Source organism: Silene latifolia, chromosome 9, assembly GCF_048544455.1.
Source record: "Silene latifolia isolate original U9 population chromosome 9, ASM4854445v1, whole genome shotgun sequence".
NCBI lineage: Eukaryota > Viridiplantae > Streptophyta > Magnoliopsida > Caryophyllales > Caryophyllaceae > Silene > Silene latifolia.
In genome coordinates, this window is record NC_133534.1 from 23,676,486 (window position 1) to 23,748,574 (window position 72,089).

Below are 72,089 nucleotides of genomic sequence, written 5' to 3' on the forward strand. Positions count from 1 at the left end.
TGATGGCCTCATCTTTCTCGGCTGAGGAGTTCCTCATCTTCTGCTTGACAGGGCGAGCGGTGGAGAGTACGTTCAGCTTGTGAACGATCACCTCCCGGCTCACGCCTGGCATCTCGTCTGCTGAGTATGCGAAGACATCTTTGTTCTTCCTCAGCAGGTCTAGGAGATCGGCTCTGAATTTTGGCTCCAGGCCGACACCGACAGTTACGGTGCGCCCTGGGTCAATTTCCACTTCCTCGGTCTCGGCTCCTTCGACCATGCCGACGTTGGTGTGCATCGGATCACCCTCCTGCTGTAAGGATGGGCTCTTCCCCTTCTCTGATTTGTTCGCCACTTTGAGGGATTGCATGTTGCACCCTCTGGCAGATACTTGGACATTGACAATTTCATCTCTCTCGTCCTTTGAGACGAGCTTTTGCGCTTCCCCCCGGTCCGAGACATACATCAATGTCAGGGCCCGGATGGACATTACTGCATCGGCCTCGCTCAAAGTGACCCGGCCTATCAGGACATTGTAGGCGGACGAACCATCAATAACCACGAACTCAGACCAAACATTTTTGGCCGCATCTGCTTGGCCGAACATCACCGGCAGTCTGATGGACCCCAGGGGTACCAGGCCGGCCCCAGAGAAGCTGTACAGCGGGTTGGTGCAGGGGCTCAGGTCTTCAATCTTCAGACCAAGATTGAAAAAGAACTCCCTGAACATGATGTTTGTGTAGGCGCCTGTGTCAATCAGGCACCTCTTCACCAAGTGGTTGGCTATGTCTAGGTGGACCACGAGCGGATCGTTGTGCGGGGCGATGACTCCTTCGTAGTCCTTCTTTCCGATGGTTATATCGGGGACGGTGGAAGCGGGGATCACTGTTTTGGGCACAAAGTTGATGGCTTGGTATAGCTCATTTAGGTGCCGTTTGTGCCCGGCCATTAGCTGACCCACCGTTCTCGTTTCCCCCGGTGACAACCTGGATCACTCCCATCCGCTGGAATACTGATTTTCTGTTCGCCCCGTCGGAGCTTGTTTCTGGGCCGCCAGCTACATATTTGCTGAGGGCCCCCTTTCGGATCAGCTCCTCGATGGCGTTTCTCAGATGCCGACAGTTGTCGGTCTGATGGTCGGTTTGGCCGTGGTAGTCACAAAATTGGTTAGTGTCGTCGTCCCCTCTCGCCTTGGGGGGCCTGGCCCACTTCTGCCCTTCATTCTTACTTAGGGCAAAGACCTCGGCCGGTGATTTGACCAGGGGGGTGAGACCGCTGTACCGCTTCTGGGTGTATGGTCCTGAACTCCCCCGGCGCCCGCCGAGTTCTGTTTCCTATTAAATCTTTCAGGCCGTGACCTATTCATGTCACGGCGTCCTTTATCTACGTTGTCCCGGCGGCTCCTCCTCTCTGGGTGCCCAGCTTCGCTGTGGCCTACCCAGGTCTTGTGGTAGTCCTCCACCTTTACGGCTCGGTCGGCCATCTTTCTGGCGGAGTTTAGGTTGAGGTCCTCGCACTTGATGAGCTCGTTTTTGAACTCGCCTTTCATCAGTGTGAAGGCCGCCAGCTCGGTGTTCAGCTCACGGATTTGCTGAAACTTAGCGTCGAATCTCTTGACGTAGCTCCGGAGGGACTCGTCCTCCCCCTGTCGGATAGTCAGAAGATCTGAGGTCTCCACAACCCTTCTTTTGTTGTAGGCGTACTGGGCTATGAAGTTGTCTCTCAGGTCGGCGTAGCAGTATACTGAACCATTAGGTAACCCCTTGTACCAACTTTGAGCCATCCCATACAGCGTTGTTGGGAAGACTCGGCACCACACCTCATCGGGTTGCTCCCATACCGACATGTACGACTCGAAAGCCTCGGCATGGTCGGTTGGGTCGCTATCCCCTTTGTATGATAGGGGCGGCAGCTTCAGTTTAGTCGGCACCGGGACTTCGAGGACATAGGCACTGAGGGGCTGTCTGACCACGTGCCGAATGACACACGGCGATCGGCTCCTCGCAACCCTAGTCTGGCTTATCTCCCCGTGGCGGGAAGGGCTTCTTGTTGTCCGACTTTGGAGAGTCGGACTTCTTTCTTCATTTCTTCGGGGGTAGCCTCGTTGACGCCGCGGCGACGCTGTCCTCCCGCGAGTGGGGGAAGGACTTTGGTCTGCCACTGGCACCACGGGCTCCGCCGGCGTCCTTGCATGCCCAGCTCCTTGTATTACTCCGGTCAAGTTGTTCGGAGTCACTTTGTGGGCCCTGGTAGCCTGTGGAGGCACTGCCGCCCCTGTCGCCGTGACAGGGGTAACCGGCGTACCACCCATCAGGTCCAGGAATAGCTTCAATTTGGCCGCATCGACCACATGTCCCATGACAGTAACTTGGCCGGTCGGCATCGGTGTTTCTGGCTCTCTTGGCATCCCGTACTTCACCGGCTCAATGACTCGGCCGGTGGGGGACTGCCCGATCTCAGAGTTGGGGAACGTGTCATCCTGGTAGTATGCGGTTTCGTCACTCACAATTACTTCTTGTTGTTTTGACATCCTCTTAGCTCTTTGAATGGTTTTTTTTTTTTGTAAGGTAGGTGACCAGCTTTTAGTATGTTTTCCCACAGACGGCGCCAATTGTTCCGGGTGTAATTCCGGAGCAGAGTTATGACCACGTAAGCTTGTTGAATGCTGTCTTTGCTTGACTCTTCCTTTCTTTCTCTCCTGTAAAGATGAATAAACTGAGGGCTCGGCTTGGTACCGAGCGTACTCACTCCGACGCTCAAGTCAGTAAACTTAAAGAGATTAAGTTGTGTGTTACTTGGCAAAGTATATTGTAGAGAGATAAGGGAGTTTATACCAGATTAATAGTGAGTTTTAGGATGAATTGTGGATCGTTTTCTCAATGAGGATTGAGGGGTATTTATAGACTTTCACCTTTTGTCACGTAGTGGCCAAGTGGCCAAGTGGCAGGGTAGGTGGAAAGACTGTTCTACCCTCGGCCGAGGGACCCATGGCAGGCCGGCTGGCCTGGTTGACTCCATGCCGAGGGGACTGGATGTGAGTACGCGGATATGCCTCCCGGCTGGCTAGTTGCCCAGCCGAGACCCAAGTGACAGGCCGACAGGCTGCGTCGGTTAGGCTGTCACTGTCGTTGACTTGTTGTGGATATCTTTGACCTTGCTCAATATGTTGACTCGGTCAGCGGGTGCAGAATATGCCCCATCACTTTTAATAATATTTTATAGATTGGCTAAATGATTATATATACGTCAAGAAAATAAAGAATAGTGACACACCAAATTTTACGTGGAGAACCCCTCTGAATAAGAGTAAAACCCTTGGGACTAGAGGCCGCTTAAAATTTCCACTATACAAATTAATGGAAATACAAGGACTTCTCTAATACTCATTAGGAGCTTACAAATATTATCCTCCCACCTGGATAAACACTCGAACCCCCAAAAATAAGCAAATAATACTCGAAATATGTAAGACTCAATCGGAGATTTTATAACTTTCAGACTGGATATCGTACTAACAGAATTATTTGAGCAATACCGCAATAACTCTCAAACTCCATGTATTTTTATGTGAAATGTTGGGATGTGGATGAATGAAATGCTCTCGGATGCTTGCTATTTATAGTACGCCACTGCACTGTATATTTTGCAAGTGATGAACAACCAAGAGGCATACAGAAAACATGCGCAACAAAGTTCATGGACAATTTCTTCATCTTCCATCATAGCTCTCTGTCTCCATTTTCATCTTAATCATTGGCATGTGGGATTCGCCCACTACAGACGGACCTAGCACACTTTTGTTGATTACCATGTTCACCAAGTGTTAGGACTTGGGAGTTGGGAATATTGTTTCAAAAAACCGATAAATAAACGTAATTGTTTTTTCGACCATGACTTGCTCTCTTTTTCCTAAAACTTAGTGAGATTAGTCCAACGACTTCAATCATGGATTTTAATTCGCTAAATCGATGAAGTAATTTATTTGTTCCATCTTTTTAGAGATTTTCTAAAGTTTATTTTTGATGGAGTTGGTAGAGTTTATTATAAATTGTGAAAAAAAAAAATTAATAATAGACGGTGATATTGTAATTTAACAAAAATAAATATTCCGTACGAAAAATGACTCTAATAAAGTATTTATCATACAAAGTTGTGTACACTGTACAAGTCTACATGATCCGCTGTCATAACCGTGTAAGTCTAATTCACAATATATATTAGGGTTTTTCATATAGGACAAAGGAGAACCCACTTCAAAAGCTAGCTCAAAGGATGGTAGAGCCCTTATCCTATATAAACCCACATAAACTCCTCATTTGATCGATGTGGGACTCATGTCCCATACCATGCAATGCGATCAGTCATGTAACATTCGTCCCTTCTTCATGACAACGTCCCCGTCGGGTCCGTTGGCTAGCTTTTCCAGGCCACCCACTCCGAGGTTGGCTGTGATACCGTACCAGCAGGGGCGGATTCAGCCCTAGGGCTGTCTGGGCTTGAGCCCAACCCAAAAAAAAAAAAATCTCAAAGTTAGAAAGTCAATAGTCAATGCCCAAAAACTAAGAAAATAAAAAAGAGCAACTCAAGCGTCAGTTTCACAAATTAGTTTCAGGACTCCAACGCACCAAGTTCACAATCAATTTTCCACCACCGTCCCCCGCCCCAGCCACCTTTCTTGTCGTCGTCACTCTGGAAGGCCACCACATTCGTCTCCGGCGTCGTTCACCGCCCTTAAACTACTAATTTCATAGGTAATTCTCTTATTATAAATCACCATCTTCCTTTTGAAAGTAGTAATGTTAATTACGGAGTATGTTATTAGGGTTCTCTTGAAAATCAAATTCTAGATAAAGTAGTTGGTTTTTATGATGTTGAAGAATGCTAACATCGGTTTTTCTTTCTCAATTATTTGTATGGAGTATCATATTATTGGTTATGCTATTACTCTATTAGGGCACTCTTAGAAGATTGAAAATATGAATGATCAATTGAATTGATTTTTTATGAAAGTGATTTAAACATGCATAGTACATGATAAATTGAATTGCTTTTATGAAAGTTTAATTGTTTCTTAGTTGTTACGGAGTACATGATAGTGCAGGTAGTCGCTACTTTTAGATGATGAATTTATAATTCATACACAGCTAAGCACTTGTAACCTGTTTATGGCCTAAGTGTTAAGTGTACTGTTTCCTCTTGTCATTTTTTATGGTAATATAATAATGGTGAGAATTAAGCTAAAGAGCACATGATATTAGAATGAGGGTGAAAATATAACTATGATAATTAGCTAATCTTGAGAATAATCAGTTACATTTTTTGATGAATTTTGTTTGTGGCCTAGTTTTTAATTTGTGATGTTTATAGTTTGGAGCCTTGGAGCCTTGGAGGTAATTGTTGAGTATTTTTGTTGGGTGAATTAGTGTTTATAATTCATGTGGTTTTATAATTTTAGGTTCTTGAATAATGACGACAATCGAAATCCAAAGCGTTACAAGAACTTGTTCTCATGGTTTTAAAAACAACTCTTCTCCGTCAATTCCAGTTAGCTATGTAGATTTTCAATTTTGTACAACTTTTTTTTGTAAGCGAAATTTTTGTTCATTTAATAATTAGCCCACCATACTTTAAATTCCTGGATCCGCCCCTGCGTACCAGTGATACAAAATGCAGGAAATTAAATAACCCATAATTGTGGAGAAAAGGGTTCTTCAAGGTTCTGTAATTGATTTAGACGAATTATAGATGGATATGAGAGAGAGAGAGAGAGAGAGAGAGAGAGAGAGAGAGAGAGAGAGAGAGAGAGAGATGAAAGATTGAATATTGAATTGAGTTTTATGTCGAAATGATGAATGAATTACAATTGTGATATGATTAGCTATTTATAGTAACAGACTTCAACTAACTGACTTGCTACTAACAACCTTGTAACTAACTCTAACAACTTATTTAACAACTTTAACCACTTTCAAATTTGCTCTACATCATATCTCCCCCCTTTAAAAAGAGGCTTGTCCTCAAGACTCATTAACTTGCTCATAGAACTTATTCCTCACATCTACGTACATTAGGGCCAACTACAATTCTTCTTTTTTCTCTGAGTAAACCACTAAGGCCCTGTTCTTTCTGGCTTATTTTCAATTTCTATTTGATTCAAGCTATTGATTCATTTCATTTCGATTCGATTGATTGACTCCATTCGATTCGATTGATTGATTCAGCTCCATTCGATTCAATTGATTGATTCAGCTCCATTGATTCGATTCGGCTCATTTCAGCTCCATTAAATTCAGCTCATTTCAGTTTTACTAATTTAAATGATAGTTATTATTAATTTTGTTAACAATAATACTATTTTTTTAATATTAATATTATTTATTATTTATTATTATTATAATTATAATTAATAATATTGTTAATAATTTATTTATTTATTTATTTATTATTATTACTATTATTATTATTATTATTATGATGATGATGATGATGATGATGATGATGATGATGATGAATATTATTATTAAAATGAATAATAATGTTATTAATGTTAATGTTAATGTTAATGTTATTGTTGTTGTTGTTGTTGTTGTTGTTGTTGTTGTTGTTGTTGATATTATTATTATTATTATTATTATTATTATTATTATTATTATTATTATTATTATTATTATTATTGTCGTTGTTATTATAATTATTATTGGTATTATTATTATTAAAATTCATAACATTTATTGGTATTATTATTAAAATTCATAACATTTATTATTAATATTATTAATGAGGCACACCTAACCGACTTGACTCACTTGCCAATACGGGGTCTTACAAGTCAACACGCTTGCCAACATGGTTACAAATTAGCTTGGTACCCTACGAATCACAAATCGTTAAAAGCGAATACTATCAAGTTGATTACTGAAAATACATGTAACACATTTTCTATAAGCGATTCGCGAATCGGTAAGGCGTATTCATAGCGAATATGGTAACCGTGCTTGCCAAACCATCATTTGAGGTACACATAAAACCTTTAAATATCTCACTATTCACCAATCAATGGTAACAACTTCTCACCAACATTTTCCTCTCTCTAGAAGTAAGACTAATCGAGCTACTACAAGAGGGCAGAGAGACCTTAGTTTCAAGCAATGTCCCGACTAACCACCATTACCATAAGGCATCAGAGAAGGACCTTTTGCATACCCTCTGAGGCCTTTGTTACGCGTGAAAGATCCATCCGAAGAGAGCAAGCATAGGCTCGAGATACCATATGAGAGTAGAGCGTTGACTCAACCTGAATTCGAGCAACGCTTACTTGAGTGTTTTTATTCTAAACAATTATTTTACTAATATCATTATTAATATGACCTTATTATTTATTATTGTTATTAAAAATATTATTAGTAGAAAAATACTATTTTTTCATTATTATAATTTATGATTATTCATATATAATATTATAATTTTTTTCTTATAAATATTAATTTTAGTATTACTATTATACTATGAATATTAATATATTATAGTTGATAATAACAATAATATTGAATACTATTATTATTATTAATATGATTATTTCGATTTAATTATCAATTCAATTGACTTTATTGATTATTCGATTCGGCTCAGCTCTATTGATTGATTGATTCATTTCAGCTCCATTCGATTGATTGATTGATTGATTCAGCTCGATTGATTCAGCTCTATTGATTTGATTGATTCAGCTCTATTGATTCGATTGATTCGGCTCTAAAAAGCCAGAAAGAACAGGGCCTAAGTAGCTGATAGTTTGATGTATGTGTTACTCCTAACTGGTGTTAGTGTTGCAGTTGGGTCACCAAATTGCTCAGGAAAGGATCAGTTGCATGGCTTTGCTTAATCATATATGCTGGATCAGATTTCAGCTCAGATAATGTTATACAAAGTAGTTCACTTCCTTGTAACCTAGATAAAGCATCTGCAGCTACATTTTCCTTGTGAGACCTATATTCAATCTCATAGTTGAATCCCATAAGTTTAGATAGCAGAACTGTTGAAATGGAGTAGATATTTTCTGTTGTAGAAACCATTTTAATGATTTTTGATCATTTTTGATCAGAAATTTTTGGCCAAAGAGATATTGTTGCCACTTTTGGACTGCAAACACAATAGATAACAACTCTTTTTCATAAACAGAGAGCTTCTGCCATTTAGGACTCAATGTTTTACTTATGAAAGCTAGTGGGTGTCCTTGTTGCATAAGCACAACTCCAATTCCAAAGCTAGAAGCATCGGTCTCAGTTGTAAAGATTTTGTTGAAATCAGGCACATCTAGAACAGGTGTTGTAGTAAGAGCTCTTTTAAGGTGTTAGAATGCTTGTGCAGCTGATGTATTCCAAGTAAAATCCCTTTTCTTAAGTAGTGATGTCAAGGGTTGGCTACTGACAACATAATTTCTTAAAAAAAAATTGCACTAGCCTATTAAGCCCAAGAAACTCCTTAATTCTTTCACATTCTTAAGTTCAAGCCAATTTTCTACTGCTTGCACCTTTCTAGGATCAGTTTCTACTCCCTTCCCTGATATAAAATGACCCAAGTACTCTACTTTATCAATGGTAAATGCACATTTGATTGCCTTAGCATATAACTGATTGCTCTCCATTAGCTCACAAACAGCAGCTAAATGTACCCAACGCTCCTCTAGGGACTGACTATAAACCTATATATCATCAAAAAAGACCAACATACATTTTCTTAATAAAGGTTTGAACACATTGTTCATCCGATTTTGAAAAGAAGCAGGAGCACGTATTAAACTAAATAGCTTAACCAGAAACTCATAACGGCCAAAATGAGTTTTAAATGCAGTTTTAAACACATCACCATCATGCACTCGCAACTGATGATAACCAGCTCTAAGATCCATTTTTGAAAATACCTGAGAATCAGCCAATTCATCAATGAGTTCGTCCACACCTGGAATGGGAATTTATCTTTCACAGTTATCTTGTTTAATTCTTTGTAGTCAACACACAAGCGCCATGACTCATCCTTCTTTACCACCAAAAGTATTGGAGAAGCAAATAAACTGCAGCTAGGTTGTATAATGCCCTGGTCTAACATCTCTTGTATCAGTTTCTCAATGATATCTATCTACTTGAGAGGATACCTATATAGCCTGAGGTGAACTGGTTGTACCTCTGACGGCAAGGGAATCCTGTGATCATTCAGATCTCTACTAGGTGGTAAACTAGTAGGTTCTTTAAAAACCTTCTGATATTGCTGTAATAAGCTGCTAAGCTTCGCATGTTGTTCATTCCCACTAGTAAATTGTTGAGTACAGCATAAGATTTGAGAGTTTTCTTCTTCATGGCTGCTTAATTGTAAATAAAAAACAAAAAAGGGTTATAACAACCCGCCTACCACCATCGTAACACAACCCCAATAAGATGGAATTTGCACCTTTGGGCCCGTTATTTGTCCTCACTTAAGCCCAAAAGTACAATGCCTTGTTACTAAGTGTGGGTGAAATTCCTTATAAACATATCATAAGCTCTTTATTTTTCCAACGTGGAAAAACTTTACACTCTATCTCTTGGAGTGTTACAAATAGCATTAGCCATTAATTTTGAAGATGGATTACCACTAACTATCTTGACCTTTTGAGGGGGCAACCCTCTCAACACATGCTTCCTACCATTAAAGTTGAATTCCATGTTCAATTTCTTAAAATTCCAACTTACAGTTCCTAAGGTACTTAGCCACTGTACTCCAAATACCATATCACACCCACCCAGTGGTATAATTAACACATCAGTCACAAATTGAGTGTTTTGCGGCTGCTATGAAAACCCTTTACTCATAAGCTGACAAGGAAATTGACTACCATCTGCAACTGTTACAGATTGTGGCTCAATGCAATCCAGCTTACATCCCAAATTTACTGCTATTTTTTTATCAAAGAAGTTGTGTGTACTCCCAGAGTCAATCAAGATGTGAATAGCCTTTTTCCCAACATAACCTGTTACTCTCATAGTTTGGAAACCATGACTCTTGATAATGCATTCATATAAATACAAGGATCAGCCCCAACCATTCCACAAAAGGTATCAGAGCCAACCTCGGAATAATGGGTGGCCTGGAAGAGCCAGCCGTGACCCAACGATGACGTTGGTCCTGAAAAAGGGATGAATGTTACATGACTGATCTCATTGCATGGTATGAGGCATAAGTCCCACATCAATCAAATGGGAGGTTGATGTGAGGTTTATATAAGACAAGATCTCTACCACCCTTTAAGCTAGCTTTTGGGGTGGATTCTCATGTATCCTAAATCAGTTTTTTTTGTCAAACAAAACCTATAAAAAAAAAGTTTTTCCAAACATCATCTTTAAAAAAATGTTTGTCAAACACAACCTTTAATATAATTTTTTTTTTTTTGCAAACACGACAATTTGGCCGGATTCCGTCAGCGTAAAGCATTTCCGGTTACTTGAGTGTTTCACACGTGAGAACCTACTTTGACTCCCTTTAAACCACCACTTGCAACCCACCACAAACAATACAACTACGACCTGCATTACACCCCCCTCTATCTACATTCCAAATTTCAGATCAAACAAAGCATCATAACGCCATTAAAAGACCCACGAAAAAACTCCTAACCACCCGATGTAAACCCAGACCTTACACTCCCCTCCACCTACATATCAGCCATAATTTACACACAAATCGACCCCACATAAGTCACATTTGACCACCGTGTTGACAACCCCTGTAAAGCATGTACTCCCACCTTTACAACGAGTCCAAAACCACCTTAAACCGACCTTGTTTGCTATCTCAAACATCGACTGAAAGTCACCGCATTGCAAGTAGTAGTCAAGAAATCCTTTAAGTTGATGGAATCCGACCAAAATGTTGTGTTTGATAAAAAAAAGTTATATTAAAGGTTGTGTGACAAAAAAAAATTTAAAGGAGGTGTTTGGAAAAACTTTTTTTTTTTAAAGGTTGTGTTTGACAAAAAAGAAACCCTATATATTAAGTATACTCGTATCAAGCATATTATTGATTCAATCTAATTTTTATATCCGTCTATAGCTAAAGACGGGTCAAATGGCTTGAAAGTGGTGACATTTTTGCCCTCCCCCCCCCCCCCCCCCCACTTGTTGCTTGTCCTATTAAGAATGTGGTATTATATTTGGCTCGTCTTTAGTTATAGACAGATATGTACCGTCTATAATGAGATTTTGTGAAATACAAATTATCTCATGTATTAATCTAAGGATATAGTCTAGTAATGATAATAGGATATACTCTAATACTGATAGTAATAGATTTTGAAATAACCAATCTACTTTATTTTTTGTTTGAGATATTTGATATTTATTTTTTTCTAAATTAGTTCTATTAGAGCAACCCTAACCTTTCCACATCATATTTCTAAGCAACATACCTTCTAAGCTACATTGTCATCCAATAGTAAACTACAACCTATTGTAGCTTGTAATACCCCACATGATTATAAATAATACTCCGTATATTTTAAATTATTTTTGATTTTTAATTACTTTTTTTTACCATTTAAAAGTTAAGCTACAGTTAAACATGTAGCTTGGTAGAGTTACACCCGCTTATAAGCATGAACATATTTTTCGTCTCCAATGTTAGCATACCGTTTGAAAACTTTTGATAATTGCAAACAAGTCCCTAAATGCGACCATTGGAGTTGCTATACTACTCAATATTCACTCTGTTCAGGTCATTTGTTTACCTATTTTATTTTGCGTGTCTCAGTCAAATGTTTACCTTTTTATTTTAGAAATATTTTTAATGGATAATTTGCTCCTCTACACTCAATTTGGTCCACTTATTATCTAGAGTAATAATTAACTCTCACCTCTTTCCTTGATCTTGACCAAGACAAACGGAGTACCTCTTAGGCTAATCTTCTCTCAAACATATTGTATTACAGCTTTCTTTGCTGTTAAAATGAGGAAGCAATTTGTTCGATTTTTCAGGAAGTCTTTCCATAAAAATTACAAATGTTCCATCTTTATATCAAAGAAGAGATTATAAAATGACATCTAAAATAGTTTTTTGTTCAAGCCAATCCAACAAAATCAGCAAATGGCAAATTTCAAAGCAACACTAGTACTGGTATTCCTAACAATGTACTCAAGTTATGTGGTTTTAGCACATAACATATTAGCCGAAATCGGAGTCTGTTATGGACTCAATGGAAATAACCTGCCATGTCCAACCCAAGTAGTGGATCTCTACCGAAACCAGGGTTTCACTAAGATGAGGATATATGAGCCATACCCTGAGGTTCTTGATGCTCTAAGAGGAAGTGGCATTCGCCTCGTCTTAGGTGTTCGAAATCAGGATATCCCTCAACTAGCCTCCGGCCAAGAGGCAGCTGAGTCTTGGTTCACAGCCCATGTTCAGACATCAATATAACTTACATCAGTGTCGGGAATGAGGTCGTCCCTGGTGAATTCAGTGAATCTGTTCTGCCTGCCATGCAGAACCTGCAGAATGTTCTTACGAATAACAATCTTGGTGTGTAATTTACTTTTTATCGGTTTTTTCAATGTTAAAACGGATTTTGAACCTAAACAATATCGCCCCTCAATGACTTTACCATTCGCGGACTCTGCATTTATTCCTATTCTGTTTATACCATGCTTCTGAAACTCGAGAAAAAAAAAACATTTACAGACAGGCTACCTCTGGACTACAGTCTGTAAAACCATCAAGTGATGCTACTAACTTATTTTCCTATTTTCTCTTCAACTTTGTCACCCTAGTTTCTCTTATACTCCCTCCTCCGTCCTTCCTGGTCATTTATTTACCTTTGGTTTTGACACAAAAACCAAGGAAAGGGGAGGAGGGCCAGTTATTGGATGACGAGTGGACCAAATTGTGTGTGGAGAATCAAATTACCCATCAACGACATTCCTAAAATAGAAAGGTAAACAATTGACTGAGACACCCAAAAATGGAATAGGTAAACAAATAACCAGGACGGAGAGGGTATTAATAGAAATATATATTCTCTCATTATTTATGAGATACGATAGGAGAAGTTAGATAACAGTACTCGAAAAACACGGGAATCTCGCAATCGAGTGCGAATCATCCATTCGTCATTTTCATCCTCTAACAGCAAATTTGCAGGTCTTTTTATTCTTTATTTTCTAACTTGTCTTTTTATTTTTCCGTTGTGATAACAAGGTACAAAGGTAACCACAGTGGTGCATGCAGCAGTGTTAGAATCTTCTTACCTGCCCTCGGCTGCGCAATTTACAGAAGCTGCCCGCCCCTTTATGACTCAAATAATACAATTCCTATCATCCCAGAAAACACCCCTGTTTGCAAATCTCTATACTTACTTTCCCTTTGCGTCAGATCTGGCCGACATAACAACGGATTACGCTTTGTTGGTTTCACACCAACCGTTAGTCCATGACGGGAATTTGGGTTACACCAACCTTCTTGACGCCATACTTGACGCTTTCTTCTGGGCAATGGAGAAGGAAAGTGTCAGCGATGTCGACATAGTCATATCTGAGAGTGGTTGGCCACATGGTGGGAATGGCAATATCACAACTGCACCATTTGCATCCATTTACAACAGTAATTTCATAAAGCGTATGAACGCTGGCGGAACCCCAAAGAAACCAAATGCACTCGTACAAGGTTACATTTTCTCAATCATTGACGAAAATATGAAGGATCCTGGCGTTGAGCAGAACTGGGGACTCTTTAATCCCAGCATGCAGCCAAATTATGACTACAATTTAAATTAAAATCTTTGTATTATCATAAATGTTACGAAGTACTTAATACAGAGGAGGCGGCTGAAACATTATAGATTTATAGACATCGTTATATGAAAATTACAAGCTCTATATTTGTAAAGCACAAAACTAGGCTAAATGCACGGTGTCGGAGGCAAAACTTCGAGGATATAAACTCATTACATTATACAGAGACGCTGATATACAACTGATGAAGATAAAAAAAAAAAAAAAATGTAAATGGGCTTTCAACTTACAGATCTATCTTCATGTCAGTCGAAGGACAGACTCCCAGTACGAATGCTACGCCGTTGATTTGATATCCCTTTTGTTAAACCTAACTGGAATAAGCCTAGTTCTGATTGTTTACTACCAAGTGATGGAACAAGTTGTGGCTGAAACCATCTTTTCATGGAAAGTCCAGTTATCCTGATTTTGCCAAGTGACTCATTTCCTTGGTATGGCAGTCGTAATCTACGCAGTAATGCTCCAACCGTCTGACTTACCCTGCTCGCAAAGAAACGGCACAAAATCACAAATATGAATATGTTCATTGAAGCATTGTTCAGCTTTTGCTAGAATCAAGTTCCACAATTAATAGTCCTATAGAGTCATAATCATTAAATGAGTGATGATTATAACAAGGTCCCTTATTTGACAAATATTTTGATCCCACTCACACGAGGTAAAAGGATCAAAATATCAAATGTTCTCGACCTCGCTCATTTGATGAATGGCGGAGAGGCTGTTTTGTATTAGAATTGACAAAAGTGACCCGACCAGTTTGACCCATACCCGACATAATAATTCAAGCATGAACCAAAATCTGAATCGACTCAACCACACCAGACCATCACGAGCTTTTATGCCACCGAACCGATCCACACCCCGACTAACCCTATGACGATATGATAACACACCCATTATCCAACCTGACCCCGAATCCAAACACAAGCATATGTGAAATGACTTTTACAGTTGTACGCGAATGACCCATTTGCCACGTCTATATTCAGTTGACTCCCAAAGTTGTATCATGAGTACATCACCAACTGTTACAGATTTTGTGAGTCATTTTGTTTCATTACATCACATTCCAAAACCAAAGAATAGTACCGTTAGCTTAACTTGAAATGCAAATAAATGAGTGATGATTATAGAAACGAAAAAAAAAAAAAAAAAATTCCATATTTTCCCGTAATTGTACCACTCTATGCATGTAACCCCTCTCATGGTATCCGAAAGCAACATCAGGAGGCCAGAATGCTAGATATATGCCGAAAGCAAACTCTTGAACTACTGAACAACAACGTTGCGCACTGCCATAGTGGCTCCCGCCTATAGCAAGGTAAGGGGTTGGCTATACATAGCTAATAATACATTATTTCATTTCTATATGACGATGAGAGCCATAATAATGATTGGGAACGTTCAAAATAGTGTGGCCAGGTCTAGAGTAAAGTGTTCACTTTACAAATGTGAAGCCTCTTTCCTATTGAAGTAATCAATTTGCATGAAATGGTTGCTGCTAAGGCTTGGTAGACCTTATGATAGCCACATATATTAGTTCCGATCAAGTTTAAAAGCAAATCACTAATGTACATTAAAAATTAATCAATTATGGGCTGGATTCAATGAAAGTGGTAAACAATTCTCACCTTCCTGAGACGTTGATTGTTTTTTCGCCCTCTGAAGATGAAACTTTTGTCGTCTCCACAGACAATAAAATAGTTATGCTCGGCAACTTTGCACCTGTGTAATATGCAAATTCAGTATCTTTCAAGATTCATGCATTCTCAGGCTTAAAATGAATAAAACCAAAAAAGAGCCAATTAGCTGAGCTCTACAACAGTTGCTCAAACTCTACAGTGACAAAAGTAGAATCAAACTTATTGGTTTAGGTTACTTTACTTCTGAGCATGTAATCGCACATATAGATGTGATGTAAAGAATTTTGTAAGATCTCTCACATTAGTCGCCATTTGAATCAACGTAAAGTAACAAGAACATAAACGTAGCATTCATCCAGAAATAATTCTTATAACTTCAAAAGAATTGCAATATCATCATACCCGCGGCTAGCCGATGCTTGAGTCCTTTCAAAACTCTTAGTATGTATACCTAAAATTCAATAAGCAAGAACTCATTAGCTTGTATTGACGTAATTCTATCACAGGTCCATATAACCGAAGAGTCAGAGTGTGTATTAGCCACTACTTATAACAAAACCCCTCCTCGCTTTCCCACCCTAAACGGCCAACAATAAATTACGAGCAACAAAAAGCCTTTGATAAAAAATTATTAATTGCCAACTCATGATGCTCATCCTTCAGTCTTTGGTTGCAGAAAATGAGCAACCGGTGTTAAACTACCTAGGTACCAAGGCTGTGATCATGCTTGTGGGGTGAAACATGGGACCGTGTCACCTAAGTAAGCGACATGTCTTAATCATGGTATTTTATTTTTTTTGTTATGAATACATCATATTGGTGCCAATGAAAATGGGGAAATAAAACCTTACCTTGGCTATGTGGGCATGAAGATCTCTAGCATCAACAATAATGGGGCTTTCCTTGAAGGATACACATGGAACTATGCCAAGTGATGCAGCTTCCTGGTCACATAAACAGGGTCCATGAGAATACTTAAAGCAAGATAAAAGAAGCTTCACATAGGTCGAAACATTGCAAGAATAACAAGACAGTAAACACTCTAAAAATTCATGAGAAGCAACATTGCTTTACTTAAGCACAGACCAAAACATAATTGTTGTTTTTTGTGTGTGGAAGGAGCCACAACTGCCCACAAGGGCATTACAACTACAAGGGGAGGAGGATTTGAACATGCGACATACACAGGCCCTCACTCTCTACCACTAGGCCAAGATCTCATTGGAAATTAAACATAATAGTTGAATTAAAGCAGTCATTTCAGAAATAGACATGCCGACAGACTAGGAAATGGTGAGCTATGATAACTGACCTCAAACAAAGAAAAAGCACGAAGGTCATATTCTGCAAAACCATCTATCAATGACAAGAGGTTGGCATTTCTTGATGTTTCAGAATTAATTTCCAAATTCTCAGCCAGCCTCTTTTTCAAAGACGCGTCTTGCGGGAGCTGCAAACATCCAAGAATTTGAGATAGCATTTCTTCAGACGGAATCAGACCAGCTCCAATTATATCACGATAAATCATTAAAGCCAAGGATGACCTGAAAGTAAATAAGAAAAGAGAGTTTATTCCACTGCTAAAGAGTTTATTCCGTGCTAAAGAGTTAACTCCCAAAAAAAGCATCCATACGTTCTATGTCACCAATTATATCAAACTTTGATAATTGGATCAATGCGCGACGTTGGAGTATGAAGAGCAACAATGTCAAGTAGAAAGGATGGAATACCATTTACTATCAATTTGTGGTCGTCCAGACTTGAAGGATAGAACAGGTTCGCCAATTGTAGAAGCCTTTTCAAATCTCCGGTAGCACATTTCTAGGGAAAAAAAACAATTATAAATTTACAAATAACGATAACTAAGGAATGGATAGCTCACAGCAGTGTCCATGATCAAAAGCTTCGAATTTCGAACTCCAAAATGATGCATAAGTCATAAATCAGCAGGTCATTTATTTTGACAGATCACTGTATAAGTCTAGAGATTAAAACGAGTAATTAAATACTATCATTTCTCACCTTTCCAAAGGCATAAAATTGTGTGAACACTGTATGGATGACAAATAAATTGACAAGAAGATGACACTGATAAGAGTACATGCAACATACTGTATCAAAAAAAGCTTTAGAGAATAATCGGGTACTTAGCCTGAACAAACATAAAAATAACTAGCTAATTTGCTGGACTTACTTATAATACATTTACACATAATCTGACTGAAAGGAACACCATCTGCTTTGGCTTGATAAAAGAGTTCAAGGCCTGCTTCAATATCATCAATTCTGTGACGAACAAGAAATCAGAAAACCTTATTTTGGGGATTGGGAGCTCGAAATTATAATCTTCAAGCGACAAGAAATGTATTAATAAAATCCGGAGGTCAAGAAAGTACTACTACTTATGATTTTTTCACTTCTCGAGTCCAGTGTGAAGTTTTAATCATGAGCTTTCCGGAAGAGACTATGAGAAAATACCTTTCACTGGCCGCTATAAGAATGGAGTAGGTAACATCATTCGGACAAAGGCCCATCTTCTTCATTTCTGCTAAAATGCCCAGAGCCTTTTGCATTTGGCCATCATCACCTGCATTGAGGCTTCCAGATGTTATAAATTGTTATATGTAACTGACGACTTCGACCCTGGAACTTTAGCCCCTGTTAGAAACTTTTGTCAACTTCAAGCCTCATGTGAATTTTCAGGAACAGTTACTACATGAACAATCAAACTAACCGATAAAAGCAGTGAAGGAAAAACAATGACGAAGTGATACAGAAAGGCATGGGAATGCACATGTGGTTGTTGTATAAGTAGCCACAAATAGCGATGCCAGTGATTTTAAACAGCTGGCATCGTCAGGAGAACAAATGCGTGTTAAAAAAAATCAAAGAATGGAGTTACTTACATAATGCAGTAACCAATGCATTCACGGTTGAAACTGTTGGATTTAAATTCATAGCTTTTATTTGCTCAAACAGCTCCAGTGCCCTTTTCCAATTTTGTGTCTGAAACCAGAATTTGGAATTATAATCATTCTACCATCAATAAGTAAGGCCTAGTTATACAAACGATGGACATTGGAAATTAATTTCCTGCAGCATGTCTACAACATCAAAAATGAAAACTTGCCATATTTTTGTATCATGATAATAAGGGGTTCGCCCTAGGAAAAAAAATCTGACAAGGACGAATAAACTATCTAGATTCAGAAGAGTATTCTCTACAACACCTCATTACACTAATTTCGGATTGTCCTGACCCTTGGTTTACTCTGTTCTCTGTTGTGCTATGTTTAGAGTCTTAAAGACAATTACCAAGAGTTGTGTCTTATGCAACTTTGATTTATTTCATCTTTTTCCCTTCACCAACGTGGTGTTATAGATTTACAATCATGAAAGAGATCAAGCTGATCTTGATCACTTATAGAGTAAATTTAATCGATTATAAGATCAGTGTCAATTATTGCAATACATTATTTGTACTCACATTGCTACAGGCTCCCATCAACGAGCTATATGATACGATTCCTGGGTTCATCCCCCGAGCTCTTGCATCCTGCAGAACCTCAAAGGCAGCATCTAAATTGCCAGCACGCCCAGCAACATGTATCAATGCACTGAAGAACATCTACACAGAAATCGTGAAGCTGTAATGAGCTTGAAGGTCAATAAGGCTTCAAAACTTGTCGCATTTGCTCCACAAAAAGAGTCAACCAATTAAAAATAGGAAAATATACTCCAGACAGACATAGCAGCAACTTTTTAGTCTTCTTTCCCTTTAAAAACCGTATTAAGACGATTTTATATCATTCTGTAAATAAAAGCCTACAAACAAGAAAATCACGAGCCTACAAGCACGCCACTCTTTCAGCTTCCTCATACACCTACCTTTCAGTAGCACAAAAGGTCAGAGTAGAGCAATATGAAAAAATAAATAATATCATATGGTATCAAAAAAAGTGAATGCGATCCAGAATCATAGGTAGCAATGCATCCCGTTACAAGACATACACCCAACAAGTTTAAAGGAAAAGGTGACTATTCAAAGAGACATTTCTTCTACTGTGACAATCTGGTTTCCAAATAACCACACTAGTAATGGACTAAACTTCTAATTACCAAATTCCAAGGTCCATAAACTCTGACTTGTTTTACACTGCTACCACAAACCTGATGAGACTCTCTTTAATCCAGGCTTGAGGCTAGCAATGAAAGACATAAAGACACTCACAGGCAGACTAAAAACAGTAAAGCAACTATCAAATTAAAAATCCATGGTATCTCCTTCTGTGTCATCCTAGTCAAAATTCACAAGGAATTTGGCTACAGAAGGAGAACATCATTGCTAACGGAGGAAGTCCAGAAAACCCTTCTGCAATGGATACTGAAAAGGACATTGTGATAAAAAGTCAATTACTTGAACTACACCCTTGAACCTGCTTCCCTCCCTCTCTCCCTCTGAGATTCCTTCAACTTGTTTACACTTCCATGTATCCCTCTTTTAGCATTTAACCAGCATGTCTGACCTATGAACGTGCATATAACTATGGACAAAAGGGAGTGGAGCACTCTGGAAGTTCATTAAATTACTGAAGCAATCAATACTCAAAATCTGCCACAATTTCACACTACTCTGTATCCTAAAGAGCACCAGCTAAATGGATAACATATAACTATATAAGATAATGGATTTAAGTATTTAACAAGCAATTTAAAAGTTCCATAGAATAGACAGTTTTTAGCCTCGAAATTAGGTGCTGCACCTACCTCATCAGGGATTACACCCTTCTTTGTCATGTCAGCGTATATATTGCATGCGAACTCCCAGTCACCAGTCTGACTGCAACTACTAACAGCAATAGTGTAAAGCTCAGGAGTGCCTTTTATATCATATTGGTCTATCATCTTATACACTTCTTTTATCCTGTCAGCCTAGAAGACAAAAACTGTTTCAGAAAAAAAAAATCTGTTGAATAATTGACTTGCCTTGCACGTCCTTATGTAAATATTTACAGCCTACTCACCTGGCCAGCACTCATACAGGCTCTTATTAGTGCACCGATTGTGACGTGGTCAGGGTCAATAGGCTGTAATTCAGCACTCATTTCTGCCAACACATCAAAAGCACGTTCCACTGCCCCAGACTGACCGCACGCAGTAATAAGAGCGTTGAACACAACTCGATCTGGCTTAACATTCTACTGCATATAGGAACACTATCAATTGGTTTTTGGGGTGTGATTACAAAGGTAGTATTGACATCGCTTATAGATGTTCATACAACGTACCTTAGACCTTAATATCCCATATGCACCAAAAGCTTTAGCTACCTGTCCAGCTTTTGCACAACCATCAATAAGAGCTCCATATGTATTGACATTTGGTTCCTCCCCGCTGTTTACCATTTCATGAAAGACCTAATGAAGAAAATTCATGAGGGGACCATATGCTGAGGATGACAATCATACAAATTTACATCCAAGAACCAGTAAATGATACAGACTTACTTCAAACATTGTATCAACTTTCCCACTTTTTGCACAAGTTGATATTAGGGTAGTGTAGAGTTTGCAGTCAGCCTTAAGCCCAGATGCCTGGACCAATCGCATCACATCAAATGCACCTGCATTCATTTAATAGGGATACTATTACAGGTTGATGAACCATTAAACACTTCAATAAATAAAAATTGAACAGCATGAACCCAGACAAATTGCCATTTCAAGAGTGAGTTTACCCTCTGAATCTTGAGCAGCAGAACAAACAGACATAAGCATATTGAATGTACTTAGAGTAGGATTGGGAATCAGCTTGGCAAAAGCAAAGGCTTCTTTGACTGCCTTCTGTCCTCGGCATAGGTTAAAGAATTTAGCATGGTATATCTGAAACCAAACCATTTAAAAATCATCACATTGGAAAAATAATTGAAACCCTTATTAACCCCTAAATGGTTAGATACATCTCGAGCATATAAAAAGGGATCAAAGTTGCACCCTAACCTTACTCATATCTAATATATCTTTGCTATCCATGTCTTCAAGCAACTCTATGCATTCATGTAACCTGATAAGTGATAACCGGGGTACATTAGGACAGGATAAATAGTGAGATAGAGAGAATAGGAAGAAAAGATTAAGAACAATGGTCGAAATAAAGGAAGAATGCTGCAACAGCAGAACGAATGTAAGGCATCAATTTTCAGCAGCTTCACTAAATACTAAACATATCTGTTTGCTAATGCTATTAAAAAATGTTTCCAGTACAAGAAAATGAAATATAAGCAACTTGTAGACGTAAATGTCCAAAAACAAAAACAAAGCAACACAATACAGTTTGATTTGTACTCTACCTCCCCTTTTTTAGCAAGCGATTGTAGGAAATCATATACGAAGACAAGGTGTGTTTCCCGTTGATATGCATCGTATGCATATCTGGTACATCGTGTAAAATTTTCTGAGCATCATGGAAAGGAGGGTCACTCTTTAGACCTCCTCTTTTCTTCCATAAGCCTTTTCTATCATGTGATGTGCAACCCGCAAGAGGTTCTGCAGGCCCTTGTCCTCCAGTGCCTGTTAAAAGACAGTGGAGTCACAGTTTAACTTATAAGCTTTCAAGTCATAGACAAGTGATAAGTCAAGATATGCTACTTATAATTATGAAAACAAATCATGTTCCAGAAAATTTTGCGGCATAACCTGATGCTTGAGAATTATCCTTTTCTAAAATCTTAGTGGCAGCATTCCTTGTAGTCGACGAAAACTGACTGTTTCGTACAGATAGTTCAGTCGATGAATCAGAAACTTTGTGCAACAGTGCGGTGTCGCCTGATACCAATGTATGATCATAGAAAGAGTATAGATCCTCCCTGGATGGTCCACTATTTCCATTAATGCGAGTTTGCCTTTCATAATGCTCATGTTTTGGAATTTCATGATCAATATCCTTTGTGGTAGGGATTTCTAATACTTCAGACATTGCATCATTTGTCTCAATAACATTGACAGGTAAAGTGACATTTAAATCAGTCTCCCAGTTTAGCAAATTGGATTCTTCACTGAAAAGTTTGAGTGGTTCCAGAGTACTTAACTCACAAGATGCCTGGGGAAGGGTAAAAGTTATTGCTTCACTATCATCTACAAATGCATAAGCCTCAGCAAGCGGTTCTTCTAACTCGGGGAATGCCTCTGGAACAACTACCGATAGAAATTCACTCTGAGCAGAAGTCTGTAGAGATGGTTGTACATCAGACAAAATGCCATCAAATTGCAAATTAAGGACGTCTAATTTTTCAACAACCGGTGTATCCTCGAGAGTTGAAGAAAGGTCTTGGTACGATAACTTGATCCCACCATTGCCAATCTCTGAGGTGCATTTTGCTGCTTCAGGGTACGAATGTTCATCAATATTTCTATTGTCTAGCTCATGTCCAGACGACGGAGGACCAGGTGCCTGGACAATCAAGGATCAAAATGCTAATAAAGCACAGACTAAAACCATATTCCACAAGATACTGTGAACTTAACCCAACAAACAAGGGGCATAAAAGACGTTATAATGCACTGATGCACACATTTGAAGGTCTAAAACATTCAAATCCATAAATTACCTTGACCTAGGCAACTTAAAATGTCACTAGTGTACAGATGCTAAATGATGGCTTAAACTTCACTTGAATGACTATCTAAGATTTACATATGCGCAAGATTAGTGAGTCTCAAAGGCTGAAATTAGTTGCACCTGTGTGAAAGTGTTAACTGTTGAGTATTCAACACAAGAGTAAAACTTAAGTTACTTCAACTCTTCAACCTTCGGATAAAACATGACACTCCGACACTTCATTTTAGTGCAGAAGAATGAAACTTTTTCACAATATCCATATCCAACACTCAACATCGTGCAGCAAAGTCAGAGTAACATAGAGTAAAACAACTCTATCACGACATCTAGTAATAAGCTCCCCAAAAATGGCAGTCATAAAATTATACTCCTTCCGTCCCGGTCAATTGTTGTCCTTTGTTTTTGGCACAAAGACCAAGGAAAGGGGAGGGGGCCAATTATTAAATAAGTGGAACAAATTGAGTGTGATTGATCAAATTGCTCATCAAGTTCATTCTTAAAATAGAAAGGACAACAACAATTGACTAAGAAACCCAAAAATAGAAAAGGACAACAAATGACGGGACAAGCGAGTAGAACATTCAACCATAGAATTATGAATTGGTGATCATTCAAACTCGAGTGTTTTACTAGTACGAGATCTTCCCTCCATTTATTCTCCATTTGTTTTAAGACGCCCCTGCGAATATCTTCAACTTAATTTCTTAACATCAAACCCAATTCTTTAGAAAAGCACCAACAATTCCAAAAAAAAAAAAAAAAAAAAAAAAAAAGGTACCAACATTTCCTCAATAATCACTTACTAATTCCTAAGTAACTACTTAAAGAATGAATAAAAAAGAAATAAGTACCTCATTAGAAGTATTTTGCTGCTTAGAGCGATGAAAATTGACGAAAGCAACAGAAACAGCAGAAATAGAGACGGCAACAGCAACTGCAACAATTGGGAAGCTCAACGAAGCGACCGGAACTGAAGTTATCGCATTAAGTCGAACACGCTTTAATTTCCGATGAGAATGAAGTCGTAACTTGGTTTCAAAACCAAAGAATTGGGTCCGAATTGAGTGAATTTTGGAAGCGGACAGACAATTAGACGATTGCGAAGCAAATGACGACGAAGACGAAGAAGATGAAGATAAGCGTGGAAAAAGAGCAAGGGTATGAGTGGAAGGAGAATAAATGGCCTCCATAAAAAAGAGGATAAAGAGAAAAGGATGAAAAAGATGAAGGAGAAATGGAAGAAGGAAGATGAGTGTGTTAATATATAAGGATGAAGGTTGTGGTTTTGTAGATGCTTACGTGGTAATTTGAAGAATAATGTTATCCCTTAAAAAATGATTGACAGGTAGTTACTACTGTCCAGATAACGGATTGCTTTACTTATGGCGCGCTTCTCTTCCTATTTGCTAGTTGGCTAGTTGCTACTCCACTGCTCACTCCCCTTGGTATGTGCAATACTGCAATCAGCCTCGATTTCATCTGAATTGGTCGGATCCTTGACGTTTGAATCGGATTTTGAAATTTTGTTATTCCCTCCGTCCCGGTCAAGCAAAGGAGGAGGGGGCAAGTTACTAAATGACAAGTGGAATAAATTGAGTGTGAATGATCAAATTACTCATCAAATTTATTCTTAAAATAGAAAGGACAACAAATAACTGAGACACCCCAAAATGGAAAAGGACAACAAATGACCGCGACAGAGGGAGTAATTACCAATTTGGATTGAATCTTAGGTTGTTTCTTAGTTTTTGGACAAATTAAATCACAAATTCTTGTTTAAGACGTGCACTATTCGTCTTGAACTTAAAAGGGGTCAAATATATCCACGTGGGATGAATAGGACAAAGCAGAATGCATTGAAAAGGTTAAAAAATGTGTCCTGTTTACCCACCCATATGAGGTGATATTTGACCCGTCTTAAGCTTAAGAGTTAAGACGAATAGTACCGTCCTAAGCAAAAGTAGCTGAAGTTAAATAAGACGAAAAATCACAGATTTGAATCAAATTAGTTGGAGCCTGCAAATTCCGGTAGACTTGGATCAGGCCAGTCCAGCCCACCTAGTTGCCATCCTTCCGACCTTACTCTTCCAGTCCATGATCCAGATTAGTCAAGTATTGCATTACCACACGACCTGAACTTGCTCATCGGGTGGTTTGGTCATCTAATCCAGCACATAAAAGCTGAATAATTTTCCAAGTTGTCGTAAAATAGTACTCGTACTCTTCTATTAAGCAGGTCTATACAAGTTCAGGTTAATTCAACCTTAGGTGAATTGTGCAAAATCTTTGGAACATAGTCCTTCACTTAGCCCCTTCGACATGTCGTGTTCCTTTTAATTGGTGGTGACATCAGATGGGCAATCCTTCAAGAACAGCAATGGCCAAATGGAAGCCTTTGCGTTCATAGTGTTTCAGCATTTGTCTCCAAGAACAGCAAATGACTAAAGCACTCTCTTGGAGATTGGCAGATAAAATTACAACAAAGATGTGGACAAAACTCTTAGTTTTTCTAAAACTACTACACAGGAAAGAGAAATTCCTGACAAATTAACTGGTACAACAACCGACCCAACTCAAAGAGGCAGACTCCTCGAGGAACCATCCAAGTGATGGCTTGCCGAAGACGCTTCAAAATGAAGAAGAAAACAGTAAACTGATTCTGTGATCATATAATGAAGCACAAACTAAAACCTAGATGAATAAAACATCAATTAAAAGGACTTCAAACCTCTATTACTTCGACACTTCCCTTTGGCTGCATATCGCGTGTCCAACACTCTGATTTTCCATAAAAAGACATTCGCCATTGTATCACATTGGACACTTGCAGCCAAGTTGGAACAGCATAGCTTGGAACTGAGACCATTCTAATCTGAATCTGATGAATCAGCATTCTTACTCTGTCTAACACTTCTAGTAGGTCCCTTCGATTTGGAAGCTTTTGCAGACGATTCTCCCTCAAAGTTGATAACCTGATATTTCCCTAATATCTCCTCTAGATCCTCTGTGCTAAAATCGTCTTTGCCGCCAAGCTCATCAAACCCAACCTATAATTCACAAAAATTACCATTTACAATAGGATTGTACAAAGAACATTCTGAAGCAAGGATGGTGGGATTCAGAACATATACCACATAATTTTCAACTTTGGCATTCTTTATAAGAGCAAGAGTTGGAAGCACAACTATCTTCAGCTTTTCAGCCAGGAATGGGCTCTTCTCAGCCTGAATTTTTACAAACCGTGTCTCTATGTGCTGCTTTGCCAAAATACTCAAGTGCTTGTCCATAACCTACAGGATGTAGACACGATTGAGTCTTATCTCACATTTAAATGAAATCCCTCCAATCATTCATGTTCTTCCCATTTCTCAAAATCCCAACACATATTTTGAAGTGTAGGAAGAAGTCAAAGAACACTTTGAAGAGGGGGAAAACAAGGTGGAATGGAGGTCAGTACTTGGTATTCACAAGAGCAACTACTTAGCCTGAGACAGGAAATATAATCTAACTTCCTTAGTATTTACTCCCTTCGTCTAAATCATTTGTTTACCTTTGATTAAAATAACTCTTACAAAGAATTAAAAAAAAAAAAAAAAAAAAAAAATGAATGAGACGAAGGGAGTACTTGATATTCAAAATATCTTCAAGTCAAGATACTGTTTCAAAGAAGCTTAGATGGCTCATGATATTTCTTCTTTAATTCCATATGGGGATTTAACTCAGAAATTGATTTTCACTATAGATTTATGAACTAACTCGAAAGTTGAGCGATTGTCTAGTTTGGAACTATGGACTACCTTTAATCAAATCTCAAATGTATACATCTCACTTTACTCAATTGAAATGCGAAACTAAAAGATTAACCTAGATGTATGTGCTCCGGGAAGCTGACCTATATTTGAAAATTGACAAAACTAGGAGGTGTGCTAGTGCCTAGGAATGACAATGTCCGCTTTTTTCTGCTTTTTAAGTATTCAGAAGTTTATGGTATATAAATTCCTCAATAAAATAAACTACAAAGTGTAAACATTAAAATTTAAAGACAGCAATTGAAGGTGTGCTAGTGCCTAGGAATGACATCCTGGTACATAGTATTCAAAACTCCATGGGGCAGAAATCTCAGCTGCTTAGTTCAGTTATTAAATCTCGCGACTTATAATGACTAAACAAACAAAAAATTATCAATTTTTCATCAATTTCCTCCTCCCATATCTGGCTAACCTTTAAACAGCGTGTTGATGAACAGTCACAGAGCGATCCAGTTTCAACTTCACAGTTTCCTCTATGCCTTTCACAATCGCACACAATCTACAACTCAAGAAATTCCGCAGCAATCCGCTAAGCACTTAACCCTCCTTCCTACAAACTCAGCTAAAATCCTCGGTGTCTACACTAAAACGGTTTGTCATCCACAATATCTCCCCTCAATTTATCAATCAGACTCTCAGAAAAACACTTGATCATAAAAAAAATAAGAACTCCCAAATGTAATACACCTAAAGAACATAAATTTGAGGCAGATTAATTATTTACGGAGTAGTTTCTTGCCCAGCAAACACTCTCCCTAACTTTTGCTATGTACTAGCTTGATATCAACTCGACAATTCCATCAAGTTTCGACCTGCTTCGATCAATTCTTGCAGTAAAACTACCAATATTCAACCAAAAGTAACATCCTCCATCAGAAATTATCCATCTCACATTCTCACATGAACATTTCGACAAATAGCAAGTCAAGTCAATTAGTCTTGTGTAGGACGGTTCGAATATATAGCAAATCAGTTAGTCTTGTGTGAGACTGTCTATGCATACCGTAACACAATAACGTATATAACATGAAAATGTGTTGATTCTACGCATAACGAATAAATTAAGACGAAATGATATACCTTACAAGGCCAATTCTCACGGTAAAAATGGCAGACAACACGCTCACTAGCTTTAACAACAGAGAAAAACTCTTTTTCGGCAGGAATCTCAGAGTAATCACCATGACCAAGCGACATCCAATGCCTACGCTTCTCCGCCATTTTCTTCATCTGTTGAAGCCTCCTTTCTCTCAACACCTCCAGATCATCGTCTTCAAGCCGATCTAATGCCGCTATTTCATCGTCGATCTTTTCCTCCATCGCTTTCGCTACCGTCAACACTTGCTGCTCCAAAATCTGCATATAAACAAAATCAAATCAAACTTTCAATTAGATGATTGAGGTGTATAGATAGGTAAATGAAATTTGATTGTAGAATTAAAGTAATTCATGGACCTGTTGAATAGGGTTCTCCATTGTTCCTAATTCTTTGTAATTTTGAATTCTCAGATTTGAAATTTTGAACTTTTTTTATTGATTTTGCAGAATTGGGGAAGAACTTGGTACGTCTTATTCTTGTAGAAAAAGTAGGTCCTTATTGGATTCGGGTCTAACCCTTATTTGGGCTGGATATATTGGATATTGGACATATACGACATTAGAGCAATTTATGGGTCTTCCCGCTCATTGACGCGGGTCCATCCCGCCCGTTAAATTAGCGAGTACGGATAAGGTATTTTAAGAAAATTACAAAGGCTCACCCCACTAACTCGTCCCAAACCCACTAACCCGTTTGTCTGTGGGCCAAAACTTTAACGTGAGCCCGGCCCAAGCCGTATTTGACCACCTCTAATTTACATCTAGGAGTGTTCATTCGGTGGTTCGGCCCAAAGACTGACCGTGTAATTTGGTGCGTACTAGACCGGATACTTCCAAGTAGAGCTGACAAACAATGACACGACACGAAAACACGACACGAACCTGACACGAAATTAACGGGTTTGGGTTGAGACTTAATGACCCATTTATGTAAGTGGGTCGACACGAACACGACACGATATTTAATTGGGTTGGGTTTGGGTTGACCTCTTTAAACACGAACCCGACACGAATGACCTGTTTACTAAAGTAATCCAAATTTTTTTTGGTCCTCCATCACATAAATATACTTAAACTTTCCAAATATGGACATGACACGAAAACACGACACGAACCCGACACGAAATTAATGGGTTAGGGTTGAGACTTGATGACCCATTTATGTAAGTGGGTCAACACGAACACGACACGATATTTAATTGGGTCGGGTTTGGGTTGAAGGGTTTGTTACCCGTTTATATGTGATACAAACACGAACCCGACACGACCCGATCTGTTTGCCAGGTCTACTTCCAAGTTCCAAGCTGCTATTTAACGTCGACAAAATACTAAATAACGTCAACAATATGTAATGAATTTCTTAATTTGCCCCTCCTAACCCCAAAAATTTCAATCAAACTATCGACAAACAATTTAAAAGACAAATCGAAACTAACAACTGATATCGAATAACAAACAATTGAAGAACCTTAAATTGATCCATGAATCGAAAAACGTTGAACTAATCGACGGAAAACGTATCATTTTTTTCTAAAATCAAAACAATGAATTACTAAGTGAAACAACGTTAAACTAATCATTGTAACACAAATTTTTTTTTTTTTTAAATCAATAGTCGAATTAGTAAACATGCGAATGTAATTAATCAACTTAAAAAAAATCAAAGCCTAAGTCTTAAAGATGTGCATTAGTGATTTCGGAGTGACATTATACCTTCCCACTAAACAATAATAATTGTCGAGTCGTCAACAAGAAGAAAACGAAATTTTTTTATGGTACCCTCGAGCTTTGACAGATTACACATGATACCCCTTATTTTAAGTTTCTATAAGTGATATCCATGTGTTTACCTTTTTCTTTCCCAGAATACCTTTTGGAAAACATCCGCTATAACGTTGTTACTTCAATTACGTGTGACGCCTTTTGGGGAAATTTTTAAGCACGGGGGTTTATATGTAGAAAGTTAAAATGAGCGGTATCATGTGCAATATGCCAAAGTTCGAGAGTACTATGTCAAATTTCCCAAAGAAACATACTCTGACCTTTGCCATAAAATTCTACACGGTTATTTGGAGAGAAATGAAGAAGTTTTCCTAATTGTTGGAGTAGGACTACTATAGTGATAAGTAAAATATAAATACGGTTTTTCTAATCTATGTCCACTAGACATATGATAAGAAATAAAAAAAAGGAAAGAATTAAATGCTATTTTAATGGGAAATAGCAATATCTCATCACTTTTATTTCTCTTTTACAAGAAATACATTTAACTAGTTTTTGAACCCGTGCACTGCACGGGTGGCAATATAGAGGGTTAATCAAAGTATATTTTAAATATTTACTCTTTCCGTTTCGATTATTAATTTACCTTTTATATTAAGAATATAAATATTTAAATCAAAGGTAAACAAATGATTAGGACGGTGAGAGTATCTTTTATATCTTCTAATTTTATTATCGTAGTTTGTGATTTTTTTTCTTTTCATTTTGTTAAATTGTGCGAATTTTAAGGAGATTTACAGTTCTAAGGGAGATCAGACTTAGTGCTATTATATTTGTCTTCTCAGATGAATATCTTATTTTATAAATGAGTTTGGTTAAATGTTACACTGGTTGCCTCACACCTATATGAACCAATTGTAATTAATGTTTTAGATGATCTCATGTTGTAAGACATCGCATTATATAAAAATCACTCATTTATTAATACCCGACCCCTCACCCCGACCCTATATGTAACACCCCATGTTAATTGAAGAAGTCCAGTGATAGACTTAAATGACTAGTGCTTAAAGGGATTGAAAGTACTACTCATATCAACAAAATGCACTTTCTTTTATGGTCATCCATGCGTAAGAACTCCAAAGTTAAGCGTGCTTGGCTGGGAGTACGTAGTCTTAGGATGGGTGACCTCCTGGGAAGGTTCCCGGGATGCGCATGGGTGAGGACAAAATGTGCTATAAAGGACCCGTGTTGATCTGTGGGCCATGTACACAGCCTGGTGAGCTATCATGAGTAACCGCTCCCGACCCGGTTTGGGCCGCGGTGTTACACTATATGTTATGTTTTCGACGGTCCTTGTGATGCGCATAACCCATCTTTTTCGGCCTTGGTGGTTTATGTAGTGTTGTTCTTTGACTCGATATGGTGTTCCCCTTCCCCCCACCTATCAGGTCTTTGGGTTGGGCATATTCCATCTTATTCGAGGAGTTGTATTTTATACATTGGTTTTGCTATTTGGATCGATATGCTGTTCCGCTCCCCCTCGCCTCTCCCTCCACTTATCAACGTTAATGGAATTATTGAAGTTTAATGTTTGATTTCAATATTATATGGATACGATGTAATACCCATTCTTGAGCAACCATTTATTACGGAGGTACAATGTTTAAAAGTTTAAAACCCTTCTCCCATTACTCTCGAAAAAACTTTCTTAACTGTATTTAACAAACTATATATTGTTTCCAATACATCAAAATTCATCTGGTTGCTTGACTAATTAGCTTTTATTTGTCTCAAATCATAAAGACCTGTTTATCTCGGCATGTCAAACCCATGTTACAGATTTGATATTTTTTTATTAACAATATACATGCTTAATTTTATTCATCGACCAATTTCATGTTATCGCACTAGTTGTATTCCCAATATTTTTTATAGTGTATTAAAATAATAATAACAAATTTGATAAAATGTGAAGAGTTAGACAACTTAAAAAGAGGATTTCTTAAATAATTAAATGAATTAGACACTTGTATTAATAGTATTGTTTATGCTAGGCCAACTGAATTGTTAGTCTACCATATATGTTGCACTCAACGTCTCTTTTGATATAAAAATAATAATCGGGAAGTTGGCATCAATAGTGAAAATGGGTTAATTTATGGGTTAAAAATCTTCGAGCAGGTTACTCGTAAAAATGGGTTAATTTGGGGCCGTACGTTTTAGGTTTGGTTGGGATACGTAATTTCCAATCTACAGTTAGGTCGTGTCATGCAATATTTAACATTCATATTTCCCCATGTATGTCATAACCCATTACAACATTATTAAAAATACCTCCATATGTTCATTGAATAAATAAGACGCGAAGATTAGGTATGAATATTGAATAAATAAGACGCGAAGATTAAGTATTAAAATACTTTTTCTATTTCAATTTTGTTCAGCTTATTTCAAATCTCGTAAAAGAAATAAAATAATAATTATCAAGACCTTACAAAAATAATTCATAATGTTGAGAAGTATTAAAATAAGATTTTCTTTTACTGTTCTCATCATCTGAAAGCACTACAAGAAAAACGCGGGTTAGTGACGGCCCTACCGACGGAAAAAAGAGGCCGTCAGAAAACACGGGTTACTGACGGATTTGTGACGGAAATTCCGTCAGTAACGTTTCTTGACGGATATCCCGTCAGTATCTATTGGCGCGTTGACCAAGTCAAAGGCGCCAAAAAAGCTGTGACGGAAATCCCGTCAGTAATTCCTTAATCCTGACGGAATATCCGTCAGTGGGTTTCACCCGCAAAATTGGAGTACAGCTGGAAATTATTTTAGCCCACTGACGGAATATCCGTCAGTTTTTTCAAAATCCTGACGGAATTTCCGTCAGTGAGCCAAGATATTTGAATTCTGTGTTGATAACAGGCTGTCACAATAATTGGCCCACTGACGGAAATTCCGTCAGGATTTTGAAAAAACTGACGGATATTCCGTCAGTGGGCCAATAATTGTGACGTGTACTGATCACTTAAATTATTGTTGCTAAAGTGGACATCGACGGATTTTCCGTCGTAAAATAGAAATCGACGGAATTTCCGTCAGGATTTCTATTTTACTGACGGGAAATCCGTCAGATGCCCTTATAAACTAAGACACGGGAACACTTTCCCCTCACTTTACCAAATTTCCCCCAAATCAATTAATAATCGTCAACCCTAACCTCCTTAAAACCCGACACCACCACCACCCTCCTCCACTTCCGGCGCCACCACCACCACCACCAACACCACCACGCCGTCGCCATCACTATAAGGTAATTAACTTTATCTTTTTTTCCTATTTCCTTTATCTTTTTCCTTCTCCTTCATCCTTTTCCTTCTCCTTTTCTTATTTATCTTTTTTTTTTTGTTAATAGTAGGCCGCCGCCTCCTCCGCCAGCCGCCGCCTCCACCGCTAGCCGCCGCCACTGCCCCTTCTTTTTCATTTTTTTTTGTCAAGTTAATTAGGTATTACTCCTTTTAATTTTTTTAATTAGTTTAATTAATTTAGATTATTAGTTATTGATTGTTTTAATTGTTGTTGAAAAAGGGTTGGTGTTGATGCATGTTGACTTAGGATAGAAGTCAATGTTGTGACGGATGTATGTTGTTAATGTATGTTGTTAATTTAGATTATTAGTTATATTTTTTTTAATGTATGCATGTTGACTTAAGATAGATATTTAATTTTATTGTTAAAAATTATATTATTGTTAAATGTTAATTAGAATAGATATGAATTAGACTAGATATGTAAAATGAAAAGTAAATCATGTTAGTTTATGTTAATTGAAAAAGTAGTCATTGTTGTATGTTTTGTTTTTAATATTGTTAAAATTATTGTTCATATTGACCTAGTACCCGTTCAAAAATTACTCACTAGGAGTAATTTTTGAATAGTCCCCGTTTTGGGATCGTCTTTTTGTACGTTTTAAGTCACTTAGGTAGTAAACATGTGCTTGTGATTTGTTAATGAGAAAAGAGTTTGGTGACAATTCCTTTAATGTTCTCTAAATGCATATGTAGAGTAATTATTTATTCTATATTGTGTATTTGGAGAACGGATGAGAATTCTTTGCTTAATTTTTTCTCATTAATAAATCACAAGTACATGTTTGCTAGTGACTTGAAACGTACATTGATGGGTTTAGGTTGGAGTGATAAGGACCCAATTCAAAGAAATACAATATTTATATTGGTTAAAATGTTAAATTATTGTTTATTATGCTTGATTTTGATTGTTATTAGGTTATTATCTTTTTTAATGACATATATAAATGTGTAGATATATAATAACATGAAAAGATTTGAACGGCAGTGGATGTATGAAAGATTAGACGAAAAAAAGAAACACAAGAAAGCATATGCAGAGGGGGTGAAAGAGTTTATTAAATTCGCGGAAGGAAGTAGTGAGTACAAGAATTTAGGTGAAATGAGGTGTCCGTGTAAGAAATGCAAAAACCTAGGTTTTAAAAGGAAAGCAGATGTTCAAATTCATCTTTGGTCGTATGGTTTCGCCGATAATTATTATGTATGGACATATCACGGTGAGAAACTACCTAGTACAAATGCTAGTGAGAATCCTTACCGTGAGTTCGTGGAAAATGCATTGCGTGATACTGTTGACCAAATTTTGGAGGATCGATTTAATCCCGATGACCTTAACGATGAAGAAGTGCGTTATGAAACCCCGAACCCCAAGTTTCTTCGTTCTTTAAAATGTTAGAGCAAGCCGAACAGCCGGTGTTTAAGGGAAGTGATATGAGTTTGTTCAAGCATTTTGCTAGGTTGTTATCACTCAAATGTGAGAATAACATATCTCTTAGATGCGCTAATGGTTTTGTGTCGTTCGTTGGTGACATAATTCCAAAGGAAAATCAAATGGCGCGCAATTTTAATGAGATTAAAAAAGTTCTGAAGGGACTCCAACTTCCCCATGAAAAGATTGATGCATATATCAATGGATGCATGCTTTTCTGGGAGGAAAATTCTAATCTTGAAAAATGTACAAAGTGTCGTGCATCTCGGTATAAAGGTAAAAAGAATTCAAGTGGGAGGCGAATTCCATGTAAACCAATAACTTATTTCCCGCTTGCGCCAAGGTTACAACGACTATATGCAACCAAGCACATAGCAGGTGAGATGAGTTGGCACTACAAAAACTCTCGATTAAGAGAAAGGAGGACAATGACACATCCAAGTGATGGAGAAGCGTGGAAGCATTTCGATAGAGAGCATCCAGATTTTGCAAGTGAACCCCGGAATGTTAGGCTAGGTTTGTGTACGGATGGATTTCAACCTTTTGGGCAGTTTGGGACGAAATACTCTTGTTGGCCCGTGATTGTGACTCCGTACAACTTACCTACTTGGTTATGCATGAAGAGACAATTTATATTCTTATCTGTACTAGTTCCCGGTCCTAAGAACCCGAAGTCAAATTTAGATGTTTTCCTCCAACCGTTGATCAAAGAGTTGAAACAACTTTGGGAAACCGGCGTGGACACCTATGATGTCTCTAAGAAACAAAATTTTCCATTAAAGGCTGCATTAATGTGGACGATCAACGATTTCCCGGCATATGGCATGCTTTCTGGTTGGTCCACAAGTGGATATCGTGCCTGTCCTTATTGTCCAGAAAATGATCATAGATCTTTTTGGCTTAAAAATAGCAAAAAAGTTTGTTGGTTTGATTGTCACCGTGAGTTCTTAAGACCCGATCATCCTTTCCGCGACAATTGTAAGCATTTTCTTAAAAACAGAAAAACTGAGAATCGCATAGCCGCATCGAAACTAACGGGTGATGAAGTGTGGGAATCCGTAAAAGACTTGCCTAAAATAGTTGATGCTTCTGATAAAGAATTGAAAAGATTGAAAGATCAGAATGAAGGTTGGTGGAAACAAAGCATATTCTGGGAACTTCCCTACTAAAAAACGTTGCTGATTCGACACAACTTGGATGTTATGCACATTGAGAAAATTTTTTTTGAACAACTTATCAACACCATCATGGATGTACCAGGTAAAACTAAATTTGACCCTAAGGGTAAAGAAGACTTTAATGAACTTTGCTATAAACGGACCACATCATCTAGGTTTGTTTTATCAACCGCGGAGAAAAAGGCTCTATGTGACTGGGTTGCTAACTTAAAATTCCCGGATGGTTATGCTTCAGATTTGAGTCGGTGTGTTGACCATAAAAATATGGTGTTACATTCCATGAAAAGTCATGATTGTCATGTCTTTATGGAACGACTACTCCCCGTTGCCTTGAAAGAGTTTCTCCCGACAGGTCCTTGGAATGCAATAACTGAGATAAGCCAGTTTTTTAGAGACCTGTGTACTTCTACGATTAGAGTTGATTCTATGGAACGTCTGGAGTCAAACATTGTGGAGATAATATGCAAGTTAGAGAAGATATTTCCCCCGTCTTTTTTCAATTCCATGGAGCATTTGCCTCTTCACCTACCTTATGAAGCGAAAGTTGGAGGACCTGTTCAATATCGATGGATGTATCCATTTGAGAGATTTCTTAATCATATAAAAAAAAGATTGGCAACAAAGCTCGGGTGGAGGGTTCAATATGCAACGCTTTTTTGTTAGAGGAAATTTCAAATTTCTGTTCTTTTTATTTCGAAGATCACATTGACACAAAAGCAAAAGACTTAGATGTTGGTGTAAATTCCGATGACCAGTTGAAATCTAAGTTACCTGAGTTATTCAATGATGACATGGGAACTACAACCGGGAAATGTATACAGAGGTACTTAACTGAGAAAGAGTATGAAGAAGCTCATTTTTATGTGCTAAGGAACTGTGAAGATTTTTTAGAGACTTATGAAAAGTAAGTTAATACTTCATCATTACTCAATTGTTTTTTAATTATCAAATTAGATCGAATTTATAGGTAATTAATACATAACTAAAACATGCTTTCTCTACTTATAGGGAATTTGAGGCACATATCAAAATCAATTTTCCCGATGTCACATCCCTCGATGATGTTTGGGCATCACATGACAAAAGTTTTCCGAAATGGTTCCAAAATCAAGTAAGTGATGATACATTTTCTTTGAAATTGAACTATACATTTAGATTTCTTATTAGATATTGAAAAAAATATAACAACTTAATTAACATTTTTTTATTCATAGGTTCATAGATTGAAGGATCGTCTAATAATAGCTTTAGCATTGGGTCCTAGTAACATGGTGAAGTCTTGGAGACGGTATTCCATCAACGACTATAAGTTTCGAGCTTATAAGGAAGGAGTTGATGTTTCGAAGTCTACGTTAAGCAATGGGGTTTCTGTGAATTCAACTGAAGGGTTGGACTACTATGGAACCCTAAATGAAGTAATTGAGCTTTCTTATTATGCCGAGCAAAGGGTTTATAGGGTTATATTGTTTAAATGTGATTGGCTTGATAATTCCCCACAAGGACTTAGTATCCATAAGGTTTATGGACTTGTAGATGTAAACGAGAAAAAGAAACTTCGTGGACATAACCCATTTGTGGCAGCTTTTCAAGTCAATCAAGTTTGTTATGCTCCTTATCCAACCATTAAGAAAGGTAATCAAGGTATTCAGTGGTCCGCGGTTTTTAAAACCAAGGCAAGATCACAAGTTGATGCTCCTATTGAAGAAAGTGTCTTTCAAGAAGATGTGGTTGTGAATGATCACTCAATTTCACCGATTTTGTTGGAAGATATAGAGGATGAAGATGTATACGAAGTGACAGTGGAAAGAGGTCAAGGAGTATATGACAGAGACGTCGGAGAAGAAGGGGATGAAGATGAAGTTGAAGAACTTATTAGATACGAAAATGAGGAATCAGAGGAAGAAGTAGGAGTGCTTTTTTCAGAAGATGAACCTGTTTTGATTTGTAGTGATAGTGATAGTGAGGAGGACTAGTTGTAATTGTACAATTATTAAACATTCAATAAAATTTGCCCTCCGTTTTTTATTACTTGTCGTTCTAGGCTATTTGGTTTTTTGTTTTATACATGTCGTTTTAGCTTAACATCAATAGTGTGTTTCAATTTCCAAGGTTTGGTTATAAGAAACCTCTCAATTCAGCCAATAAAATGCATTAAAGAAGAGGCAAGTGGTAATTAGTTCACAGTTTTCCATAGTGTTTTTTTCAATTGTTTATATATACCCTGCAGAAATAGTTGTTTTGAACTAACGATTTTTTTTTTGAACTAACAATTTGAATTGTTTACATGCAGTGATTATGCCAACATTTTTCGCCGTGTTTTTGGGAGCAATAGTAATGCAAATGCATCTCAACAGAATCGGGAGGACGACGAGATTGAGAATGAGGAAGATCCTGAACCACCATCACGAAGACAGGAGAACATGCAGGTGACTCTCTCAGCGGCCCGTGCTCGGCCAGATCATTTTTGGTAAGTTTATGTTAATTTTTTAATTTTTAAAAAACTTAACATTTACAGTTTTAATTTCAAATATTTATGTGTTTTTCAGGTGGGATGACGAACCAATCAAGAAATATGTTACTTGGTCGTTCACCCGTAAACGGAGAGATGAGTACTTCACTAGGTGGGGTGAAGCGAGTAACGCACAGCGTCAGAAGATGTGGAATTACTTTGCGGTAATTATGTTTTTCAATAATAATTTTCTTAAGTTTATAAGAATTTTCATAAGTTTTATATAACTAATTTCACACTTGTTTTTGAAATAAAGTCATGTAAGATCCATCGATCCTGAGTATGATCCTATTCCTGAGTGGCAGGCGAGGGTAACGAGGCTGATTACCACTCTTATTAATGGACTAAAATATAACAAGAAACCGCCAAAGTGGGTGCCTGGTACTTGGTTGGAGAACCTTAGGAATAGGCCAAATGATCCTACTTTTGCCAAACATTCGAAAATCAACACGGCAAATAGGAAGTCGGGTGGGAAAGATGGGAAAGCATTGGGCACCCACACTCTTGGTCGGAAGAGTTGCTCCGATGCTTTCAAGGAATTGGTAAGTATTGTTTATATGCTTTTAAAAAGTGGTTAATATATATGATTGACAAATATATACTTGATTTTACTTGTTTCCATACTAATTTCAGGGTCAAGAGGCCACCCCCCACAAGATGTTCATGAAGACGAAGAAAAATAAAAAGGGCGAGTGGGTTAACCCTCGAGCGGCTGATATTGAGGTAAATTCTTGTATTTAATTTAATATTTATTTTTATTACAAAGAACGATAATCTCTTTCTTATAAAGATAGGTATATATATATCATTTCTGACGATTTTATATTTTTTCAGCGTGATTTCCAAGCGGAGATAAGTCAGCCATTGCCACCTGTACAGTCTCCCGACGAGATTCAGGCCTACTACAAGGCTGTAGGAGGCTTTAACAAGAAGAACCGGATGTTTGGGACCGGATATACAGGGGCCCAAATATGGTATGATCTTCCTCCTAACAAAGCTGGCCGATGGTCTTTCTCTTATGCTCCTAGCATGATTTCACAGCTTTCCATCCAAATGAATGATGAGCAAGCCGCTCGAGTTGCTCTTGAAAGACAGGTTCGTGAACAGGCTGAAGAAATGGCGACAATGAGAAAGGCTTGGGCTGATATGCAAGCATCTCAACCCCCAAACACGTGTTCACAATTTCCTACTCCACATAGACGGGATGAGTTTGGGGGTGGTGATGATGGGTTTGGAGGTACTGGTAGTTTTATTGAGCCTATAATAACTTAGAGCTTTAAGTTAGAGTCTTTAGGTTAGAGCCTTTAGGTTAGAACTTTAGTTTAGTTAGTATTGTCGTCTAGTAGGGAGTATGAAAGACATGGTAAGACAATTCTCTTTCGTGTTTAATTTGTAAGACAATGTACAAATTTGACTATGTTTTTATGTAAAACAATTTGCCTCCCCTTCTCTTTTGTTGTTTATTGATTCCCGCATTAGCGGTCGACGTGAAAATGGATTCCCGATTGGCGGTCGACGATTGGATGTGTTTTGCAGGTTTTGGTTATATTGGAAACGATGCAAATAGGCATCGTGGCTGTATTTGAAACGATGCAAAAAACGCATCGTGGGGCAAGCAGTCATTTCTTGTTTCCGGCCTCGTTATTTAATATATCTGACGGAAATTCCGTCAGTAATTTCAAAATACCGACGGAATTTCCATCACTACTTTCCCTCTCCATTTTTCCAGATTCAAGAGGAAAGTGCCACGTGTCAATGGAACTGACGGAATTTCCGTCAGTAAAGTGAGAAAACTGACGGAATATCCGTCAGTAAAGAGAGAAAACTGAAGGAATATCCGTCACTCACAATCTTCCCCATTTTCCCTGAAATCACATTAAATTCCACGTGTCAGATACCACCGACGGAATTTCCGTCAGTAATGCAAAAAACTGACAGAAATTCCGTCACTTCTGAGCTGAAAATAAAGACGGATTTCCGTCCACAGATCCGTCGATTTTTTGATACCGACGGAAATTCCGTCAGACAGTTTTTTTTACCGACGAAATAAGCCGACCTGACATCGACGGAATTTCCGTCAGGAAATTGAAATACCGACGGAAAGGCCGTCAGTATGGCCTTAATTTTTCCGTCAGTTTCCCGCGTTTTCGTTGTAGTGAAGGATGATATAAGTTAATTTTCGATTAATCTAATTTTTTTACCTTATCAGAAAAAAAAAATAATAATCTTCAGAAGTAAATGTACATTGTATACTGTGTGTCGCCAAGATCACATTACCCCATATTTATCTAAATTAACTAAAGTTAGGGTTTTCCCAGTTGCTTGACACTTGACACACAACATTATGAATAGCTAATGTTAATTTGATTTCTCTTAATTTTAACTGCGTGATAAAAGGATGGTACGATGGTATTCCTACAGAATAGATCTCATGTTTCACAAAAATTTTATTTAAGACGTACAGTTTTACATATTCTTATTTAATATGGATGGATCCATCTTAAATTTAAGATTGTTCAAATAGTCGTTATATATTATATTAAAGCAGAAACCATCTGCCACATGTCAGCGCTACAATGAATTGCCACGTGTCAGTTGCATAATATATTACCTTTTCTGTTTAAAATATTTTCTATTTAAGAATAAAAGTCACATAATCAATCATTAGCAATAAATTAGTTGCATAATAAGCTTACAATTATGATGTAAATTATAACGAACCATATTTGCAAGCTGTCAAATCTTTTTAGCTAGGGTAAGGTGAAACATTACTTAAAAGGAAATATAATAAATACGTATCAAGTTATCAATAACTTGCCTAATTGAACAAAATCAAAATATTTATTACAGTACCATATTGTAATATATTAATAATTAAGTTTGTATAAGACCGTTTTCAATAAATATTTTTAATTTAGGCGAATGACCCTTAAAAAATTGTTTTATTATCTTTTATGGGTTATTTAAGTACAAAATAGCTAGGTTTGATCATTTTAATAGTGTAAATATCGTCTTACATTGGTAAATTTATCAAAATAGTTTAGTTTATACGGAGTATATCAAAACATCCTATCATGCAAATTTAGACTATATATAGATCTTATATTAATATACTCCTTGAAATCACAGTATAATTCACACTTGAGTACCATCGTAGGTAAAGTTCTTAAAACACTAATCACTACAAGCAATCAAGACAATTGTCAAGAATCACAATATATTTTTAGGTTATTTTATGAGTAACTTTCATTGTATATCTTAGGAAATATTGTTATTTCCTTAAATTTGCCTCAATCACATCAAAATAATTTTAAATCTGCCTCAATCATAATTAAGTTATCTTCGTCAAAAATCAAGCAAAAAAAATGGAAAGCAAAGATATTTGATTAAACCGAATATTTTAAGACGCCATTCATGGTAACAATATCATAAAAACATGCCTTTAAAATTTTAATCAGAATGCTTGCTGAGATTTTGTCAAATCCAAAAATTATATTGCAATCTAATGGAATCAATCTGGTAACTTTATTTAGGTAACAAAAATTGCAGACTTATTTCATAGTTTATTTTATTATTATTTCTCCGGGTTTAAGAAACAAATAGCATATTCAAAAGACTTAATTTCATTTTTTTGTTTTTAATTTCAGTTGTAATGGTTCAAAAGAAGGCGAGCCGGAGAAGAATACAACATCAAATTAAAATGAAATAGTGCATCGACTGAAACTGGTAAGTAGTTATTTGTTTGATTGAATCAATAAAGAATTTTAAAGTAATATTATTGTTATTGTCAGATATTTTCAGAATATTTATGTTTGTGTATGGATCGACTCAGTGATGGATTTACATGCATGGGTAGGTTGCATGAACTTTGTCAAACAAGTTAAAGAAACACAAACAAAACTAAATAATAAACAACCTACATTGGCATTTCTTCGGAATTTTAAAACGAGTCATATGGCGGATATATGGAATACGACAAGGTTTGAGATACACTATTGAGTATTCATACAATTATATGAATAACTTTCATATGCTTATGTTTCTGAGTTTGGTTATATGTTTTGCGTTATTTTGCAGGGAGTTGAAGCAATAATTTATCCTCCGTGTAAGATTAAAAGTGTGAGTAAAGGACATCTCTACATGTCTACATATATGACTTTTCTTTGAATACGGAGTATTTAACAATCTTGAATTTCTATGTACATGAGTCCTTACATTAAGACATATGCTCTTTAATTTTACATAGCTCATTATCATATTCGATCAATAAATGTGAGGTATTTTATCAATTTTGCCAAAACGTATGTGTAAGAGTAGTGAGTGTTTTTTAATATCTTGGTAATATGTACGGAGTATAATTTACAAAGCTACGAGAACCAAAGCTCTACTAAGCTATACTCCATATTTACGAACTCATATCTAACATGAGTCCTTATATTACGACTTAACGTTTTTCCTCTTTTTTTGTTTAAGTTGTATTTATATACTACGGAGTCTTGACCTAGGGCTGCAGTAATTCATTGGGTAACTAAAATCGAGCCACTGGATGTTACTATTACTTGGCTAATAGCTACCAAAATGAAGTAAGACAAAACTTATTTACAATATAATTTTATTTCAATATGGTCTTATTTTTTATTGTAGGTCTCATGTAAACTTAACAATTGTAATAAGAACAATAATTGAAAATAATATTGTCGCTCTAACAAATTACTCCGTAGTTACTTATTCAAAGTTTAAGAAGGGTTATTTTCGCAAATAGACAGGGTTTGAGTCAAGTGCAAATTTAATGTATTTTATATATCATGATGATTTATAAGACATACTAGAAGTATTGTTGGAATTTCTATAAAATTAGATAATAACTACTCACGATAAAAAAGTCGAATTGGATTTAGATGTGGGATTTCACTATAAAGGATGACTAAATTTGTTCAATAAAAAGGCATTTAGCTAGGTAATGCTTTAGGGTTAAGACTAATTCATAGCAGAAATGGTTTCCATGAGCAGAGCATTAACATTCATAAGAGATATTCCGTCATTTTCGGTCATATGTTTTCCTATTTTTATTTTGGGGCGTCTCATAATTCACCTTTCAGTTTTGAATCGACAATGTCATTACACACAAATCAAAGATAAATAAATGACCATGACAGAAATAATAGTTATTATTAATTAAACCCCCCCCCCCCCTTCTTGCCTCTATCATTGATAGGTCCCTCACGAACTCATGACGTTGTACCAAAATAATTAAAATGGATATGTATAATAGAGAAGGGCATACTAATAAACATGCATGGTCACAATTTACAATAAAAGGTATACATTTATCATAAAAACATGCACAAAATAAAAGAGTCTACTATTATGCATGCTTTAATAGACTTTCGGTAAACGGAAAATATTTGATTGGATCATTTTGGTTACGAGAAGGGTTATGGGTCACGCATGGGGTGGGCAACTGGGCATGGGTTGGTGGTTATGCTGGAGGTATGGTGAGGGACGCAGGGGATGGTGGAGACAAGAGGGGGAAGGTAGTTGAAGGACATGAGATGGATATCGTGGTCCGAGGTGTTGGGCGCGACCACCACCTCAGTCGAGGGTATACTGGTGGTTCTCGAGATGGTCAGTCAGTGATGGTGAACACTACTTCGAGACGTTCAAGCGAAGGTGGATGGGAGAAAAAAAAAATCAGAGAGAAGGTAGAGAATTGAGAAAAGGCGTACAACAATGAGTAAAATTAAATATATTGCGTAAATAAATAGGTTATGAAATCTACAATAATTTTATATCCACTTCTAAGATTTCACCTATCATAAGTAAAAAATTCGAGAAAAAAAAAACAGAATATTTCAAATAAAATTAAGCAACATAAATTTATCAAAAGTGTATGGGTAGACAAAATGAATTTTTCTAAAATTTAATAATTACTAAATTAAATAAAATACGTAAATTTTTACTTTTAAAAACACTTTTCGTTACCGCCCGTGCAGTACACGGGTTCAAAAACTAGTTAAGAATAAAACAAAAATAGGTAGGTGTCTTAATCCGTTTTAAAGAAGACTAAATATTCCCATATTTTCTAAAAACTACAAAGATTTATAGTACGAAAGTATGTATCAGTGCGGATCATTTGTCCCCAAAATATGTCCCTTTCCTGTCCCATTCACCCAATTGGTCCACGTAGCAAAAAAAAAATCCAACTGATAATATTCTTGTCTTTTTAAAATTAATCTGACTCTCTCACATACGGTTGATAGCACGCGCCAATATGCGAGGTACGGAGTAAATAACTTCAACAAAAGTAAGAGGGAACATCCCATGTACCAATTTTTCTTTTCCTCAGTCACCATGAACTCACTCACCTACTCCAATATTTGTGTTCTGTCAAAATGCCGGTAAGCATTAAAAATCTATGGTCTTCATTTCGTCTTAAACACCATATCTCAATGAACAATTGATATTTTTAATCAATCTTTCAGGATTCTCACTACTTTCACCTACCTTACAATCTTACATACCACTACATACATGATTTTTGTCCAAGATCTACAACTCTCATACATTCTCATCAATAGTAATTTATTTAAATAAATTGTATGTTTATGATTGGCATATCATAATGCTTCATTTTTTTTCTTTTATGTTTGAATTTTTACCGCTATTCTTTTTTTTTTGTTTTTTTCTTATAGACCAATACCAATTGCTTAGCATCAAGGACTTTGCTAAAGAAGATTCGGAAAATCCATCTGAAAAAAGGGATCAAATGAGGGATTTGAATTGAATTTTGCAGATGGGACAATCTGAAAAGTAATGCCAAATTATAAAATCTAATCAATACTGTACGAAGTATGATAGTTCTGATCTACTAAAGCGCGTAAGTTTCACTTCTTTTCATTGTTTTAAGTTGTGAAGTCCAAGATCAAAAGGGTATTATCAGTTCGATTTTTCTTTTTGCTACGTGGACCAATTGGGTGAATGGGACGGGAAAGGGGATATATTTTGGGGACAGATGATCCGGATTGAGTATGTATGATACTACTCCTTTCCAAATACCACTAGTTTTTGAACCCGTGCATTGCACGGGTGGCAATATAGAGTGTTAATCAAGGTATATTTTAAATATTTACACTTTCCGTTTCGATTATTTGTTTACCTTTTATATTAAGAATATAAATATTTAAGTCAAAGGTAAGCAAATGATTGGGACGGAGAGAGTATCTTTTATATCTTCTAATTTTATTATCGTAGTTTGTGATTTTTTTTTTCATTTTGTTAAATTATGCGAGTTTTAAGGAGTTTACTGTTCTAAGGGAGATCAGACTTAGTGTTATTATATTTGTCTTCTCAGATGAATATCTTATTTTATAAATGAGTTTGCTAAATGTTACACTGATTGCCTCACACCTATATGAACCAATTGTAATTAATATTTTAGACGATCTCATGTTGTAAGACAATCACATTATATAAAAATCACGCATTTATTAATACCCGACCCTTGCCCCGACCCTATATGTTATGTTTTCGACGGTCCCTTGGGATGCGCATAACTCATCTTTTTCGAGCCTTGGTGGTTTATGTAGTGTTGTTCTTTGACCCGATATGGTGTTTCCCTTTCTCCACCTATCAGGACCTTGGGATGGGCATATTCCATCTTATTCGAGGAGTTGTGTTTTATATATTGGTTTTGTTATTTGGATCGATTTGGTGTTCCGCTCCCTCTCGCCCCTCCCTCCACTTATCAACGTTAATGGAATTATTGAAGTTTAATGCTTGAGTTCAATATTATACGGATACGATGTAATACCCATTCTTGAGCTACCATTCATTACGGAGGTACAGTGTTTAAAAGTTTAAAACCCTTCTCCCACTACTCTCGAAAAATCTTTCTTAACTGTATTTAACAACATATATATTGTTTTCCAATACATCAAAATTCATCTGGCTGCTTGACTAATTAGCTTTTATTTGTCTCAAATCATAAAGACCCATCTTTATCTCGGCATGTCAAACCCATGTTACAGATTTGATATTTTTTTTATTAACAATATACATGATTTATAATTTTATTCATCGACCAATTTCATGTTATCGCGTTAGTTGTATTCCCAATATTTTTTATAGTGTGTTAAAATAATAATAACAAATTTGATAAAATGTGAAGAGATAGACAACTCAAAAAGAGGATTTCTTAAATAGTTGAATGAATTGGACACTTGTATTAATAGTATTGTTTATGCTAGGCCAACTGAATTGTTAGACTACCATGTTACACTCAACGTCTCTTTTGTTATAAAAACAATAACCGGGAAGTTGACATCAATGGTGAAAATGGGTTAATTTATGGTTAAAAATCTTCGAGCAGGTTACTCGTGAAAATGGGTTAATTTGAGGTCGTACGTTTTAGGTTTGGTTGGGATACGTAATTTTCAATCTACAGTTAGGTCGTGTCATGCAATATTTAACATTCATATTACCCCATGTATGTCATAACCCATTACAACAGTATTAAAAATACCTCCATTTTTTCATTGAATAAATAAGACGCTAAAATTAGGTATTAAAATACTTTTTCTATTTCAGTTTTGTTAAACTTATTTCAAATCTTGTAAAAAAATAAAATAATAATTATCAAGACCTTGCAAAATAATAATAATAATAATCTTATTTCAAAAGAAATAAAATAATAATTTTCTATTTCAGTTTTGTTAAGCTTATTTCAAATCTCATCATCTGAAAGGATGATATAAGTTAATTTACGATCAATCTAATTTTTTTACCTTATTAGAAAAAAAAAAAATTCTTGAGAAGTAAATGTACAGTGTATACTGTGTGTCGCCAAGATCACATTACCCCGTATTTACCCAGTAGAATCATGTCTATTGCAAATAATGCGAATTTCTTGCTGTATAAATCTGGTCGTTTCCATTTGCGGATCACCTTAGCCCGAACATTGATGTACTTGTCCTCGACCTTGATTTCGTTAAACCTGGTGATCAGCATGCTTTGTGCCATGGTATGGTTGAGAAATGAATTGTTGTAACGTTTAGTTCTAGTTTGGAAAAGGATGAATGAATGGTGGAAAAATGGAATGAATATTGGCATATCTATATAAGTTATATACAATTTTAGGTTTATTAAAATTCTGTAACAATATTGTGTTTTTTTTTAAATGATATGAGCGAGATTTGTGATTAGATTGAAATCACGTTTGTAGAATATTTTTGCTTTATTTTGAGCGAAATTCCGTAGAATGATATGAGCGAAATTCTGTAAAATATTTTTGCATTATCTTGTAACAATTTTATTGGTATGATATTTTGGACAGTATTTTTCGGTATATATACATTATGAACATTATTTTGTATTATATTTTTGGTTTAGAATATTTTTGTACAATCAGTTCAACTGGTATGCTAAGAAAGTATAAAATTGATTGAAGGAATATTTCAATAATATTTCGTATAATAGATTTGATTTGGGTGAGATTTTTGACGAGCTGAAATTGGCAAAATTTGTGATATTTTTCCTATAATTTTTCTAACTAATTAAGGTTACAATCCATAATTAAAAATTCGGTAACAATTAAATTTTTTTTCCTATAATCTTTCTATTAAAGTGATTTCTGGTGTATCAGAGTAGGGCGATATTTTTGGAGTTAAATTCGGCATTTTTTTGTGATTATACGGAATCATATATTATCATTCAATTAGTTTTATACTTTCTAACTAATTAGGGTTACAATCCATAATTAAATATTTCCTAAAAGATCCTCTAAGTAGGGACGTTGATTCATGTAACAAAAAACACCGAATCATTCATTTAGATATCTGTTAGACTTTTTTGCACATTTTTATTGTCAAATATTATGCGGAAAATATCTCCTTAAAAATTGCGCAAATATCTCCTAAAAAAAATTATGCCGAAAATATGTTAGAAAAATGATACTGAAAATATCTCCTAAATATTTTTAAGTTGACTTGTTGAAATATTCTGCCGAAAATGACTCTTAAAACATGAGAAAAATAATACAGTAAAATTATCTCCTAAATTGTTCAAACATCTCCCAACGTGATTGCAAATCTTTATATTTTTTTTTAAATAGAAAATGACACGTGACATTTGAAGGAGTTGTGACACGTGGCGATTAACGGGGCTTGCGGTTGTTGCTTTTAGTATCTATTCCCACAGACGGCGCCAATTGTTCCGGGTGTAATTTTGGAGCAGATTTGTGACCACGTGAGCTTGTAGAATGATGTCGTTGCTTGTCTCTTCCTTTCACTCTTTCCTGTTTAAGATGAACAAACTGAGGGCTCGGCTTGAGGCCGAACGTACTCACTCCGACGCTCAAGTCAGTAAACTTAAAAGAGATAAGTTGTGTGTTAACTTGGCAAAGTATATTGTAGAGAGATAAAGGAGTTTTATACCAGATTAAGAGATGTTTAGATGATATTTCGATCCTTTTCTCAATGAGAGAAGTGGAGTATTTATAGACTTTCACCATTTGTCACGTAGTGGCCAAGTGGCCAAGTGGCATAGCAGGTGGAAAGACCGTTTTACCCTCGGCCGAGAGACCCATGGCAGGCCGGCAGGCCTGGTTGACTTCATGCCGAGGGGACTGGATCTGAGTACGCGGATATGCTTCTCGGCCGGCTAGTTGCCGAGACCGAGACCCAAGTGACAGGCCGACAGGCTGCGTCGGTTAGGCTGTCTAATACGTTGACTTGCTGTCTTTTAGCTTTGACCTTGCTCAATGTGTTGACCCGGTCAGCAGGTGCAGAATATGCCCCATCAACTTCAAAAGCAGTAGACTTGAAAATTTTGGTAATTCTATACAAATAACAAAGTCGTATACAATACTATTAGTTTTTGATGTAGCACTTAATGTGAGAACATAAATAATATTTCAATTCATCTTAATATATTATGTCTGATATAATAAACATAGGATCTAGAAGAAACAAACTAAATGTTTAAATGTAAAAATCTACTAAAATAATGGAAGATAACAGCAAAAGATATGAGATGTACTTATAAATAATTGTGTAAAATTAACAGTTAACATAACAAAAGAAAAGTTTTAGAATAGATTATATTGACATAAATTAAAACTAATAAAGTTACTCCCTCCTATTCATTCATTTTGTCCCTCTTTCCTTATCGAAGCTAGTCGGATTTTTGTCCCTCTTTCCTTTTTTGGTAACTTTTGTGTGGTCCAAATTTAATTACATGTGGGGTAGAGTGGAATAGAGTGTTTTGTGTGGTCCAAAATCATTTTCTTAATTCTTGTGCAAAATAGAAGGGGGACAAAATGAATGAATAGGAGGGAGTATTAACTTACTGCTTAAAGCAATACGGTCAAAACCGAAATATAAGTTAAGAACAATCTCGTTTGTCATGGAATTTGTATGGTTACCATGAAAGTTCATCTTCTTCTTAAAAAATGATCAGTGTTATACGGAGTAGTAAATTGGGATGAGCACAAATAGGAACCAAAATTTGCGGTAACTAAATCCAAAATCAAAGCACGTATCTTCATATTCCTTTCATAATATTATCGCTACGAATATTAAATATATAATTGATACTACTATTGTGATATCTTGCCGTGATTCTAGTGAGATTATGGTAAGTTTTTCAAAATTTACAAATTTGTTTCATTCTACATATCTCCTACCATTTATATTGCATTTTATTGTTGTTATTTATGTAATGCATTTTATTATTAATATTAGCTTATTAGATTAAACTTGGCAAAAGAAATATGACGATGACACGTGGCAGAAGCCATTTGCCAATGACATGTGGCAGATGGTTTTTGCTTTAATATAATATATGATATGATTATATATCATACCATGAATGTTGAAAATTAATTGCACCATACCTTCTACAATCTTACTCTATGCATTCTCTCTCCAATTGCAATCTCCATATACGATCTGAAGAAGAAAAGGTTAAAAAAAATAGTATAAATAATCAAACATATAGTATTTATCATAACCATCAAAACCAACAAATATTTAGCAAAAAGAGGTGTTGTGGTCGAGAAAGAAACTAAAAAAGAAATATAATTCATAGGTTGGGAAAATGAATGCAAAATCTCATAGATAAAAGAAAAATGTGCATAACAATCAACATACGACTCGAAGACAATAAAACTTAACATACAATGTTATAATAATGGGCTAAAATTTTTCTAATACGGTTTATGATGGAATGAATATTCAATGATTTAATGCCTAGCATTTAAATTTGATTTGAAATTTATTTGCCAAATTATTGCCAATCAAGAAAATTAGTATAATCGTCTACAAAAAGAATCTTTTACTCTATCAAATACGGCAATATCTTCTAATGGAGTCAAGTTAAATTAGGATAGGTAATGCCGTAATAATGGGGTTAATATCACACGGGGTAAAATGACATTTTTTTAGAAAATAAAATCGCCCGTGATTTTAGGTGTTTCTATTTATACTAGTGCATTATATTTTGAAGTCTGGTAGTATTACTGTTTCGAGAATCTTCTTACTATGGACATTATAATGTGGCAATGCTGACGTGTAAAAATGGAATTCTATTAGACGATATTCTTTAAAAAAATATTCTAAAATGATCCTAATATCGTAACTGAACAAATATTCTACCTAATTAATTCGTTTTTATTTTTAATTTTTAGAATTACAGCTGTTATCAGTGCAAACTATAAGGCTAATAAAACGTAGCGAAGAATTAGGCTGACTGGTTTCAATTAATGACACATGGCGAAGAATTTCTGGAACTTTCTAATTAGTGTTTTCCTTACGGTAGCTTGGATGACGTTGGACTTTAATTTCAAGAAGAAAAAAAGTGTCAAGTCCATCAATATAACGTACGTAAGATTGAAAAATAATAGAATTACAACAATTCATTATTTTTCGTTATCCTGTACGACATTAATTTTGTAAATAAGCACAAATGACAAACCTGATCATCCATTAATATTATATCTATTGCGAATAAGGAGAATTTTTGGCTATATCAATCGGGACGTTCCTATTTGTTTGTGATTATACGGAATCATATATTATCCTCCAATCAGTGTTATACTTTCTAACTAATTAAGGTTACAATCCATAATTAAAAATACGGTAACAAATATAATCTTTTTCCTATAATCTATCTATCAAAATGATTTCCGGTATATCAGAGTAGGGCGATATTTTTGGAGTTAAATTCGACATTTTTTTGTGATTATACGGAACCATATATTATCTTTCAATCAGTTTTATACAGCCAAAAATAATTAAGGTTACAATTCATAATTAAAATTGGGTAAGAAATATAAAAGTAAACACATAATTCTAGATAAAAACTGCATGGATATGTTTGTAATAGGTTCATTTGGGTAAAAACTTGTAATTTTTAAAACCGAAAACGAAACCTGAACCTGTTATAAAAATATCCAAATGGGAAGGTGTCAAACATGCAAGGTCCAAAATAAATCTCATAAATAAAACATCGCTAAAGTCGCGAAACAAAGTTATACAACCCAAATATGAAAAAGGGAGACATATGTCCCTAAAAGTATATGACATAAAAAGTGTTCAAGGGTCGCAATAAAATAAAGCCAATCTAGGTCCCAAGGTTACTTTGCTCGCTAGCTCGTCCATGTACCCCATATATGCATCACCTACATGTCAATCGCATTTATACAAATACGAAAGCCACAGTCAGTGGGGAGTAACTCCGAGTTCTCCCAGCCACGAAATGTCATAATTAATATAACATGTAAACATAAGAATATGAATATGAATAACACATAGCCTTAGCATATAGATGCTAGACAATCATGCTTATCATGTGAACAACAATATAACAACACATAGTCCTAGCATGTGAATACTAGACCGACTCATACTACACTATCATGTGAATCACATAACATCCAGGAATCCAAACTCTATCAACCATAGCCGGCTTGCATCTCACCTTCTATGATTCATAGTATCATCAAACAAGAAAGGACAATAAATCTAGAGATAGGCATAAGTTCTTAGGACGGTCAATAGTCATTCTGTAACTCGAGTCTATACCACGAGGTAAGGTAAACACCCTAGTCCTAAACCAGCGCAGACCTAGCGACATGCAGAAAATTACCGCATCCAAGACCCATGATATCAACACATGAGTACCCCTAAGGAGTCCACCAAAGGGTTGGCTAGTACTTAAGCTGACCACATACTTCTAAGAGTACGTCAGAAGGTCATGCCCTATCTTGGATATAAACCCACCAAGCTAAGACACAAAGGCTATTAAGCCGCAAACATACACTCGTCAAAGACTATAATGGCCTATCTATGACGAAGGCCGAAATACTCACCTAGGACCTAGTCCCAGCTTGAATACTTTAGCCCACGCCACATAAGACAAGTAGGACACCCAATTAACCATAAGAGGGGCAAAGAGTCCAAACTTGCACACACAAATGATTATACACACCCTAGTATATGAAAGGCTACGCAAGGGCATATTCAGCTGACAATCCAACAATATCTCCAATATCAATAATAATCCAAATTCCAGCTAACCAACAGTACCATAATCCATGAGAACAAGCTAAACAAATAGGCAACAAGACTCAAGCATAAGGCATCCAAAGCATCCAACAACCAACATGTGAAATGATAATCACAAATATCAAGGCATCAACATAAAACATCCAATAACAACCAATCTCACCTCAAAGACAAACCCTCGACCCTAGTCCCGCGACGGGTCATCGGTCAAATCGAGGCTGACCGGTTTAAACCTAGTTTGACCAAACTCATTCGGTCAAACTGGCCCAGCTCAGAGTCTTGACCCATTTTGGCCCAAATCACAACATTCATTACAATATCATTCTCATGCAATATTCCAATTTCTATCATGTGAACACTATCAACATAAAGAAAACATTCCAACTTACAAAATAACTAATTCCACAAAATTCTCGCATAATAAAATAGCATAAATAACCGTCTCACACAAGGGTAAACTTTTCTATAAATTTTTAATCGATAAAACGACGCCATTTACTCATACGGACTCCGAATTGAGTGATTCAAGTGGCTAAACCACCTAATTTTTCGATGCCGTTCAATCTGTCATATTTTTGGAAGAATTGGAAACCGTCTCGGTCTGGTACTGACGCGTTCCAGCCAAAACACGGACTTGTCACAACACATAATTTCTCATCCAAATTTGTTCCAAACAATAATATACAAATGGGTAACATAAATTAAACATAAGCATACTCATCTTACTCCATTCATTCATTTATCAACAAGATCGTCTCAAACAACAACAAACAACAACAAACGACAACAAACAACAACAAACAACAAATACAACTACTAATGTGACATTAATTCGTCGAGTGACTCGGAATAGTTACCTTAAGCTAGCAAAGAGACAAGTAATAACTTGAGAAAGCTTCTAAAACCCAAAATTACTCTTCATCTTCAACCACATATGAGTCACCTAACTCATCTTCAAATTCTTCACCTATAAGAACAACAAAAACACAATTATTAAGCTTAAATTCGAAAACCCTAAAAGATGAGTCTTAAAACAAAATTGAGGTAAATGAAAATAAAGCTTACTAGTAGATGAGGATTGAAGAGAGGATTCCAAATATATAATTTTTATGAGATTTGGTGGAGAAATGAAGGATTTATGGTGGATTTAGGGATTGTAAGGAGGATTTTTGAGATAAATTTGGTGTTTGATGAAAGAAAGAGAGAGAGTGAATTATGGAGGAAATGAGAATTGAAAGAGGGGACAATGGAGGGTAGGTGGCCAGCCAAAAGGCATGGGGAGATGGATCATTTGTTTACGTTTTGGGGTTTGCTTCGACGGTGCGATTTCCGAGAATATTAAAGTTCTTAAACACGATTTTACTAAAAGATTAAGTACTCATATGCCCAATATCCAAACTCGTTTACCCAACGACCGTAAGAAATGGGAAAATCCCAATTTTACGACTTTTATCCGAAATCTATTTTATCAAAGGAAAAGGTTTAAATATAGTTTAAATCACTTTTAAACATTTCTAAACTATCAAAAATAATTACATTTTTTCAAAATAAAATAAGATTATATTTTATCAAATAAATTTTATTTCAAATAAATTAATATTAAATTAAAATAGATTAAAATTGTAATACCCGCCCTTTTAGAGACCCTTTGACCAACGTTGACTGACCTTGGGAGCGGGAATAGTCTTAGAAGTGAGTGCCAAAACCATCTTGGGTTGCGTGCTAAGAGTGGTACTCGATAGAGTAGAGGCTACTCGATCGAGTAGCTAGGTTACTCGATCGAGTAGGGGGCCACTCGATCGAGTATGTTGGGTACTCGATCGAGTACCGAGTTTTCAGCGAGGGTTTTATATCGCGCTTTGTTAAATCCGCAAATCACTTCCGCCACTTTCCTCCTATCCTTCAGTCGCCTCTTTCCTTTCCCTTCACCTCAAAACCTCCATGGAAGCCTTTTGAAGTTCCTTGTGCCTTAGGAGAGCGTCACTTGAGTCGGGTAGCGGTCTTTTGCCGAGTTTCTCCTCATAGGTATGTCATAATCATCATCCGTGTCCTTGTTCTTTATAGTTAGGGTTGCTTGTTGGTAATATATATTTGTATTGTGGTTATAGGCTTTGCCTGGTCGCTGGATATGTTGTTTGTCGGCATGGATTGGTTGCAGTTGCTTAAAGGTAGGTTCGCCTACTCAGTTTCTGTAGATGGTCTAGTGTGTCGGTCGTTGTGGTTGTATCGTGATTGAATAGTATCGTGATTGTATTGTGACGGTTGTGATTGTGATTGTGATTGTGGTTGTTGTCTCTGGTTCTCGAGATGCGTTCTCGGCTGAGTGGGGTCACTTGCGGGAGTGGCTTCACGCCCTAGTTTCGCCCTTCGTGGAACCCGCCACGGAAGGGGATGTGCACATTAATGGACAGGGTTATCGCTCGATATGATGAGCAGGGCTTAGGTGGGAACGGCTGCGGTCCCCCCTGGCGGTCGGTCCGGTGGACGATCGATGACGGAGGTTGGTTGGATTATTGTGATTGTGTATGAGATTGTTAGCGTTGTATTGTGTTGATAATTGTAGTTGCTGTTATCGTGTCTTATCTCAGTACTGACCTTGTGTGGTTGTTTGTTTGTTATGTGTCTGCCGTGATCCCTTATGGTGAGCAGTCGGTCTTAGCGGTGTTGATGTTGTTGATAGTCGGAGTCGGGCGAGGATGAGTCTTCACGAGATATGATGGTCATAGCGAGTAGTCCTTGAGTTGTATCTTTTATATCGTTTGTTGGTTTAAAGCACTTGTAATATAACATAATAGTTCTTTTATCGACGTTTGATAATTACTATCCTCGGGCAACCGAGATGGTAACGCCCTTATATGCTAAGGAAGGCCTAGTTAAGGCTCCTCTGAATATGGGGGTGTTACAAAAATATTACTTTTAAAATATAATAAAGGTCTTCAAATTTACGGGGTGTTACAATACGGAATCATATATTATCCTTCAGTTAGTTTTATACTTTCTAACTAATTAGGGTTACAATACATAATTAAATATTTCCTAAAAGATTCCGTAAGTAGGGCCGTGATTCATAACTAAAAACATTGAATCATTCATTTACTAATTTAATTGATTTGCGGCATATTTAAATATCTCTTAGACTTTTTTGCACATTTTTTATTGTCTAATATTCTGCAGCCATTTAAATACGTTGAATACAAGTGGCAATAAAGTGGGGGTGTGACACGTGGCGATCAAAGGGGTAGACGGTTATTGCGTTAATATAATACTAGTCTTAACCCGTGTAATTTTGCACGGGTAGGCTACTTCAGGTTTTGTTATCATGTATTATTTTAAGATGTTATATAATTTTTACGTTAATTAGTTATATCCTTTTTAGGGTAGGAATCTATAATTGTTTTTACATAATTTAAGAAAATCTCTCTATTTTTTGTTAAAACAATTATAGATTACAAATTGAGTTATAAATAAGTTTTTAGATATTTGCTGATACGTGTCTGATATGCTTTTTTTTAAACCTGTATCAAGTGTACAAAAACTCGTATAATTTATAAGAAATCCGTATTGTATACTTTTATTGACCCGTACTATTTATGAGCTTGTGAAAAAATACGTTTTGGGTTATATACGATAATCCGAATCGAATGTACAAAAACTCATATAATTAAAGTTGGATATCACTTCATCAAATACTTATAAGAAAACCATATTGTATATTTTTATTAACCCGTACTATTTATGAGCTTGTGAAAATATATGTTTTGGGTTATATACGATAATCTGAACATGGGTTGATATATAATATCACCCAATAATAATAATTATTACTTCATACAATATTACTTTTGAGTTGGTCCATGTAATTGACCTATATGGTCTAAGATCCGCGTATAATTTCTTGTAAAAATCAGCTAAACTCCTTTAAGACGGAGGTATCCGTCTTAATATTAAAATAAGTTGAATATAACCCCAATTCCCACAATGTGTATAATGGAATATTTTACTTTTCCATATGCATTTTGTTTTCATCCCTTATAGATATATTTGACTTGCCTTAAACATAAGACATATATACCCGTCTTAAATGAGAATTTACCTTCTCCCTTAAGACAGATATATCCGATTTTAACATTAAAACGGGTCAAATATCATCCCAGAAGTGCATAATTGCATATAAGAAAATTTATAACTTTTTTCTATACATTTTACTTTTACTTATTTTAACTACTTGACAGTCTTAAACTTAAAACAAATATACTTGTCTAAAATGAAAAAAAATAACCGTACATTTTAATCTACCAATTTAGCTCATATAAAAGCCCACCTCTTGCCCCATATAAATACATCTAATCTCTATACTTTTAAACCCGTGCAAATTGTACGGGTTTGCTTTTTTCAGATTTTATTATTATCAAAATACTTATTTATTACTCTTTTATTTCGATTACGTGTTTCTTATATGTTCTATTTACGTCTTTGTTTTTTTCATTTGTTTATCTTTCATGATTGAAAATATTTATAAAAGTTAATTTGATCATCTACTTTCAAAATTATTATATTAGTCTCATCATTTTAGGTTTTTTTTTGATGTTTTAATTTTTACCAATTTAATATGTGAAATATCATGTATCTATTAGTAAAATTACTATATTTTAATAATATAACTTACCAATGTAAATAGTTTGTATGAACAAAGTATAAATATTTTAGTAATTTGTAATACCTCATTTGTCAATACCAAACAATTCTACCTAAAAATGCCAAATAATACTACCAATTTGTATCTTTAAGTGGCCCATCTAAAACAATTAAAGGACAAAAATTCATTCATGATCAGTAAGATCATAATATAAATGGTTAATAAATCCAAGTTAGAGGAGATTAAAAGAAGAGACTTTCGTCTGCAAAATATTACCCTAGCAACTCCACCTAATCACCTCTCACTGCCCCTCTCATTCTCTCCCTCAATTTTTTTTTTTTTTCATTTTGTACCTATTCAAAATTCGTCTTCTATGGATCTTTCAATCTTCTAAGTTAAATATCTCTATATTGTCAAATGATTTCAAGACCTTTTACACAAAATATCCGATTTGATGATGTTAATTTTTTTTGTGTTTGATGAACTCATCAATTAGGTAAGTATATACATGTATGTCAACTTATAAGATTTGTTGAGCTTAATTGTTTGTATGTCGGATTTTCCGTTTTTGAGTAAATTTTCACTCGTTTTAAAATTATTTGTGCTGTTATACTCTTTATTCAGGAGTTCTGATGCTTTCATTAGAATGAAGTTATCCCTAGATTTATTTTTTCCAAACAAATATTCTTATCTTAAATTAGTTTCTGTTCTTTAAGTAATTTTCATTTTTTATTGGGTTTTAGTATTCAGATTTTTTATATTGATGAATTATTTTTGTAATTTTGCCAGTTTAAATAATTTTTTAAATATTTTTAAACTGTATTTTAATTAATTTTCATAATTTATTTTTATTGGCTCTCACAATGTACATATTTAAAGATTAAAGATGTAAGATTGTAGTATATTTATGAAATTTGATTTTTTATATGACATTTATTTCGTTTTTTTTTTCAAATATTTTAAGAAAGTAATTTTTTCTTAGTATTTCAAAATTTTTAAATTATAAAGTAGGTGGTCATTATTGATTTTGTTATTTTTAAATCATGGTTAAGTTGTTAATTGAACACCCTAATAAATAGGAGAATTAAAAATGCAGATAGACATGGAGATTTACAATAGTTGTGTAATTTAATTGAGATCAATGTTGTAATTATATTTGTTTTATAATTTTATAATGTCGTAATTTAATTGAGAACAATGTTGTAGTTTGTGACTGAACACTTTTGGATTTGGAATTAAACATTAAACCATGTGAAAAATAGTACTCCCTCCGATTCACTATGATCTTCCACATTGCTTTTTGGGGAGTTTTTAAGAGAAAAGAGATTTGTGGTGGAAAATGGAGGAAAATGAAAATAAGAGAGAGAATGTGGGGTCACAAGTCATAAAAACCACAAATGATAGACTAATAAGAAAAGTGGAAGAACTTAGTGAATTTGCCATTTTCGGAATTGTGGAACATCTTAGTGAATAGGAGGGAGTAAGTCATAACATTGAACAATTAATTCTCAAATAGGTAGTGGCCCTAAAAATCAGAAAATAAAAATCCGCATTTGACTTATTGACTTTCAACCACAGGCTGACAACGCAACAATGGAGTTGTTCTTTTAACGAATAGGATATGATGATATGATTTTTTACTTTTTTTTTTTTATTTTTTATCCTATACCTAGTGGGCATAAGTTAAGTTAGAAAAACACATATAAATATTAGGTATATACTACTCGGTCGTTAACCTAGATTACAAGAAACTTAGTTTATGCTCCGTAATTGTGAATATGGGAGCAACAGTCAAGGAGGAGGTAAAACCCTATATTTCCAAGTGGTCTAAGGCAACCATGGATCAATCTGGTGGTATGTTTTCCTTCCTTTTTTTATTTTACTATACTAGACTAGATTTCAAGCTCGGATTGTCCGGGTTGTATCGTAACAGGCACTTTCATGAAATTATCGTGTCGAGCATGTAACTATTATATAAACAACAATCATCTCCCTTTAAACCTCCCACAAATCCAATATTTGCAGTAAAAATAAGTGTTTTTCGGAGACTCAATTTTTATTAATGCTGTGTTTTCTAAGGGATAGCCATCTTTTTCCACTGGAAAACTTTGACGGCCTATAATTCGTAGTCTGGTCACGAGTTCTAAACGCGACAATGCCTTTTTTTTTTTGAAATCGATCGTCTCTACGAGATTTCCGATTTGAAAAAAAAAAAGTTGCAAGAGTTACTATCGGTGAAATTCCCAGGAGGCCAGGTTCAGGCTCTCCAGGAGCAAAATCTTGTGGAACATTCTTGGCCCGAGTCCATGCCTAATAGACTTCGAGCTTGTCAACCTCGGGTGGCTTACCTGGTATGCAGGCTATCACGTACACGTTTACCTAGTACGCACCGAAGGTAGCGGCTGCGGGTTCCATCATTGCCAAAAAAAAAAACATTTTTAACAAAAAAAACTTTTACTGACTTTATCCCTGTCTACGAGTTCATAAGTAATTGATCGTCTATTTCCTAAAAGAAAAAAAGAAAAAGAGATAGATGGTCCATTTCCCTTTCACAATACAATTTAATATTGTTGTTTTTATTTCGGTTGTTTTTACCTTTATTTATCATGCTAAAATCGGGTCCGTTAGTTGCAAGATAAAATCTAGACCGCCATTTCTTTTAGGAAATGGAGAAGATCCTAATTGGTTTTCGAAATCCTGACCAAGGAACTTAAAAGGAAGGGAAAAGACAGACCTGGTGGTACAACTCTTGTAGATTTTATCGTTAAAGATAGACTTATGCTAAATTTTGGATCTCTTATTTGATTTCAACTTGTATTGCAGAGTATTTACGGATAATGAGAGAAAGAATTCCCGCAACATACATGGTAAAAATTGAATCTCTTGCGTCTCTAAAGGAAGCAATTGCCGCGACAAATTGCAATGAGAAAGACCACGTAGAACTAAATCACTTCAAATCAGGGAATTACAAATGGTAAGTATAACTCGTACATTTATAATGGACTCAACTCAGTCTGATAAACACTTCCGAATGCCCGCACTGACAATTGTATTCACCTTGTTGCTAGAGTTGATTATCAAGTCACTCGAGACGATTTTGAATTTTAAGATAAGTTGTGTTATATAGGGTTTGAATTTTGTGGGCTCAATATTGCTCGTTTGGTCGAGTTATTTCGAGTGAAGGTTAACTTGTGCCTCGTGTGAGTGTTGCAATTAGTGTTTATGGAAGACCTTTCACACGATAGGAGTTATGGGGTTAATTTACATAGTGTCAAACGTATGAGGCTTATTTGCCACTTCCTCGATGGACGGCCTTTCACAGGATAGGAGTAGTTGTTTTCCTTTTTTGTTAGTTTCTAGTGTAGTTAATGACATATCTCACACATATTTAGCACGAGACAAATCTGTTAGATTGCACATGGGCCTAGGCCGCACCCGTCGAGGAGGAGAAAAAGGATTACGCATTTGAGGTAGTACCTCAGACCTTATAGTTTTTGAGTATATGCACATTTTTTCTGAGCATATTACTATTTATAAATATAGTTTTTGAGCAATATTATATTTTTTTAGTGTAATGTTTTAGTAAATGTGCTAAAAAACTTTATACTAAAGCAGAACTCAAAAACTTTTAAATAAAACTCAGAAAATAAATAATAAGAGGTACTCCCTTAGATGTATAGTCTATGAACTGCGTCGAGGAGGCGAGAGTGTCCTCTTTATAAGTACAAGGAGGTTCTATCCCAAAACCAATTGGCAATGGGAGGAGTAGCCCCTTGGATTATAAACGTGGGAGACCTACATGTTATTCTTCACAAAATCGGCTAACATCAATAATATTATTAGAGCTTCGATCAGGATTTCTATTGAGTTGGCTTTCGGAGTTGTAAGCTTGAGTTATGGAGTCAGCCAAAAAAAATGTTATTTTGATCCATCAATGGTTACATGTTCAGGGCTTTGTGTCTTTACCCGGAGGGAAACAAGAAAGATGATGGCAAGGACCATATCTCCCTCTATTTGAAATTGGTTAAGCCACCCGGTAACAAAGTGATCGCGACGATGTTCAATTTTTTCATTTATGATCAATTAAGAGACAATTATTTGATGATCCAAGGTAAGTACTAAGTATCGCATCATTTGTGCCAACTCGATTATTATTTTTCATAAGTGTAACAATTATAACTATAACTCTATTATAAGTATCAATTAATTACAGGTTTGAAGGAGAAGCGTTTTCATGCCGCAAAAACAGAATGGGGAGTATCAAGAGTAATATCATTGGATGATTTTGAGGACGCTTCCAATGGGTTCTTAAAAGACGATAGCTGCGTCTTTGGAGTAGAGATTGTTTACGCTTATGTAAATGTCCAACCTCAAGTTGCAGTTGTGCACACTACAACTACTAGTACTACTCATTTAAAGAGTTACAGCTTCAAATGGGAAATTCCAAAGTTTTCCAAGTTAAAACTCCCTAGTCAATATTCTCCAGAGTTCAATATCAATGGTCGGTCATGGTATGTTCTTACTTGTTGGCTCATTGTTAAATATGATAAGGGTTCATTGGTTGGTAGAGTGAGTTTAGGGTTGATCTCGAGTAGGTTATTATTTGGTCATTTCGAGTCAATGATTAAACTATTTGAATGATGATTATGGATTATGTTTGTTCAGGTTTGGCAGTTTGTTATGTAAATAATTCCAAGTCCTGTTACTAAAACTAAGTCACATATCACTTTGGTTAGTTTTAGACTGGGTTAGTATGGGTAATGGGTTTAACAAAGTTTGGATACACGAATAACACGATAGCTCAAATTGTGTCATATTCGAGTTGTTCTATTGATCGTCAATCGACTCTTGTGTCAAGTAGTATGTAATGTGAGAATTATCTAATGTTTATGTTAACTTGAATCTATGCTCAATACTCGACATTCAATTCGTCATTAATATATAAAGTTGCGAGGTCACTGATGTTGTATATTGTGTTATTATGTTAGAGTGGGACGAGCCATTGTGGGGCTTTGCCCAATTTAAGTTCATTCCAAGTCATTGCCGAGTAGATCATCAACGAGTAACAAGTCGGGTCAGGGTCAGTTCATGTCATTATAGACTTGTGTTATCGACGTACATTGCAGATTTGCAGCTTATGTTTTCAAGTTTAGACCGACAATTTCATGTCTGAGTTGTAACTTGAATTTATTGTGCAGGAAATTAAAAATATACCCAAATGGAGAGCTGTCTTCTCGAAGCATTGGTCTATATTTGTACTTAAACAGTACTAGTTCTACCAAGGGCAACAAACTTCTTGTTGAAGCTGAGCTGCGCATGAAAAATCAAGCCAAGTTATCTCAAGGCAAAGATCACAAGCATACTCGTAAGTCATATATTTGCTCTCATCAACATCTCACTTTGGATGTAACTATGGCTCCATCATCCATGAACCAAATCACTATGTAGTTATGTCACTGGTTTTTTTTTATTGCAGTTGGGCACTGGTTTATTAAATAGTTTTAGAAATATGTAGTCAACTTACTGGTTTTTTTTTTATTGCAGTTGGGCAGTGGTTTGTGGCAGGAGGTTCGGGGCGGGGCTACACAAATTTTATTGGATTAGATAATCTCGAAGATTTTAAGTGGAAGGACAAGATTATTATTGAAGTTAACGTAAAAGAAATTGCGTTTGTTCAAATGTAATAGTCTCCGAGTCTCGGATACTTTGCAAGTAGTTATATATTTTCTATGTTGTACGCTACTATTGAAATTATATATCACTCTCAACTTCACATTACAAGTTTCTATTTTGTACACTATTCATAGGTGAACATTCAATTTCGATTTTATCTCGATACATAAGTGAAAATAAATTCAGATAGATCTTATTTGATTCGTCTTTAAAAGTACATTAAGAATATCTAACTTTTATAATTTTTGCAAATACGTAACTAAAAATATTTATCGCGTAAAATACGCGTTGACAAATGTGAAAAAACAAACTTGTAATGTGGAGTTGAATGGATGGAGTATATACTACGAGAATAAACAGTTCATAGATATATCTGAGGTAATACCTTTTATTGTTTATTTTCTGAGTTTTATTTTAAAGTTTTTGAGTACATTTACTAAAACGTTACACTAAAAAAAAAATATTGCTCAAAAACTATATTTATAAATGGTAATGCTCAGAAAAAATGTGTATATGCACAAAAACTACAAGGTCTGAGGTACACTACCTCAGATGCGTAATCCTTTTTCTGGAGAATAAAAATTCTCATAACGTTTTCCTCCAAAAGGAATTTCCTTAAATAAGGAAACAAGACTACATTGTAATAAGTTATTTTTTTATTAACATATAATTCTTTAATCTTTTAATCACTATAATCTTCCATAAACTCTAAATTACATTTGTCTAATTAAAATAAAACAAAACTGGTATAAATCTAAAAATTATAAATTACTAACAAAAATTCATTAAAATTATTCGAGAAGAGTTATAAATTGAAATCATTAGTTTTGTGGTAAAAAATCATTAAATATACATTTTACAACTTCACTCAATTCTCTTAATAAGTTTCCCACTTTTTTCATATAAAAATAAAAAGGGTGAAATAGAGAATTAATAACGCATCAATTTAAGTTTTATAAATAATGCATTAAAATGTAAAAGCTCTATAATTATAATGCATTTTATTATATAATTCTTTTCATTAAAATTAATCTTTTATCAAATTATATAATTTTCACTAAACACTAAGTTATAATATTTTAATTAAAGTATAAATAATATAAAATTATAAAATATCAAATCTTTATTGATTGATATTATTATTATTTGAGAGTGACATGACTCATACTATTCATACTATGTATAAATAAAACTATAAATCGTTTTGATTACTTTCATAACAAAAAAAATGAGAGAATTTATAAATTGAAATCATTAGTTTGTGGTATCAAAAATATTTTAAATAAAAAAATTCAGCACATTACTCAATTCTCTTAGATAATTTTCTATTTAATTTTTTTTCCTAGAAACAAAATACAATAACGAGAAAATGAATAATTAATGAGATACCACTATTATTTTACAGTTCAATTTTAGTCGGTTTTCATGAATAATTTTACAATTCAATTTTTAATTTAGCATGATTAAATAATACAAAAATAAAAATTCTATGAATTCCGCGCATTCATTGCGCGGGATCTAAACTAGTATAAGAGTAAATAACTTAAAAATTTACAAGATTAATAAGACTGACTCACAAATATACTCGATGTTTCACGGTTTTATGATTTCATTTTATTATTCTGTATTAAAAAAGAACCGTATCAAAAACCGTATATTCCGTTTCAATTTTGCCGATACGTACGTATCCGATACCCTTTTTAATAAACCATATCGTAAATACGGAAATTCGTATCGAATATACAAAAATCCGTATAATTAAAACTGTATATTGTATCGTATACGTAAAATAAAACTGTATCGTATATTTTTGCTCCGCCTTATTTAAGATGTACTCTCCTTGTGGGGTCTTGCATGTTGCATACATCGTTGGTTCGTGCAACTGTGCAAGGTCCATCATGACCCATTTTTTTGGTTTTGAATTAGACCTGTCAAACGGGTAGGGAGGGTTGGATTTCGGTTCGGGTTATACGGTCATAGATTGGGTTATAGATCAGAATATAGGTCAATCAATCTATCTATCTATCTATATTATTAAAGGAAGCTTTTTTCGAGCGATTACAGAGTGTCCAATTTTTATGAAAGACTTCCGAGCATTATTAAATATTAAGATTAAGATTAAGATTGATATTAACAGAAGTCCAATTCCAATACAAGTATACAGTAACTAGAAGTTCTAGAACACGTAAAATACTATAGACTATTTAATATCGATATAATTTAAACATACACAAAATCTCATTATAGACGGACACTATCCGTCTATACGTATAGACGGATACCATTTCTCTTCACAAAATATCCATTTGCCATAATGTGGGAAGCACATGGGGGTGCCCCACCTTGTTCCCCCTACCCATTTTATTAGAGGTCTTTACCCGTCTGTTCGCCCCACCCGTCTATACCAAGACCTATTGTTAAACATATAATATTAATTAATGTAGCTAAAGTCTATTTTTTTTACCCAATCATATATCATATATTATATTAAAGCAGAAACCATCTGCTTCATATGTTGCCACGTGTCACTTCCTTAAAAAATGCCACGTGTAAATATAAGAAAAATGCTTCATATTTAATGATCTTACCAGTTACAAAGAATCCATAATTAAAATAAAATATTAGGAAAATGCATGATTGAACAACTACGAAATATATGGGCCGAGATTCACGCAATTTAAATTTTCCTTTCAATGAAAATGCAATTTGTGGAGATTGCGTTAGAAAAGGAACGTATGAAGCCAATGTGGGGATCATTTTGGAATCAAATATTTTATGTTATCTTCTATAGTTCTACCATTATCGTTTATACTGATTTCATTTTCCCTTAAATTTGATATCACAGCAACATATCAATTAGGTTTTCCTTTTTATATATTTGTTACGATGAAAAATATCTGATATATATCCGAAATTGCCAACCTCATTCATACAGTTACCTTCAATAGCTACCTTCGGCCACCATCACATTGCTGCACCGTGATCTCCCCTCTCTGTTGGAAAGAGAGTCCTGGTAAATTATCTAGGGTGTGATTTTTCGACGCAGGGCATCTCATTGTCTTTTTTAGTCTTTACTTTTCTTACTTTTTCATTTCTTTCTATTATACTGTAATTTTATATGTAGTTGATTTGTAACTGATGTGGATCACGATCATTTAATTTCTAATAATAACAGTGATTAATTATGACCATGAAAAGCGGGGAGGAATTCAATATACTCAATCGAAATGGTGGGACGATGACAATTGGTAAATTATTTGACTTGCATTTTATTCATTTTGAATAATATTATTATCATGACGGTTTTTATTTATACCCAATCGAAATGACATGCATTTTATTTATTTTGAATAATAGTACTAAAAATAAATAATATTTTTTAAAGAGTTAGTCTTGTGTATGACGATTTTACACTAATGTTGTTGTAAGGCGGATTCAAACCCTAGCATTGGTCATCATAAAGAACCTTTGGGGCTAAATTATTCACACATTATCATCTTCGAAGATTGCGGCCGATATGTATTGACTTAGCGGCCAAATAGAGCCAAATTTCATTGCCATTGTTAATTTGGATGCAAGTTAATTTATTTCTTATACCAAATTGAATGTATATTTTTGTACATGGTTTCATTAATGATGTGAAATTCCTAATTATCTAAACGCTCCCACACTGAAAATTTGAAATATGGGTAAAATTTATAACCTATATTCATTCATCAAAGTTGGACCATTGATTCTTTGTAATTCTTATTTATACTTTGTTTGGTTCATCTAGACGTTGTAAGAGATTAGTTCAGTTGCATAACTTTGTTTCATGGATTTTTTTTATTATGACTTCGACGACTCCGGCCGGAGACATTTGCTTGAGATGGTTATAATAGTTAGGTTATTTTTATGATAACACAACAAAAAAAATGAGTTATTTTTGGAAGATTTCACAAACATCGGCTTATTTTAGATAAATTTGCGAACAAAAATAATGGCAATGTGATAAATCACAGTGAAATGACGGGCGTTATCCTTCTTTTCGAAAGCAGGGCACCTAAAAATGATGATGTGAATAATCTTACAACTATTAACTGTGTACTTGGGAATACGATAATTGAATATCAGATAACTATTGAAGGATTATTTTAATAATATATTTCCTATATTCCAGTGAATAGTTTACACTCACAAATACTATCCTACAACCAGTTGTATAGTAGCATTGTACAACCGCCTCAAATTTGTTGAGCTATTTTACAAGTTATTGAGCTATTTTACGAAATTATTGAGCTTAATAATTATTCTGTTAAGCTCAATAACTTTGTATTATAGCTCGATAATTTTGTTTGTAGAGCTTGATAACTTTATAACAAAGCTCAACTACATTGAATAAGTTGTATATACAACCAGTTGTATAATACATTAACTGGTTTACACTTGCCTTAACTTATGAGGGAGAAATCAAGCAAATAGTTTACACTTACCTTTGTTTGTGAGGGAGAAATCAAGCAAGTGTTATGTATTGCTTGGAACGGAGGGAGTAATATTTAAGCATAATCATTTATTATTTTAATCAATTGATTGATTAAACACAACCATATTAAAGTTGAGATCATTTGTTCCATTTTTGTGTTCCATTTTTGTGTTCCATTTTCTATTAAACTAATGATGTGTTACAAGAGAGAATATAATGGAACAGAAAATCCGCTCAAGCACAAATTAATTTCACAAAAAAGACAAACAAACAAACTTTTTTCTAAATTAGTACTTAAACTAAATACTTCCTACGTCCCCGTCAAAGGACTAATGAACAATAGTCCCATTGGAGGCACAATTTATCCATAAAAAACCTTCCCAATATAGAAAGATAAACAAATGATTGAGACACAATTATGATATTCTTTTGTGTGTTTTTAGATATGTTCAATATACTAATATACCATCAGCATTTTAGATATTTATTTATGGAGTTAGTCATATGTAACCGTGTAAGCTGATTTAACATGATATAGTTGTAAAACAGGTTCAAATACAACCGTATTAATGGGTAAAAGTAGTTAATAAAATATCCGATTTTGATCAATTCACGTGTAAAACTGACGTATACAGAAATTTGTGTTCATACTGTGTTATACTCTGTAAGTGACAATGTAATTTTCTATTTATCACAGAATATTTACATTTGTTTTCTTCGATTTCTGCAGATCTACCATCTTCAATCAGTACGTATACAAGTACATTAGAAAGAAAGATACGAGTCGTCTGATCCTATTTGATTGTCATTTGTAACACACGAATTAACTAATGTTATAGTCTACTTCAATATTATATTTGTAAGAAAACGATTTAATAATGATTTGATATATATATATGCATAAGAAGTGATTCGACAATTAGTTGGTGTTATGTGCTCTTCCTCCGTTTTGTATGTCTTCTCTCCATTATTCAAATTATTGTTACATAATTTAATATTAGGAGAAAATGGACATGGTAAAACATAGCAAGATGCACCCTCCGTTTCGATCATTTGTTTACCTTTGATTTTGGCACAAAGACCAAGGAGAAAGGAATAATGGAGCAGTTATTGAGTGACAAGTAAATCAAATTGAGGGTAGAATATCAAGTTACAAATCAAAGGCATTTGTAAAATAAAAAAGGTAATCAATTGTCTTGGACACGCCAAAATGGAATAGGTAAACAAATGACCAAAACAGAGAGGGTATAATTTTTTTCTAACGTGATAATCTATTATTCATTCAATTAGTGTGAAAGAATTGCATTCCTTTACTAACCTATATACCAAGAACAGACAAATTTCAGTTAAATTATTATCACTTCGGATTCTTAATTGCTGTCCTTTTGGCCATAATTGAAAGAAACGATGGAAAATGAGAAGGAAATCAGTTGGAAGATATGAGTAAAACAAATGATAAATTTGATAGCTTTGCCATTATTAAAGACCATCACAGATTAACAGTGTGCAATTTACCTAAGCAAGTAAATAACTACGTCGTACGAGTAACAACTTACCATGTTATGACATCACATTTTTTTATGTGTTACATAGAGCAGGTTGGGTCTGGTCAGATGGCGTGGTTTCGAATCATAACAATCCTGACCATGTCTAAGGTTGGGTTAGTCGGGTTAATTCGTAGATCGGGTTTGGGTTAGGTTGCGTCATTTATATTTTTGTTGGGTCGGATTTTAGTTGGGACGACATGTCATTATCGGGTCGGGTCATTATCAAGCTCATTTCTTGGCCGCATCATTATGATAATTTATTGGGTTTGGGTCGAGTTTGGTTGGTGTGACTCATCAAATCATTATCCAATTGATATTTTCCGAATATTTTACCAGTTTGAGATGAGTTATGAACTTACGGTCATCATTCATGGAAGTTACTAGGTTAGTCAATTTTATTTTATAAGTGTTATTCATTATGTTGGTTTATTTTGGTCTTTATCAACTTGACTTTTTGTATATGTCGGGATATTTTGAGTTAATGTTGAGTTATCTCTCGAATTAGGTCAACTTTAGAGTGTCGAGTTGTGGACTTATGGGAGTTATACGTGATGAGTAGAGAGTCGTGATAGGTGACTGGTGGGTGGTGGATATGGGTTATGATTGGACGGTCAATGGTGAGTCACAGTCGCGTTGGTGTTAAAAGTTGGCCGGTCATTGTTAGGGAATCATAGGGTATGTTGAGAAAGTTGGAAGAGAAGAGAATCGGAATTGGGTCCCCGAGGAGTCGTCTGTTAGAGTATGTACGTTTAAGGAATTAGAAGGGGTGTAATGATCCGTTAGGCCCTGTTCTTTTGGACTTAGTTTTATTTTCTAGAAGTTAAGTTAATTTCAGTTCAGTTCAGGCCGATTCAGTTCAATTATGATATAAATAATATTTTTTCATATGATGTTAGATATACAAATAGTTATTTGATTAGGCCCGATTAATGGCATGTAAATGAGTTATTTTATATATATACATTATGAAAGTTACAATTATAATATAAACATTATTTATAATGCAATTTTGAGGATCGCCCGTGCGAGCACGGGTTCAAAAACTAGTTAGTGGAGTATTTGATTAGCAATAAGAGACGAACTTAACATATTTATTAGCCTATAAATACAACGACAGTTTAATAATCTACCCAAAATTTAAGATTTACTTTTTTTTTAGCCTTCCTTCCCAAAATCAACGTCATATAACTATATAGTGTCATTATGTGCTTTATAATCATTATTATTAAATTACAGTTTTTATATCATCCACAAACATGATTCCTAATATCTGTTATTTCTATTTATGTTGCAGGTCAATAATAAATTGCGCTAGATGAAACATATTATAGATCATATACAGAGATATGCATACCTGAGACTCCATATCATAAGATGAATGGGTAAGATAAGAGACCAATGTTGTATAATTCTTTATAGTTTCTTATTACTCCGTATAAGAATGAGAATTTGTTTTTTTTTTCCCTTTTAATGTTTCGAATGTAGTCCGTATAATTTAAGACCTAATCTTTGCGATAATTAATGTGAAGTTTTGATTTCTACTGCACCCATCCATATATTCTTATGATTTTATAGACTTACCGATGCCGCCGTGTTGATTTGTGCAACAATATATTCTAGCGAGATGGTTGTTTTATCCGGAGTGCTTTAGTCGGTCATAAATTGAAAAACGGATAAGCTATTAAAATGGTAGTGTACAAGGTTATTTGTAGGGAAGGATTCGTAATTTCGTATAAATATTGATACACATTGAGATCTAAAGTCATCGTCCGCTTGCTGCAATGTGAACTATGTTTTTTAGAAGTATAAATAATTCATGTAATTCTTCTCTATATGTCTTTATATAAGGAGTATATATTTCGGCATGTTAGTAGGATTTGTAGGTATCTTCGACCTCAATAAAGATGAGCAGCAAGTTGGCAACAAAAGAAATTGAAGCTCTTATTTATGAATTTTTTGGCAAATTGGTGTTTATTAGCAAAATAATTAGGGAAATGGAGTTGGTTTGAAAATATTTAGACTTATGGTGTCCACGTCATCAGTTTTTATTTTTTTTCCAATTTTTAGGCAAAGCCGCTAAGTTTCTTAGCGGCTTTGTCTCTTTGTCATTTTTTTGATAATAAATGTCATAAGCTTATGAAAAATAGATAAATAAGGAAGCCGCTAACTTTCTTAGCGGCTTTGGTGGTTATTCATTTTTAAAATAGGTTGTCATCAGTGTTAGAAGGGGACGGTTTTTGAAAAAAAAAATGAATAGTAAAGCCGCTAAGATTCTTAGCGGCTTTACTTATTTTTTTTTTTTTTTTTCAAAAAAAAAAAAAAAAAAAAATTTAAAAAAAAAAAAAAAATAGTAAGCCGCTAAGAAACTTAGCGGCTTTGCCTAAAAATTGGAAAAAAAATAAAAACTGATGACGTGGACACCATAAGTCTAAATATTTTCAAACCAACCCCATTTCCCTAATTATTTTGCTAATAAACACCAATTTGCCAAAAAATCCCTTATTTATGAGATTAAATTTTACTACTCGCTTTGTCTAAATAATTTATTGGATTTAATTTGTTTATCAATTTCGACATTGACCGCACAAGGTCACCAACTATTAATCCAAAAGTTATAAAATATTTATGAAATAATAAGAACTACTATAAACAAGTGGTTAGACGGAGGGAGTACTATATATTATAGGTTCCATATTATTACGTGTGACTGAGCTAAATGAAAAATCAAATGCATTCGTAGTAAGCATCATGTTTAACCACCGTCAACGTTTCATAACAAAATAACAGGCGTATATATACGTTGAATTTGTGAGCCTATAACTACCATACACAACCTTCTAAATAAAGATCTGTCATACATATTTAGTTATTTATTACATATCCAGTGACCTGGTGCATACATTAATACATGTGTGTTATCGTTGTTTTGTTCTTTCAAAAAAAGTTCAATCAATGTTAATAATAATGCTATTTTTTGTTAAATGAATATCCATGTTGGTTGCTGGCTGGTGTGCATCAGGTTTGTTACAATGTTCGTTGTAGTTTGT

The 72,089-nt window shown here is 35.3% G+C and overlaps 4 protein-coding genes and 1 long non-coding RNA gene across 5 annotated transcripts; 3 read left to right on the forward strand and 2 right to left on the reverse strand.

The window, feature by feature from the left end:
* The first annotated feature begins 12,087 nt into the window (after positions 1-12,087).
* LOC141600726 (putative glucan endo-1,3-beta-glucosidase BG4) lies at positions 12,088-13,772 on the forward strand. The gene is made up of 3 exons (XM_074420971.1): positions 12,088-12,389; positions 12,431-12,522; positions 13,372-13,772. The coding sequence occupies exons 1-3, from the start codon at positions 12,088-12,090 to the stop codon at positions 13,770-13,772; spliced, it is 795 nt and encodes a 264-aa protein (XP_074277072.1).
* Positions 13,763-24,386, reverse strand: LOC141599397 (pentatricopeptide repeat-containing protein MRL1, chloroplastic). The gene is made up of 19 exons (XM_074419383.1): positions 23,902-24,386; positions 22,129-22,882; positions 21,783-22,002; positions 21,433-21,496; positions 21,171-21,315; positions 20,941-21,056; positions 20,722-20,850; positions 20,458-20,631; positions 20,201-20,365; positions 18,921-19,061; positions 18,340-18,439; positions 17,912-18,020; positions 17,628-17,719; positions 17,164-17,254; positions 16,746-16,977; positions 16,285-16,377; positions 15,836-15,884; positions 15,422-15,515; positions 13,763-14,270 (listed from the first exon to the last, which is right to left on the reverse strand). The coding sequence occupies exons 1-19, from the start codon at positions 24,238-24,240 to the stop codon at positions 14,036-14,038; spliced, it is 3,342 nt and encodes a 1,113-aa protein (XP_074275484.1). The 5' UTR covers positions 24,241-24,386; the 3' UTR covers positions 13,763-14,035.
* Positions 24,387-25,488: 1,102 nt separating this feature from the next.
* Positions 25,489-28,475, reverse strand: LOC141599398 (thioredoxin domain-containing protein 9 homolog). The gene is made up of 4 exons (XM_074419384.1): positions 28,315-28,475; positions 27,940-28,215; positions 26,182-26,340; positions 25,489-26,097 (listed from the first exon to the last, which is right to left on the reverse strand). Exons 1-4 carry the CDS (start codon positions 28,333-28,335, stop codon positions 25,918-25,920), a joined length of 636 nt encoding a protein of 211 aa, XP_074275485.1. The 5' UTR covers positions 28,336-28,475; the 3' UTR covers positions 25,489-25,917.
* A 30,581-nt stretch (positions 28,476-59,056) lies between these two features.
* Positions 59,057-63,158, forward strand: LOC141599396 (uncharacterized). The gene is made up of 6 exons (XM_074419382.1): positions 59,057-59,214; positions 60,184-60,334; positions 61,311-61,471; positions 61,574-61,871; positions 62,559-62,725; positions 62,905-63,158. The coding sequence occupies exons 1-6, from the start codon at positions 59,139-59,141 to the stop codon at positions 63,042-63,044; spliced, it is 993 nt and encodes a 330-aa protein (XP_074275483.1). The 5' UTR covers positions 59,057-59,138; the 3' UTR covers positions 63,045-63,158.
* A 2,506-nt stretch (positions 63,159-65,664) lies between these two features.
* On the forward strand, positions 65,665-68,390 carry LOC141602519 (uncharacterized). The gene is made up of 2 exons (XR_012524497.1): positions 65,665-66,281; positions 68,226-68,390. It is a non-coding gene; the product is annotated as an uncharacterized LOC141602519 (long non-coding RNA).
* The last annotated feature ends 3,699 nt before the right edge of the window (positions 68,391-72,089 follow it).

Excerpts from the sequence above, each read along its gene's own strand:
- LOC141599396 (XM_074419382.1), top strand. The coding sequence starts at position 59,139 with ATGGGAGCAACAGTCAAGGAGGAGGTAAAACCCTATATTTCCAAGTGG. Across the intron at positions 61,872-62,558 it reads AATATCAATGGTCGGTCATG|GAAATTAAAAATATACCCAA; the intron begins GTATGTTCTTAC and ends TTTATTGTGCAG. Across the intron at positions 62,726-62,904 it reads CAAAGATCACAAGCATACTC|TTGGGCAGTGGTTTGTGGCA; the intron begins GTAAGTCATATA and ends TTTTTATTGCAG.
- LOC141599398 (XM_074419384.1), bottom strand. The coding sequence starts at position 28,335 with ATGGAGAACCCTATTCAACAG. Across the intron at positions 28,216-28,314 it reads TGGAGAACCCTATTCAACAG|ATTTTGGAGCAGCAAGTGTT; the intron begins GTCCATGAATTA and ends GTTTATATGCAG. Across the intron at positions 26,098-26,181 it reads CCAAAGTTGAAAATTATGTG|GTTGGGTTTGATGAGCTTGG; the intron begins GTATATGTTCTG and ends TGTGAATTATAG.
- LOC141600726 (XM_074420971.1), top strand. The coding sequence starts at position 12,088 with ATGGCAAATTTCAAAGCAACACTAGTACTGGTATTCCTAACAATGTAC. Across the intron at positions 12,390-12,430 it reads CAAGAGGCAGCTGAGTCTTG|TGTCGGGAATGAGGTCGTCC; the intron begins GTTCACAGCCCA and ends AACTTACATCAG. Across the intron at positions 12,523-13,371 it reads TCTTACGAATAACAATCTTG|ATCTGGCCGACATAACAACG; the intron begins GTGTGTAATTTA and ends CCTTTGCGTCAG.
- LOC141599397 (XM_074419383.1), bottom strand. The coding sequence starts at position 24,240 with ATGGAGGCCATTTATTCTCCTTCCACTCATACCCTTGCTCTTTTTCCA. Across the intron at positions 21,057-21,170 it reads TGCTGCTCAAGATTCAGAGG|GTGCATTTGATGTGATGCGA; the intron begins GTAAACTCACTC and ends AAATGAATGCAG. Across the intron at positions 16,978-17,163 it reads CCACAAATTGATAGTAAATG|GTCATCCTTGGCTTTAATGA; the intron begins GTATTCCATCCT and ends ATTTACTTTCAG.